Source organism: Fringilla coelebs (assembly GCF_963513975.1).
Source record: "Fringilla coelebs genome assembly, chromosome: 7".
Taxonomy (NCBI): Eukaryota; Metazoa; Chordata; class Aves; order Passeriformes; family Fringillidae; genus Fringilla; species Fringilla coelebs.
The window spans coordinates 8,869,218-8,938,625 of record NC_140035.1 but is presented as its reverse complement, the minus strand read 5'-3'; the positions used below and the strand labels follow the sequence as shown (position 1 = coordinate 8,938,625).

Below are 69,408 nucleotides of genomic sequence, written 5' to 3'. Positions count from 1 at the left end.
CATTGGTGCACCACCATTCATCACCTGCAAATCAAGATCCATTTACACAGGCTTATTTCTGGTTTTTATCAATTCTCTGACTGAAATCCTACCCTGCTGATTAGCAAAGAATGCATGTTACACACAGTGTTCCTCTGGAAAACACATTTTAAAATGCCTAAAGGAATAAGCAACAATAGCCAAGTTCTTTTTTCTCTGCCTCACTATGGCCTGTTCACAAGGAAGATGCAATGGCAGACTGGGCAGTAATTGGTTTTAGGGGCTAGTGCAGCTTGAACAGCAACCAAAGTGCCTTAAAAACCAGCCAAATATGCCACCTGTTGCCTGATGGACCTTCTGCACCTAAGGAGAATGGTGGGTGGTAGAATATTGATTTTATCCTACATTTATGGAAGTAAAAGGAAGTTTTTCCATTGAGTTCATGGGCTATGAATTGAGCCCAAATTCTTTTGGGTTCTGTAAAGTACCAGTTATATCAGAAAGCTTTCATTTTTAGAAAATTTTTAATAGTTTACTGCTGAAAAATACTGGTAAAAATTAAGGTTTGAAACCACAAGTTTTGTCTTCAGGAATTCTTCCAAATTTCCTCAGGAGTATTTTTGAGCACCCCTGCTGTGTTGAAAAAAAAATCTCATTATTTAAAATTATATTTTGTTCTCTTTCTAGTATCTTCTCTGTATTCTGAGAGATGAAAATTCTGTATACTCCAGCACCAAAATGGAGCAAATAACAGAACTATGCTAGAGGCCCCAGAATATCAGGAGTTATGTTCAGTCCTGTGAAAAACTCGCAATGTTATGATTCACTGAAGTTTAACAGATCAAAGGGCATAGAAAAACAAACACACAAAAAGACACAAATGTTATTCTGCAATGCTAATTTTTACTACAGAATTTTGCATGTTTCTTTTATGTGCCTTTCCTATTCATATTTCTGTGCTTCAGTAAAATTCATGAGTTACTATGAACTCATAGGCTAAGACAAAACCACCTGCTAAGACTTTCACTTCCTAGAATTCACTCAAATCTTTACACTAACACAGATCACCATAATTACAGTTAATATAGTAAATATACTGCACAACTAGGCCCTTATAAACAGAATCTGCCTTCTCCTTTCCCCCTTCTCAGTTCCTATTAGCAACTATTACTGATTAATTCATGAGAACAGTCAGTGCTGTATCCATGCAATAGATAAAGTAAAATGAAGTCTAGCTCATTAAAAATACTTTTAAATACAAGAAGCAAAAATAACCAGCCCCATCTTCACATATGTTTAGCTTGCACAGCATTTATGTTATGGTGAATGTGCACCTGAAACAGTTCATATACAGAATTATTTTGCAGTCCAGACCGTAGCTGATCTTCTTAAGGCTTTCAACATCATGTTGTATGAATAGAGGAAAATGGGATTTTTCAGGGTTTGGGCAGGTCTTGCAAAATGTGGACAAATGTCTGTCCTTAACTCACCTCTGACCAATCGATACATCAGACAGATTTATAAATGATGGAAATTCTACAACATTCACAGCAGGGTAAGCATGCATGGGAATAAGTAAGGTATCATCTCCCTGCAAACAAACAAACAAGTGCAAATATTTATACCTTACAACTAGTAAATCATAGAATCATACAATGTTAAAGGTTGGAAGGAAGCTTAAGGATCATCCAGTCCCAACACCCCCTGCCATGGGCAGGACACCTCACATAGACCGGGCTGACCAAGGCCTTATCCAACCTGGCCTTGAACACTGCCAGGCTTGGGGCATCCACAGCTCCCCTGGGCAACTGCTCCAGGGTCCCATCACCCTCAGAGTAAAGAATTTCTTCCTTTCTTCTCTCCTAACCTAAATTTCCCACCTTTCAATTTGTACCCATTAGTCCTTGTTCTACCACTACAGTTCCTGATGAAGAGTCCCTCTCCAGCTTCCCTGTAGTCCCTTTCAGATACTGGAAGGCTGCTATGAGGTCTCCATGCAACCTTCTCTTCCCCAGGCTGAACAGACCCAACTTTCACAGTCTGTTATGGAAATAAAAACTTCCTCTAGTAGTTGGCCAGTAAGTGGGCATAAAACATCTTCAAAATTATCACTGTGTTGTACCTCAGAACATTAATATTCTACCTGCTTTCAGTATCTTTCTGTCTTTCCATATCTTATGCAACTTTCTAGAGCTCCTCTGAGCTGCTCAGCTAAGTCATTGCATCAATGTGGCACAAAGACTGATCTACTGGCAAAGAATAGCAGAATAATTTATATAATCTTGCCTACTGCTCTGGGATGTTTACAGAGAACATTTTTTAATGCTTTAAGTTCAATACTCCAATCAAGACTCACTGGGAATAAATCTATGTGTCTCTAGAAGATTAACTACACCTTTATTATTGTGCTCTAATATTTGTTTTATTCCATTATAACTCTAGCTATGTTTTGCAATGAATCCTCACCTGACAGTGAATTCGGATGCAGTCATAGTAATACCTCCATTCATCGGGGCAAAAGTCAACAGTAATCACAACGGACAAACCAGGGACAAGCCGGTGCTAGAAAATGACCCAAAACAAGATAGAAGCCATGAAAAAGCTGCTTCTATAGCACAAAACCTGTGCTGCATGCAAAGAGCAGTGTGAAGACTTTCTGGCACTTACTGTTTTGTTGTAGTTGATCTGAAAATACATCGTCTGGGGTGGTATTATATTAAGGTTTACTGTATTGGTAGAAATATTTATCAACTTCTGCAGAACAAAAGAAAACAAAAACCACAAAACACTTTACAATATAAGAGGTCAGTTAAGAATGCCAACTATAGGAAAGTTTTGTAAAACCTTCTGTAGCAAGAAGCAATAATTTTTACTTTAGCAGGAATAATTCTAAATATGCTCTGAATTTAAAAGAAAACTATGCAAAACTTACATCCTGCATTTTTATTCTTTGGAAACAAATCACAATTTTTAACCAAGGAGTAACAGTTAGTGTTGCTAGAAAGATGCTGCTATTGAATCAAATTCTGATGCTGTTTTGCTTATGTGCAAAAGGAGCAAATATTTTATTTGGAACAAACAATTTATTACTTTTAGGGATATCTGAAATGACGAGAATTACATAACACTTCATGGTTCTGTTTTGGTGTATAACCAACAAACTTTTGGACAGTGACAGTTCAGCCTGCAAAGCCTCCTGCATTTGTTTACTTTCATTACATGCAGAGAACCTAGTCCAATATAACTACCAACCTCTGTCTCAATACACTTAAAACATGAATAACAAAGGCACACAAAGGGAAAGCAGAGAGTAGAAAAGGAAATACCCAAACCATTCACAAGGAAAGGCAATCAAATCTATGCACAGAATTTCCTTTCTCAGAATAAATTGTTCTTGGCAAAAGACCAGAGGTGCTTTCAAAACTTTCCCACCAGTAAACATGTTTGCAGACACAGTGACAGTCCAAGGACATTTTGAAAGCAAGTCTCTTGTGGAGTTAAAGCCCAAATCCTTTATTCATTATATGCAAGTCACATATCACAAACACTGATGTAGACATGGGAAACAGGGAGTTTAAAGCAAGGTGATGCTCACAGCCTGGGACTCATCTCTTTTGTTACCACAGGACCACTGAGTTTAAGTGCTGCTTTTTAGAGCACTCCACAGGGCAAAGGCCTCATGACCACAAGGAGTCAACTCAGATTCTGCTGTCCTTTTATGAGCCCCAAGGGGATCCCTCCTCCAGAACATACCAGCATCTGTTGGTGATGTTTTCCAACTTCATACCCTCCATAGTGCAACACGGCAGGCTCAGCCTGGACAAACCTGCTCCTCTGATGTTCTGAATAAATCTCTACAGATCACAAAACAGGGAGGAAAGGAGACCAGAAACCCACATGAGTGGTACTTACATTGAAGCAGTCTAGTTATGCTATACTGATTTATTATCAAGGAAAAAAAATATTTCTCCCTTTAAGAAGGCATGAATTTATAAATAGAAAGTTATGGCACCATCCACTACCCCAGCAGATCCATGATCCTGCCACCAGTTCATCTCTTGGCATCATGGCTTCAACAAGCCTCCCAAAACTTTAGGGTCAGCCGGCATCAGCACAGCCACTATTTCTTTCCTGACTACCCCTCCCATGGTTTAGGCTCTCAGGAAGCTGCAATTCTGCAATTTAAGCAACAGGATGGGAGTTGCAAAAAAAAAAAAAACCAGCCAAGTGTGTCCTAGAATTGCCACAAGGCTGGGAACAGTCAGAGAGCAGGACCTTACTTGATTCCAGCAGGTGACTGGGGACAGCAGGGGTTTTTTTAGGCTCCTCCACGAGGCTGCTCAGGACACTGGGTACTTTCTTCAAGGAGCCCCGAGTGACTGTGATGTCTGGGGAGGCTGACTGAACCAGGTCCATGTTAGGACAGACACAGGCTCTCAGTGGCACTAAAATTCCTCAGTGCCTGTGGACAAATGAAAACACCATAATGATCAAAATATCTTCTTCTACACTGGTAGTATCTGTTGCCTAAAACTGCCTAAAATCACTTAGGAGAGGGAGCTACTTTTTTCCCCTGCTGAAGTAGATTACTCTGTGTGTGCTAAGCACAAGGAGAGAAGGATTCCAGAAAAGCTTGCTGCCACTGCAAGGCCTAGCACTCTGGGCATCTGTTCTAAGGCTTGCTGGGGACACTTGCCTTTCAGGTCTAACATCTCTGTCTTCTTCCATATCCCCCAGCAAAAAGGAAGGAAGCAGGTTCTGTTAATTCCACTGTCTGAACTGATTTCTGCAAACATGTTCTTTCAATCTCTCCTGGGTGTTTGAGTTGTTAACTTGCAGATTAATTTTTTATTTTAAAATATTAATATGGGGGATAAGAAATCTGGCATTTTAATATTTCATTTGGATAGCATCATCTGGGTCATTTGTTCAGTGAAGATAACTGTAAACACAGAAAGCCACAGGCACTACAGATCCTGTGTAAAGTATGCAGAGTTATCAGAACATAAACTTCTCTAATGACAAGTGCAAATTTTACATAATAAAGACACCAGGCATGATCCATCCACCAGAAATTATTTTCATAAATAGACCACACAGAGCCCTTGGTTCTTGTATGAACTGGAAAACTTCATGGAGACAGAGACACAATACTTTTGGAACAAATACTGAATTCAAAAGCTGCGCTGGGATTTTCAGCCCTCCAGCATGCAGCACTCAACATTTTCAAAGCTGAATCATTACTCCACCTCCCCCATTACATTTTATGGTCTCATCTCTGGTATTTGTCTGATTTTCCAGTCTGCTTTAGATCTTTCAGGCACAACTTGAGAGGTGCTTCAAGCTCATAAAGTGCTGTTTTGATTTATGGTTTTGTACAGTATTAAATAATAAATAAGCAAGAAGCTTAAAATAATGTGCTGCTAGGACCCTGGCTTTCATAATATTTTCCACTCAATAACACCAAGCACAAATTTTCCACTCACAACAGAAAACCTGCAAGAGGAGCTGCATTATTGTGCACAACAGTAAATTCCTTCTGATGTAGCAAGACCAAACTCAGACAAAAAACACTGAAAAAAATTTCAAAACACAAGGATAAAGCTTACATTTTTTTCCACTTATGTTCTTCAACTTTAATTTACACCACTGCCACCCTCCTTCTCCTGGTCAGCATTCCTCACCAGGAATGCAAGGTTGGAAAAGGTGTAGGCAGACATAAGTCTCCTCGAAGGATTCCTGGTACAACCTTTTCAGTAATTTAGAGTGATGATGCCATCACGGCTTACCAACTTCAATAACACAATGTGTGCTGCTCAAAGGGCTAATACAGGACAAATCCTTAAGGTCCTGGAATGTCAGAATACCTGATGTTCCTAAATTTTCCACGACAGCTGTGTCTTTCGAGACTTCGTGTGCGTGTGTGTGAATGGAACTGTGAAACCCTGGGAGCCCATGGCAAAACTCACCCCAAATGCCCTCAGACCAGCTTATCGCCCTTCTCCTTCTCAGCGGAGCTTTCTAATCTCTTTCTCGGGCTTTCCAATCCCTTCTCGCGTCTCGGAGCTCCTCGCACACCTCACCACACCGAAGGACGCGGGGCAAAGCCATTACAGCTGCGAGAGGCTGGAAAAGGCATCGCTGTGCACAACCCGTACCTGCCGCTGCCACAGGCCCCAGCCCGAGAGATCCGGCACTGCCCGGCTGTATCTGCGAGCCCTCCCGGAGCCCCGGCACAGCCCGGCTGTACCTGCCGGCCCTCCCGGAGCCCCGGCACAGCCCGGCTGTACCTGCGAGCCCTCCTGGAGCCCCGGCACAGCCCGATTGTATCTGCCGGCCCTCCCGGAGCCCCCGCACAGCCCGGCTGTATCTGCGAGCCCTCCCGGAGCCCCCGCACAGCCCGGCTGTATCTGCCAGCCCTCCCGGAGCCCCGGCACAGCCCGGTTGCCCCGGTCAGCCCTCCCGGAGCCCCGGCACAGCCCGGTTGCCCCGGTCAGCCCTCCCGGAGCCCCGCGGCCCGGTCCGGCCCGGCCCTGCCCTCACGGCGGCCCCGCGGCGGTCGCTCGGCAACGGGGCAGCCGCACCACTCGCGGTTAGACTGGGCAGGATCCCAACAGCGGCACTCCGGCTCCTCTGACGGCGAAAAGTACAAAAAAAAGAGTTTTATTCCTTTTTTTTTTTTTTTTTTTTTTTTTTTCCCCTTCCCAGTAAGCGTCGTTTTCAGGATTTCCAGTGTGGCCGCAGACAGAGCAGAGGCGCTTCTTTCCCTTTAAAAACTCTCACCTCTTAACACCTAAATTGTTCTTACTTGGTTTAAAAGATATTTTGAAAGGTTTATTACAATATTGCTTTTTAAAATCAACCCTCTTTTTCCCTCCCTTCTCCTTTCCCATCCCCACTTTTATGTTCTTGCTTTCAGCATTAAAGGACCATCCCTTGGAAAGTACTCCTGTAAACCTTTCTTTGGTGTATTTTTCATACCACCCATAAATTATGAGGGTTTTTTTACCTAAATGGGTACAGGGGAGAAGGGAAAGCAAAGAAAGCAAAGTTTTCTTCCCTTTTTTTTTCCTTTTCCCCTTCAGATAGGTGATTATTTTATTAAGAATAAAATAATTTATTTTCAGTTTTTCTAACATGGGTAAAATGTGTCCAAAAGTAGTGCATTCATTTTGGATAAAAATGTAAGCAAGAAAAGCTTCAGATCATAAAATTCAGATCCCAGAACACAGTTCCCATACTTAGTAAGATGTAATTGCTTATGGTTAGAAAAAACTATTCCTATACCCTTGACATGATGTCTTAAATATAGGCTTAATATAGAAAGCCAGAACTGTTTCCACAATGAGTTTTTTCCTTTCATATTCTAAGAATAAAATTGTTCACTTTCAGTTTTTCTAACATAGAGGTAAAATAGAGCATATTTCTCCTCATGATTCACATGTACCTCAGTCTGTTTGGACAGTGATAGCTGAGTGCAAACCAAAAACCATGTCTGCTTCCACATCAGAGGGTCTAAACATGATGCATCTCTGGAGAAGCCCTCTGTAAAGTTTCCTGGGAGTGGAAAAGGTAGGTGAAAAGAGTGGGTTATCAGCCAACAAACCTTCAGATTTCCTTGGGAAGGCTGATGTAAATAAAGAATGTTAACCAGGGTTTAAATAGGTGATTCTAGCCTCAGTTTTGTCTCTGTATTCCAAATGTCAGATGAAAACTGTGTGGCCTGATTGTCAAGCTGTAGTAAAGTCATTGCAAACAATTTAATTATTTAGCAAAGGGAGGAGAAAATTTAGTTGTTTCAAGGACTAATGGAATTTTAAAGTATTAATAAATAAATATTTACAGTCGAAGTTGGTTAGTGTTTGATGAGTAAACAATCCTACAATCACAATAGTACAAAGCAATTTCTCTTATTTACTCCTAAAGTTAAAGTGAAAAGTGTTTTGAAATGGTGGGAACAAATTCAGATGTCTCTTTCCTGGTTTAGATATCAGACTTAAAATAAATTCCAGCTGTGACAAATTTACAAGGGGTATACATAGTAGGTATAAAAGCAAATCCACACAGCTATTGCTTAATTAAACAAACATCTCATTTGAGGCTCTGTAAATTCTTGGTACTAATTCTTTGTAGTCTGCTGCTGCTGTTAGGTTTCCCAGCTCTCCCTGTCTGTCCCATTGGGCTGATCTGCTGTGAGTCAAGCAATGGTTTGCACAGGTGAAAATCTCCCAGGTTTTATTTTGCCTCCATCTTCTTTCAAACACCCAGCCTGCACGTGAATAAAGTGGGAGGATCACAAAAAATTAATTCACACCGTTGGTGTTTAAATCTAACATTGACTCTCCAGACTCCTGGGCCTATTTTGCAAAAGCGCCACACTCCAAAGTACATTCAGAAGCAAAGCTCTCTCAATTATATAAATGCAAGAAAGAGTGCTGGCTTTCAGGGGAAGAAGCTGCAATATGAATGGAATAATAAAATATTCCTTTAGCCAAAGGAAGAGAGAAGGACTTGGCGCCTCACCGAGATGATGCAGCATTGTCACTGTGGTTTCTTCAGACTATACAGCAACCATTGTCTGTCTGCCTCTCAGGCCACCGCTCAGCAGTTTGTTTAACCCTTTGATATTTTCAACCAAACTCTGCGGGGGAGCAGATATCTTCAAGAAATGAAAATCACTACAAGTTTAGTGTGGACTGGGGCAAGGAAGACTGAAGCATTTGCCATTTGTGGGGGAAAGGATGCTGTGTGAGTGTGCTGGATGAGCAGGAGTCATTATCTGCCAGTGGGGTTAAGTTAAGAGCCAGTGTGGGGTTAAGTAAATGCTGCTGCTTGCTTGACTGCTGCTCTGGGACTGTGGGGAAAGATGAGGGTGGGAGCATTGCAACTCAGTGATCTTCATGAGCACATATAGAGATGAGCAGGAGCCAGGATGGGCATGGAAAGGGCAGCATTTGCTAGGCAACCCAAATTCCTTCATTGTGCTGCTCAGTGGATATCTTGTTCAATCCAATGGCAGGATTTTCAGTGCACAGGCAATTAGCCGTATATTTTTCCAAATTATTGACTTTACTGGTAAACCTGGAGCACATCTGTGTTCTGGGCAGCCCTTCATTAAATTTGACCTGTCTGGTGATGGCAAATTGGAATAAGTGGTAAAAGATGTTTTGAGACAAGCTGAGGACTGTTGTGCTTTGAGGAAGAGCACTGGTACACAGTGCAAACTTTGGCTCTCTTTTGAAGCTGTATTCAGTATTGTGCTAGAAGTGAATGTGACCAGCAAGGGTTTGGAGTGCCTGCCTTGGCAGCTGGGAGCTCACTCACACCCAGCTAAGCACACAATTTACAATAGTTTTGCCGCAGAAACAAAACCAGGAACAACAAAGAGTGCTTTGCTGACAGGTGAGGGGACTGCCAAGGAACTCTCTTTGCAAAAGCCTGGATGTCTGAAATCTACATCCTGCAAAAGGGGTACCAGTGGGATCCAAATGCAATGACACCTTGCAGCCTATAGCATTTGGATGAAATGCAGACTGGCTGTTTCTTCAGATGCTGGATAAGAGGATGAAATCTAGGGAGTGTTTGGTGTCCTCTCTGGAAGGGAAGAGCAGATTCCCTGTTTATCCCAGACTAGAAGTTGTCTTTGGCTCTGGCAGCTGAGCTTAGCTGGCCTTAGTGGGACATGCAGGCAGCTGGCTCACCTGCAGCAGGCTCTACCAGCTTCCTGATTTCTGCCTCTCAGGGATGTGTGGTCTCTGTGAAAGCATGTGCAGAGCTATCAAGAGCAGAAGCAGTGCAGGCAGCCTGAAGCACATTCTCCCAACTCGGTTTCTCAGCAGAGCACTTATTCCAGGGCTGCACTTCCCCTTGATTGTTTGCCCCTGCCATTGTGGAGCTGACATCTTACAGGGGAGTCCTGCTTGGTCCCTTATCGTGGAAGCATGAGGAACGATCATTGCCCAGTGACACCCATCGATAACAGTGAATAATAGCCAGGAAGGGAGGCAGACAGCAGCAGGAACATGCTCAAGAGAGGTGCTGTAATTCTTGGGACATGGCGCTTCTGCAGAGGAGGAGGAGAGTTGCAGGGTGGACGGGGGGGGGAAGGGGGGTGTCCTGTCACTGCTGATGCTCTCGAGCTCAGCAGCTGGAAAGAAACATTGGCTAAGGATGGTCAAAGCTGGGAAGGGAAAAAGGCAAGGAGGGAAAAGGATGAAGTGAAAAGAGCTAGGAGCCACGCTGGAGAGCATACAAATAGCCTGCTGACCTCTGATGCATGAGGGATGAAGAAAACAGACTGTGTTTGACTATGTGGACCATCTGGGTGTTCTTCTGGATTTCAGCTGTCCCGGTAGGTGCTCAGATCTATTTACTCCCGTTTGCATGGAATCACATGTTATCTGAGTAATGCTGAGCACCTCTATTCCATGAAGTTGTGGTGTCTCCGTTTAAAAAGATTTGTGTAGAACCTGGGATTTTAAAATTTTCTCCTTGCTTCTGCTGCTTCCTGCACTCATTGACAGTGACTAGATGACTAGATGCTGGATGACTCAGTTTCCCCACCTTTATAAAGACAGAAGTGTTACTAACATACTTTGACAAACACAGCAGGTGCTGTGTTGAAGGAGAAAAGATTTAACTCCATTCAGAGAAGCTTTACTGATTTACATCAGCAATCAATCCTTTAAGGGGCAATGCCCACGTCTAGCAGTGCCTCCCTGGACTCAGATTGAAGGAATGTGAAGCCATGTTTATACCACAAAGTTTGTCTTCTTTTTTTAGCTTTATCACTTTACTGAGATTTATGTGGCAGATTGTCACTGCCGAGCTCCAGGTACTTGGATCAGTCAGAAAGGAGAGTGGAACCTGGGCTGTGATCTCTAGGTGCTGCTCAGGTTATTCAGATTTTGAATGCATATAAAACAAGGGGTGAAATATGTTCAGCTTGGGTGTGAGAAGTTAGGAAAGGATCAAATCACTGTTTCATTGCAACAAATGGAAAAATTAATTTATTTGTCCCAGTAGGGAATTTGGCTCCAACTGTGAGAAAACCTGAGCTCTGCTTAGACATTTTAATCACAGAGTGGATGCAATCTCCAAACCTTTTGTCTTTTTATCATCTTCTGCAATAAAATTGTGACTATGATGACTTGTAATTTTGGTTTCTTGTTCTTAGTAACTCTGTAAATAAATATCATTGCTCAGGGTGTCCCCAAGAGCACCTATTTCTATTGGTTTTTCTAATGTTTCAAAATACCTGTTTTGATTTTTCCAGGCATCTTTTGCTCCTTAAATCCTCTTATTATACTAAATCCACTTATTTTAAAATGAAATGGCTATGAATTCTGGATAATGTTTAGATCCACTCATTTCACACTTTAAAAGCTGTGTTGGCTGTTGCTATCAATATTGCAGCCTTCTGCCCATTCTGGAGATCTATTTATCACAGTTATCTCTGTTTGGAATGGGATTGGTATCTTGTCTTTAAACAAAATATGAAGAGGCCTTTCTCCCCATCCTGGTTTCAGTTGGGATAGAGTTAAGTATCCTTTTAAGAGCTGGTGAAGTGTCAAGGAGATCACAACTGTTTCAGGGAACTGTTTAGGAAGAGACATAGAAACAGCACGTAGAGGAGCCCCTTTCCTCCTCACTCTCAAGCAGCGGGGGCAGGCTGTTTGCTCCCACTTGTGGATGGTAAACACGAGTGAGACTGAGCACAGCTGCTGGCAGAGTGGGGTTATCCGGCCGCGCCATGGGAAGCGGCTTTCGCATCGCTCCGCAAACATCCGAGCGCGCACGCCCAGCCCGCTCCCTCGCATGCCTGTGTTGGCACAGACTGGCTCAGGGACAGGGTTGGTGGAAAACAAGGTCTTTAAACCCACACCTGGAAGCTCTCTGCTTCCCCTGGGCTTACAATCCTCTTAGGTGCACGTCTATTCCCAGGAAGTGGTATCCAGCTGATTAGAAGAATAGGGTGGACATCACTTTGTGGGGTAAAACAGTAATTGAAAGGCACTACCTGTGCTGTACTCCTGCTTGAACAATGCATTTAGTGTAAGAAAGTAATGCTGTATTAGATCATCAGAGTGATCTTCACAATTGTGTGTGCTAAAAGTATGTGGCCTCACTCTAGCCATGAAGAAATAACACAGAATTTAAATCTTTCTAAAACAAAAACTTTCTTCAGATCCACATTTCTGAAAGGAAAACAGTGCCCACAATGTAAAGGCTTTTTTAAGATGGAGTATTCCCCTGTTTCTGAGATCATTGTTAATATGATTCCTTGCATTTATTTTTACATACGTAAACTCAGATTGGTTATGTTGATCACTTCAAATGCTCAGCATTGAAATCCTGGCATCAGAAGAGAGTTTCATATAAAGTCTTTGCATGTGTGATTCCAGAAAATTTGTTACATTGTGCAAAACTAGGTGATTTCTAGTTCATTTATTTCATGACACACAAAGACAAGGGAGGAGGATACTGAAGTTAAACACAAGTTTACACACCAGACCAATTAGATGAGGTATGATAACACTGCTGAAAAGATCAAACTTTGTTCAGAAATACAATACTCCAAAAATTTCCAGCCCAAATAGTGGGAATATGGTCTCTAATGTCTGGTAGCTAAAATTTAATTGTAGAAAAGTAATAGTTCTCATTACAAGGTTTTCAGGGGTTGTTCTTTCTCCCAAATCTAATCTGAAAGTGATCAGCAATGCTACAAGATTTATTAGGTTGAGCAGTAATGTGATGCTGCAGGGTTAACTTTCTTGAACAAAGAACATAAATAAAGTCTATCTGATAATTTTCAACTAATAGAGCCTGATGACTGGCTTCTAATCTCTTCGTGCATGTACATACATATGTATTTATTGATATGTACATAAAAGTTCCATAGTGAGAATTTAAAAAGATTTTGGGTTTATCCATTAGAAAGAAATTATCTAATTAATTATAATGGGCATCCACTTATATTCAGGTTTTTTGTGTCAAAAAGAATAGACAGTGGTAAAAATAACTTTTACCCTGCAAAGGGTAAAAATACTTTTTTCCTGAACAACATAACTGTTAAGACCTTGTCCTGCAAATGATTTTGCAATGATTTTCAATATTTGTCATTTTAATGGTCTGTAGCTCTTTGGTTTTTTCACTCATTTTTGTCCAGCTGCATAAAACATAAACACACATTTAACTGCTACATCAGGATTGAGTGAACATTAACATTTCCACATGGTTTTATGAGAAAGAAAGCTGGGAAGATATGAAAATGACCTTAGGACAAATTACCATCTAGGTTCTCACGAAAATCTGGGTGAGATTCTGCTTTCAGGTGGGCTCCTGCAGCTACCAGATGGTAGCAGGGAAACAGGCTTGGGTGGTCTGCAACCAGTGGGCATATTTGGATCACTTGTGCCCAGGAAAATGACCTGCCAGGTGTATGGTTTAACACAGCCATGGGTGAGTGATTAATTCTCTGTTACTCTAGGAGACTCCAGCAGTGTCCTGGATGTTTCTGCAGTCTTTTGGAAGAGCATCCTGTTCATGTACTTAATTTAGCAGAATAACACATTTTTCTCAATGTCAGTAATGTCAGCAAAAGGGAGAAGACATAAACTCAGTCTGTGTTCACCTGCTGCTTCTACAAAAATGCAGACTTAACTGGGAAAATTGTCTGTATTCCAAGGAAATATTGCCCACAATCAAGTGATAGATTTATATGGGGAATATGAGCATAAAAAGGATAGATTCTGTTGAGATTTTATAGGTTTTAAGAGCAAAAGTGATTCCACTACTTTTAAAATTTTAGATCAAAGCCATTCCACCTGTCTGTGACCTTCTGAGCGTCCTGAAAAGGGAGGAAGAAAAGTGTGTGGAGACTCTTTCCTTGGAGGCAAGGAACAGAACGGCTGAAAATGATCTGCTCCTGAGCTCAGGTAAAGCACATGCTGAACAAATGCACAAGATAAAACCTGCTATCGCATGAACTGGGTGCCTCAAACTCATATACACTGGCATCCCTTCCCATAGGAGGTATGCACTTAGAATACATATCTCCTTTAAGAGCAGAAAAACAGGTAAGATCTGTTACGAGGCTTTGAAAGTGGGATTTTGACCTTACTGTGACAGGAAGAATTGGGGGAACTTTCTAATCCAGTTGCTTGACTACAATCCTCACAACTAGGGAACATACCAGCAACAAAATCTTGCAAATTGCAATCACGTCTTCTTGGAAAAGGATAATTTAAAAAGCCACCCTGGCAACTGCAAATTTGCTTAACTATATTTACCTTAAAAATCAATGAAGACCAGCAGCCAACATTTCAGTCACGTGGCTTGAAGGTCCTCATTCCTTCCTCCTTGTTCCAAGTTACTGTCACCTAACAGAGTTCTTGAATTGCAGCGAGGATTTATCATCATACAAAGGAGCTTTTTGGCCTGGGAAAGTTGTGGTACTGAGTCCTCAACATGTAGACAGTTTGCTTTCACAGCTGAGCAACTGGGGTCATGTGCAAGAGATTATTAAACCTTGCCTGTGAACTGCGTGCTATTTCCCCCAGGCAGCTGCTGGGTCAGCATCTCAGAGGGAACATTGGGTGTAGGCAACACATGTGACTATTTTTAGTGTGTGACCAGCCATCACCACTGAGGATGGGGTTGTGTCACTCACAGAATCTAGCAGACTGAACTGATTCTGGGTGAATTCTGTGCACTGTAACATGGGCAAGGTTCTTACCAGCATAAGAAGGGAAGGAGCTCCCATAGATGTGCTGTGTGCCGGCTGTCCTGGCCACAGAGTCTACCATGTGGAGCTAGAGTTAGTTAAGGTGTTTTCTTAGTTTCAAAGCCTTCCTCTTTATCAGAGAGTGCTGGAGACACAGAACAGCCTCACTATGACCTGGCCCAAGGACAGAACTCAGAGGGAAGATCCATTGCCTGGTTTCTTGGGATGCCTTGCATTTTTCTCTGTTACTGTTTTATCCCTGTCCCTTGAAGACTGATGGGTGTGAGCACAGCTTCAGGGCAGTACAGCCACATGGCAGTGACAGGATACCTTATGGCAGGCTTCCAGGTACTCCACAAGGTAGATCTGTCTCATTGCATGTAAGAAGTTTGATGATATGAAAAAATCAATATAGTTTGTTTCCTTCAGTGAAGAGCAGGGTGGTTTGTCAGCCTATTTCTTTTTCTGCTTTGATCCTGTGATATGGCTCTCATGTTCAGCTCTGTGTTTCCTTGGCACCAGAGCTCCACAGCAGATGCAGACAGGTAAAACTCTACAGGACTGTGCCAATGTGGACCTGCAGTAGCATTAGCAGGCAGTACCATTTTACAGATGGTCTTGCTTTACCTCAGTCAAATAGTAGCTTCTCAGCAGAGACTTAATCCAATTTTAAACTGGATCCACACCTTAAAATTTACCCAAGGCCTTTTATTATTGGAATTTTTAAATGGGGTAATTCTACCTAAAATTCTAAGAGAGGTTTGTTATCTTGGTAAATTAGGGAGTAATGCTTCTATTCTGGGAAATTACACACCTGAAAATACCTCCAGCCTTTAAGGTATCTGCATGCCTGAAGTCCATGTGGAGAACACCCCTTACAAGTATTTCAGTCTGAAGAAGAGAGAAACAAAGCTGAGGAATTCAGTGCATGCCCTTGGTGGGTCATGCAGGGAGGAATAAAGGTGGCTTCACAGGGTGTGGGGCACCTTCCATGCCTTGTCCTTCCTGCACCTGCTACAGCTACACCTACAGCTTTGACTGGTACAGGCAGGAAAAAGGACAAAGCAGGGGACAAGCTCCCACCATGCCATCTCTGCTGCAGTGCTCACATCTCTGTGAAGATGGCACAAAGGAATTCATTGCTGGGGAATCAGGCACCAAGTACCTGAGCAGTGAGTGTTTCTTGTCCTCCAGCAGTAAAAGGGAAAAGGAACTCTGCCCTTATGATAACATTAGCTTGGGAAAGGGAGCAGTGTAATATTAACATAACCCAAGTCACAGTTATGCTCTTTTCAGTGCATGAGTGAAGACAAGGAAGTTCTCTTGGGAGCAAGGAGAGGGCAGGGAAGCTACGGGAGACCTGGAACCCCTGATCATGGTGACACCGTGTATTGCTGCCGGGAGAATGCCCTGAGTGCTGCTTGAGGGAGAGCCCAAAGAGCACAGGGCTCTGCGAGGGAGATGTTGCTGTGCTTTGTCTCCACCCTGAGGCTCTTTGTCTAGCCGGGGGTGGGAGACGCCGGTGTTTATCCATGAGGAGTGGCAAGAAGCCCACCTACAGGAGGAGTAGCTCAGCTGGTTTTTGTTTTCTCTTCCTGGATGGAAACCACCCAACATCATAATTTTGCCAGGTGTGCACTGGGTCTGATTTTGGGGTTGTATGCCTGTGGTGTTGGCATGAAGGTTTGATAAACCAAACAATGCAGCAAGTTAAGTCATAAATATCACCCAAGGTGAAGCTTTGCTTGCCTTTAAACTTTTGCTTTGAAGTAAATCCTTTCCAAGACTTATAAACACTGGCACAGGGAGGACACCAGGGCTGAGCTGCCGCCCTGGCTGTGAGCAGCTCTCTATTTTCAGGCACTAGGACTGTCGCACAGAAGGAAATCAATACATTTCTAGAAATGTAAATATTTTTGTCAGGCTAATGGAGGTTGGCCTTATAAAGCATGAAGTGTTTGAGGAGAGTGCTTGGTCAGCACTTCCTCCCCTCAGCTTTCAGGGAGCATGCAGGGCAGACGGCACACGTCCGGATACAGCAGGCACAGGGTAGTCCTGACATGCCCCAGTGGCCTTTTTTTCCCCTGTTTTGTTGCAGAAACCTCAAAGAAGGCTGTGCTAAAACCATTTTCAGGGAGTGGAGGCAAAAGGGGATGAATCTGAGTGATTTCAACCTGTACCTGGAGAAGGGCAAAATAAGAAATGGTAGGATTGCAGTTTCTCTTTGGTACAAAGAGATCAAATGTAGGTCTTCTCCACTAACACTCTGCACCTCAGGCTAAAATTAATCCATGCCAGCATCCAGCACCTAAGCAAGATGTCTGAGTAGAGATCACCATCATACTCTGCTGCATTGGCCACCAGATGAGCTCCCTGATGCATCTCCACCAGCCCTGCCAGAATGCAATGCACTCAAGATGAGGGTGCAGCTGGAAAATTCTCCCTCCTCCCTGACTGTGAGAGGGAACCATGACAAGCCCAGCCTTAAAATATGCAGCCCTTGCACCTAACTGAGAGAAATGAGGTGGGTCTGGGCAGCCAAGCTCAGGGAGTGGTCTGTTGGCACTGTTCACTTCACTGCAGCCTGAGCACAGTGAAAGAGAGGAGTATTTATGGTAATAAAAGGAAGACGTTAATGCTGTTCCTCTCTATCCTTTCTTCAGAATGATGAGATTAGTTCAGCTGGTTAGGGCATAGTGCTCTGTAGTGCTAATAATGTCTAGGTTGTGGGTGTGATCCCCAAATGGGCCGTTCACTCATGAGTTGTACTCTCTTTGTGGGTCCCTTGCAACTCAGAATAGTCGGTGATTTAAGTGATCTGTGGTTTAAGTATCAGCCTGGAGTTTTTTAAACTCCTAGTCACAGAATCACAAAATGGGTGAGGTTGGAAAAGACCTATGGATCATCTGGTCAAACCTCCCTGCTCAAGCAGGTCATCTAGTTGCATTTTTTAATATTTACAAAAATATTATGTAAGGAAAACATTAGGATGACTCAAAGTGAAAGCTTTAGAAAGACTGAAAATAAGTTTAAAAATTCCCATCTGATTTCCTTCATCTTTCCAGGGCCATTCAGTAGTTACCAGCAAACAGGTCTGGGAGCTTGATGGGCCTGGTTTGAAGCAATCAGGACTTGCTCTGTCCTATCCAGGTCTCAGTAGGACTTGCTCTGTCTCATCCAACTTGCTTTTCAGAGCACTGAGCATCTTTGTTCCTGTAGCTGCCTTGGTCCGTGGGAGATGGTGGATGGTGTTGTGCTGCTTGGAGATGTCTCCTGGTGTTTCATTGTTGGGAGAAGTTTCATGGTGTTATGTCACTGGGATATGCTCTATGGTATTTCCTTTTTTGCCCCCCCAGGCAGATGTGCTGGAATGTGGGACAACATGAGCTGCTGGCCTTCATCCACTGTGGGACAGACTGTCAATGCTCACTGCCCTGAATTCTTTCAGATGCTGACTGGGAAAAAAGGTAATGCTAAAATGATGCTTTTCTCACCCAGATGTTTTTATTAATCACTTTATTTTTTATTTCTTTACAAAGATGCCACGCTCAGGTCTGAATTTGAAATGAATATTTTTCCCTCCCAATAGTGACTTAGCAGGTCTGTTTCCCCCTCTAAGGTGAACATGAAAAAGCCTGGAATTAAAGTAACAAGATCTTTTAAGTGTTTGTACTTTCTAGCCAGATGGAAAAAAGTGCAGGAATTGAATACTATCCTGAAAAGCAGGGTTTTAGCATGGGTTTTTCTCAAGGAAAAGGGTTTTCTCCACTCAGGCTCTGTGTTTATTTCTGTCTTTCCCTTTTAATAACTCCTAGAGCCAGTGGCTGGTCCCAGAGGAGCTTGATGGGGACAAAACTTCACACAGCATTAGGTTCACACGAGTTTTGGCAAAACATCCAGCTAGGCAGGCAGAAAAGACTCCATTTTTGCCTTCATTAAGAGGAAATCTGCTCTGGGGATTTCTCTCTTGCCTGTGACAGGATCCATACAAGTGACACAACCTCATGGAAATTCAGATTTCATGGCTCACCAAACAATTCACTCAAACAGAGGTGAGCTCAAGAAATATATTTTGTCCTTTTTTTCTGGGATATCTAAGCTACAAATGAAGTGAAATTTACTCCCAGTAGACTACAGTAATCATGAGCTATTAAGTAAGCCTGCTTTCTGTTCATTTCTGCTTTTCAGTAATGCCTAAGAAATGTGTTTATGTTTCTCTTTAGGGAGTTAATGATTCAAGTGAGAAGAGGGTTTTGCATTCTTCGGTTATAGGGCACAGATTAATGAGGTCCAGTACTTACAGAAAAGCAGACAGATTCATTTTATGAAGGGAGGAACAGGAGACAAAGTATTAGATTGTCTAATAAAGATTACATAACTCAAAGGAGAAGCACTTAGTGCTCTTTAAATGAAATCAGACATGAGCCACTCAGATTAAAATAAAAACCTTGCTACTTTCTGTACACATGAACATTATCTGCCCTTTGAGCCCTTTAAGCTGGTTTAAAGCCAAAGGATAAACTACACAAAGGCTTAGAAGGAGGAAACCATCCGACTGGCATCTACTTCAGTGATCCCGGCCCTCAATGGAGGGACTGAAATCCCTGCTGGTCCAGCCACTAGAGGGAACTGCTCCCTGCCTCTGGCCTTCTCACCGGGGAAGAAAGCAGAAATTTGTACATCCAAAGGTCATAGTTACATCTCAGATGTTCACTCCCTTATCTTGGAGATAGTCAGCTTAAAGTTTAGTTGCCCTCCTTGTCGAGAAGCTGATACACAGTAATCACAGTGACAGTGTACAAAACAGAACCCCAAGACCTGGTCCATCATCATTTGCATCTTATTTCAGTCTCTGCATCTGGCATTTTGGGTCAAAGTCAGCAATAGTTTAACCTCATTCTCATGGCCACCTTCTTCTTTGGTTTTATACTGTGGTTGGCTTGTGACTCCAGAGTTTATTTACTGCTACAGTCATTGCCCTGTTTGAAACAATTTTGAAAAAGAAAAACAAAGATCTGCTTGCTTCAAAAGAAAAGCACAGGTTTTCTCTCTTCACCACTTACAAAGCAGGTGGGCAGCCACAAATGCCAAAGGCCCATATGTTAAGCCATGTGGATGGCTCTGAGCTCTGCCCAAACCCTGGTCTCTGTGCTCACTTCTAGACTTGGATTTGCAGCCCAGACTGTCTGGTCCCTTTCTACACAGCAGAACAAAGAAACAAAATTATCTGGAACCAAGTAACAGAACTGAGCATGGTGTCTTGGGCAAGGAATGAAGGAAGGTGTGACAATCATGAGAATTCAGAGGCAAAGGTTACATCAGATGGCCCCAGTCCCACAGCCATCCCTTTAGCCAGAGCTCCTTCTTGCCTAGGCAATTCCAAGGTACCAATAAACACCAAGCCAAATCCTTAGACAGACTGCAGAGTCCCAGCCTGTTCTGAGTGGGGCATGCTGCAGTTTCCCCAGTGTGTGTGTCACCCATAACCCAGGAGCATTGTAAAAATTTTCCTTGTGCCCATCCATATGATGTACAATCTCATGGCACAATCTCCTGTGCTTTGCATGTAATGCAGTAGTATGTGCACACCAACACAGAACTTCACCTCCTCTGGTCTGATCTGCTTTGACAGCCTCGAGCACAAAACAGCCACAGGCATGTTTACAAGCACAGTGCTTTGTTCACACTGAAATAGAGAATCTGCCACCACACCACCCCCTTGCTGGGTGCCAAGACAGGCTGGGGAGAACCTTCTGGGAGAGCTGCTTCTTTCCTGTTGTTGCTGCACTGCAGCAAAATGTAAAAAACCTGGCTTATAAAGCAAGCCTGGCCCTTTCAAAGATGCTAAGCTGGAACAAGATGTTCAAGAAAGCATCAGAATAACAGTCTGATAAGGACACACCCAGAGCTCTTTCCACTCAGGGTTCTAAGCCTGTTTGCTGTGCCTTGCAGGTTTACAGAGGTGAGTTCAAATCAAGTGCAGACATGCTGTCAGGTCACCAGCATTAGCTCAGAGGTAGCAGGAGCCCTGACTCTGTCCTGACAATTCCAGCAGGGCTCCTAAGAGGATTAACCATTGCCAAACACTGCTGGATATGCATCTCCCTCAGTTTCCTCATCACTTCAGGGGTGTTTTGCAAGAGCCAGACACCCTAAAGTCCTCATGGCTAAATATGTGGGGAAAAAATGGACTTTAATGGTGCCCTTTGGCAAGACTTGTACTAAGAAGGGCTGCTGGTTTCACTTCCCCTTTAAATACATGCTAGCATTGCCATCACTGTAACAAAGCCAGGATTTCACTCCATGTTTCTGAAGCATGATTCTTACCAGGCAGATCAATGTGACTAGGACAGTGGGAAGTTGTTTTACTTTGTAAAAGTTTCTCTTCAGCACATAACAAACATGCCTGCTAGGGCCACTTTTTTCCAGTGACATCGTAAATGGTGTTGGGTAGGACTTTCTACTTCCTCTTTAGAGCCAAACATTAATGTGGACAAGTTCAAAACTATCCTGTTCAGCCATGTGCAGCTTGCTGGGCATTCATCTCACTCAGCATTAGGAGTCTAAAAGTCAGACATTCCAGCAGAAGAGGGTCAGGCAAACTGCCCTCTGTGGATACCAGTCCGAAAAATGAGTTGAATTCTGTGAATGTCTATTCTTCTCTGAAGACAGCCCCAAGGGACACAGTTGGACTCAAGTACTCAGCTTTCCAGAAGTTGAGCTTAAATGAGGGGAATTTCTTCCTAACCTTTAATTTGAAAGTAAGCAAGGAAATCAACTGTGTAAAATAATGCCCAGTGTGGGAACGAGACTTTTAGTATTCATTTAAATCTTACTGAAAATCTGTGATCATCTACAGTTTTGTGTTCTATTTGGAGCATGACAAATCACAGTAAGGAGGTGGGAGCGTTCAGCAGAGTATCAGGTTTGCATGGAGCTTGAATCTGTGACTGAACAAGTCATGTGTTTGCTGATCTTGGAATAGTGGCCAAGAAACACCAGATGTACTGAGCAGTATTATTTATGTTGCAATTAATAAAAACACATCCATCACAGTCATCCCTGAGTGGGCAAACAATATTATGACCCACACAAGTACACTGGGCAAGTATCAACAGAATCAGCTCAGCTGCATTTTGCCTCCAGCTATGCAGAGTGCACTTCCTGGGGCAACACACTCTCCTGGCTCTTGGAGCAACCCTACATGGTGACTGAACCCCAGGACAGCAAAGATAAAACTGGAAATGGTCATACCCCATTCTGTCTTTTTTTATTGTTACCACACAGGTTTTGTGTACCGAAACTGTACAAGCGAGGGCTGGTCAGAGCCGTACCCGAGACCTGACATTGCTTGTGGCTACAATGTCAACGACACCACCAACGAGGCCAGAGTGAGTCTGAGGGCCCATGAGCACAGATTGCTGCTCTGGGGCCCTGGGGAGAAACACTTTTAGGAGAGACTGATTGATGTTGTGATTTAACACAGGTGGGGCTATTGCTATTGCTGGTTTTCAGCATGAATACTTCCTGCAAATGATTGGAAGTAGTTGCTCAGGGTGGAATTTCAGTAGCTGATTTTACCAGAAAATTTATTCATTAAATAGGAGGAGGGATCTTTTGGTGTGGGCTGATGTCTACCAGGCAGACAAGGTAAAGGTGTGATTATATGTTCCCCTGCAGCGTTCCTATTTCATGACCCTGAAGACCATGTACACCATCGGATACTGCACCTCCCTTGTGACGTTGATGATAGCCTTGGTGGTCCTGGCCTCCTTTAGGTGAGGAGAACCATCTCTGCTTTGTGTTTGGTCAGGACTTCTGGTCATCTCAGCTGACAGAAATCCTTCTATTTACTCTCTAGGCAAGCTAAAAATTGAAGTGTATCTGAAAACCTTTACAGAAATCAGTACAAAATTTATCTCTGAACCTGGTCTCCCAGAAAATGTCAGGACTGCTCATTATATTGTGGTCTCCTTTTCTTTCCAAATCATAGCTGGATGCATGTTGCAAATGGCATTTGCACCAACTCCCTGATGAGGTCTTCCCACGATTTCAGTGCCCCTTGGGCAGAGTGTCTTTCTCCCTGCTGCTCTTTTCCCCACTTGAGGCTGTGGCTAAAACTTTGTTCTAAGTGCCACTACACTGACTTGTGGTAAAGTGTTTCAGGTTTCTATTAGCAATCTGACATGCAGCTTATCTTCACTCATCCCTGTAACCTGGAATTTGTACTGTGCTGCTTATTCAGTGAAATAATTTCCCTTACAGTAAATGTCAGGGCGGCACCTCTGGGCAAAAGGAAACCCAACTACTTTGCAAATTTATATTCAGGCTGCATACCCTCTGGACACAGACTATGTGAAGATTTAATACAGAAAACACTGCAGGCACAAGTGCACTGTGCTGGCAGAATAAATAAATTCATCCAGGTGTGAATAAACACCTTGGGTTCATGTTACTACAGAAAGGAGGGAGGGAGGGATGCTTGAACAAGCATATTGGCATGAAGTCACAATTTTCCTGGCAACATTCAGCTTGTTTTAGTACCTGAGTGGAGCAGATATGACTGCAGCTTTTTAAGGTCTTCTCTAGGATATCCCTTTTGGGAAATGCTTTAGTCTGCCTTTCACAGACAGAACTACCCTGTTCTTAATTTGTCAGTTTATCACTGCTAAGGATTGAAACCTGTTGTTTACAGCCACAGGTTCCTTACATTGGTGGGGAATGTCACTTCTCTGAATCTCTCTGTTTTTGCAGAAGGCTTCGCTGCACAAGGAACTACATCCACATGCATCTCTTCACCTCCTTCATTTTGCGGGCCTCGTCCAACTTCATCAAGGATGCTGTCTTGTTTTCCTCTGAGGACACAAATTACTGTGGGGCATACACGGTAACCCTCTGCTCACCAGCTTGCTCCATCCCTCGATTTCCCAGCAGGATCCTAGCAGGATTTAGTGTACAGGGAAGGAAAACTCCATCCCAGCTTTGTGTTCATCATGAGGGGTTATGGGAGAAGAGAGTATGCTCTGCCACTTCTCTGAGAACACATTAAATATTGCTGAATTACACTGCAGTGTGAGGCCTCAAATAAGATAAGGGCTTGCACTCAGACAGTCTGGGTCCTCCCAAATTTTGAAATGCTTTTGTCTTTTTCTTCTTATTGGCAACAAACTATTTGGAAAATTTGGGTGTGAGGAGAGGTGAACAACACTGGAGATGATGGTCAATGGTTTAAACTAAAAGATAAGAATTAGGGAGAGGAACAAAAATAGGCTTGTTTTGTTTTGTTTTATCCCACTGGTTTTGCTGGATATTTGTTGCAGAAGAATAACTTTTGGAGACCATTTTAGTTCGTCTTTACCAACTGCTTTTCTTGGGGGGAAAAAAAGGGTTGACAATACAATTCATATCCTTCTCTAAGGTGATAGTTGTGGTACTCGTACTAGGAAGACAGTAAAAGTGAAATTCCCCTGAGACAGTAACCTGAATCCAAGTGTCCATGACACATTCAGTTCTACTAGTGAGGCAGTTGATTAATGCATTTAGGAGTGCCAGCTCTGCTTTCTTGTCATGTGAACCCCTGTCTTGAGGACGCCCATTTAGTCCCCTAATTGCTATAAAAAACCTCTGTTTGCCAAGATTGATTTACAGCTCTCTGTCTCCGCTAGAAGGTAGGAACAAACCCAGGCGGGAGCTAATTATCCTCTCTTTCCTCAGGCTGGCTGTAAGCTCACCATGGTCTTCTTCCAGTATTGCATCATGTCTAACTACAGTTGGCTCCTCGTGGAAGGACTGTACCTCCACACTCTCCTGGTGATTTCCTTCTTCTCGGAAAGGAAGTTCCTCTGCTGGTTCATCGCCCTCGGATGGGGTACTGCCTCTCCCTTCAGTGAGGACAACTGGGTTTTTTCTGCCTTTGGCATGGACTTGTGAAGCAGTAACTGCTTTTTCCAATTGCAGGTGCCCCAATGGTGTTTGTGGCTGCATGGGCGACTGCTCGGCAGCTCCATGAAAATGTTGGGTAAGTGGTGTGGAGTGGGGGAAGCTGGCATGTCAGGGGGGGCATGCAGCCCCTGTGTAGCTGTTCTGTGGGGTCCTGCTCATTTCTAATTGCTGGGAGCAAGTAAATCAATCAACACCCTGCTGTGGTGGGAGCCTGGATCCTAGTGTGGGTGTGAGTAGAGGTACAGCTGAGCAACACGAGAAAGAGCTTTCAATTCCATTTGAGCATTTTCAAGTGTAGGAGGTAGCCTTCACCTATGAATTCAGACCACATGTTTTCAGTATCTGTATTGAACTTTCTGAACAGTGAAACTTTGTTTCTTTCTCTTTCCCTTTCAAAATTTTGAACGGTGTTTGTACTTTAAGGGAAGGACTTGTTTCTGTCCAGTGCAGGTGGGCAGTTTTCTGTCAGACACATCGTACCACTCAGTGAGAACAGGAAATTCGTTTTGTAGAAAAGAGAGTAGGGGCCTATCTAAGGTGCAAAACAGACTAAACCTGTTTGAAAAGATACCAATGTTTTGATAACTGACTGCACCTTCTATTTTTACAGGTGTTGGGACATTAACACTGATGCCAATACCTGGTGGATCATTAGAGGCCCCATAGTTGTGTCTATATTTGTAAGTCTTTTCTGAGACAAGCAGATTCAAACTGTGTTTTCAAATACTGTGAAGTCACAGCTCATCTACTCAACATGCTTTAGAAGTGTGTTAATGAACTGATCTTAGGCATGTGTCTGAACTGGTGTGACCCACGAGTTACTGCTTAAGAAATTTCTGCTCAGCAGGACTTAGTCAGTAACAGATGCCCCAAAGCTAAATTCACAAGAAAATCTAGAGTGTCCTCCCAAGAAGCAAGTGCCTGAGGGAGATCAGGTTTCCACATCCTGTTGATTTCACATGAACTTGGCTGTTTTGTGGAAGCTTGTTTTGGACTGTTTCAAGGAAAGCTCCAGAGGAGAAATGAGTGGCTGTACATTTCAGTACAATTACTTTTGTGTCTGCTGGTCAATGCCTCTCTCAGCAAAGCCAAAACCAACTTGCCTTACATGACCACTGGTTTTTGTTTTCAGGAATGAAAACAGTTCACAGGCTGCATGCATCACATATTAGCAGACAGCACTGAGGCACTGCTCAGTGAATTAAGGCACGGGCATTGAAACTCAGTGTGAGCCTGCCCAGTGCAAGGCAGAAGTGATGACAAGAGCAGTTTGGTGTGTACAATACTCAGCACCTGTGTTTTGAGCATTTGCTGGTACTCTCCTTCAGAGCCTTAGGTACCAGGGGGCTGGAGCTGCTGCTTAGGATAGTTGTTCTGCCCGATAAAGATGCTCTGGGTCCGACCATGCTGCAGTGACCTGTCTGAAACCCTAGCCCAGAAATGCAAACTGCTGGTTATTCTCGAGTAACCTACTGACACTCCAAGTGAAACCCCAAGGGCTGGTTGAGGTTTTCACGTTTCCAGTAAGAGCCATTTTGTTTGCAAAACACAAACTGCAACACTTGCACACTTCTCAGAAAACCAGGCAGCAGAGATGGTGGGTTAAAGTTCTGGTCCTATCGACCAGTGAGCAATCCTGCATGCCCACAAGACAAGCAGCAGACCACACAAGTGATTTAGGATCAACTTAACGAGGTCATGGCATTTATTTTTCTTTATGAAACAACCCTCATGCTAGGAGCCACTCAGCAATATGTAAAAACCAACAAGACCCAGGCAAGACAAAAAGCACAATCTTAGTTTATCTTTTGGTGGCCCCCACCCGCTATCGCCTTCCTCAGGATGCTGATCCTGCCTTGTTTAGCTACTGAAGGCAGAAGCCGCCTGCATGACTCTGCAGGTTTTCCTCAAAAGAGGCTTTACTCAAGCCCATAACCAAACAAACAGCCAGATCTTAAGAACCCAGATCTAATCTCTGTATTCCTCACAGCCTTCAGCAGTTGAAAGGGCAGAAAATCAGCACCGGTAAACACCTTTGTGCACCCAGGCTCTCACTCATTCCTGCGCTGCCCGCGGGCAGTTCCTGCGGGCAGGAATCCCAACGCTCCCCCTTCCCCTGTGGTTTTTATCAGTGAAAGTCCTGCTCAACCTACAGGGCTCTTCCCTGGCCTAATGGGTTAAAAATCCCAGCATACCCAGACCTGAACCTCCTTTGCTCCCCACCACCCCTGAAGTACTTCTTTCCTTCATGCTCTCCACCTCTAGCTCCCCCAGCTCTATTCCTTTCTTCTTCCCTCCCCAACTTCCCCAAACTTCCAGCCCTCTCCAGACTCCCTGAGTGGCCACAGCTGCTCCCTTTCCATCTGGTAACTTTAAAGAGCTCAGGCACTTGCTGTGTCTGTCCCATCTCCAGGAGACCCGGTTTTTTTAGGGAGACCCACGCCCCAGAGTGCCGCTGCCATGCCCCCGGGCACGCCGCGCCCAGCAGGAAGAGGATGCACACCGCAATGGTGTCTCCCGGCTCAGGCAAGGGTTAAGGGCCAGCCGCAGTGCAGGGTGCTGCACAAGGGGTGCGGGTCTGCAGGCTGTGAAAGCCAAGGGCAGATCAGCCCGAGGTCGCTCCCCACGGGGTGCGAGGCGCTGGCTGCGGGACAGACAGACAGACGGACAGACACGCTCAGGCGGCTCTACCTCCCCTGCAACTCCCACTCTATGCCTGAGGGTCAAACGAGCAGAAACAGCTATTGCCTCATCTGCTCCCAAACTGAGCAGATCAGCATTTTTATCTGATATCCACCCCTCCAGAGGGGGAAAATGCAAAAGGAAGAACTGCGGTGTCGACTCTCTCCTCTCCCCACCTTTAACTACCCTGCCTCGTGATCCCAAACCACACGGAATGTTTTAGCAGGGAACAAAGAGCACTGGTAGTCCCAGTTAGCAAGTAATAGCTCCAGTGCTGCCCCTTTGCTGGCATCCAAAGTGGGGCCAGACTGCGCAGAGGCTGTCAGAGCCCCACAGCCAGAGGGGACCAACCCGTGCTCCTGGTATCCCTGCCCTTTGGTGATTTGCCTGGATAACAAACCCTGACCACCTCCAGAACTAAAGCTGCAGCAAACCAGCAGGGAAAGCTTTTCCAAGCCCAGGGTGGCCAAGCAGGCTGGAGCAGCCGGAACAGAGACTGGGATGGGAACATGGATTCCGGCCCACCAGATCCAACCCCTCTATTCTTTCTCCTTGATCCAAACCCCCCAAAGTTACTCTGCTGATACCTACCAGTTACCTAAGTGAATAGTGGGTTTGTTGTTTGGTGGGTTGCTTTTGTGTTCTTATTTTGTTTTGGTTATGGTTATGGTTTTTTGTTTTTTTTTTTTTTTCAGATTAATTTCATTCTCTTTGTCAACATTTTGAGAATCCTGATGAGGAAGCTCAGCTCCCCTGAAAAACGGAGCAGTGATTTCAACCAGTACAAGTATGTCCCCTTACATCCCTTATAAGACATTCAAGGTCACCTAAGCATCTCTTGCTCCTTCTACACCAGCTTTTCCCTCTGTTTTCATTCTCAGGAGACTTGCAAAGTCAACACTCCTCCTCATCCCTCTCTTTGGGGTCCACTATATCATCTTTGCTTTTTTCCCTGAGGATGCAAGCAGTGGCACAATGGAAATTCAGCTGTTCTTTGAATTGGCTCTTGGATCATTCCAGGTAATACTTGACAAGCTATTATTGCTTTAAAATAAGAAGAAGAGGTAGAACATATAACTCTGCAACAGACTTGAGTTTTCAATGGCAAAGCCAAGCTGTCTGATTTCCCTTGAGATGCCTCATCCCCATTCAAAAGCTGAAACTGCAATCCTGTGACCACGGTTCTTTTATCTTTTAGGGCTTTGTTGTGGCTGTACTTTATTGTTTTCTTAATGGTGAGGTGAGTTCCGTGTGTATAAAGTTCTTTTTTATTGCTGAAGCATGCCTCGTTAATCAGTGGGATGCATCCCCCGATGAATTACATGTTTTGTCTGAGGGTTTTCTTCCCAGCTACCTAACATCACTCTTGAAATTCCTCCTAGACCAGGCAAGCCTAGTAATTGTATGCCAGATGCAAACTTCACCTCTCAACTACTGCAACCCTTTCATAAATCAGATAACATTATTACTGTCTGGGAACTGAGGGTGGGAGCACCATCCCTCACACAGTCACACTGACAGACGACTGGTCCTGACGTATGACACCATTATCTGCCACCCCATCCATGGCTGCTTTATTTACTCAGTCCTTAGCAGGGAATTTATCAAAAGCTATACCCAGTCCAAGTTTATTAGGATTCTTATATGGTAAAGCTCCTGGTAGAGGGATTGTTTCCATTGTAGTTGCATGACAACTCCCAGGCTTCTGGGCTAGAACTTGCACTCTGAAATGCTGCTGCTGGTAGAGGTGGGGGGAAAACATACAAACCTGGAAGATGTAGAGCTAATTGGAAAGGGGGAAAAAAAAATCAAGCCAGGGCCTAAGAAAAACTGACTTTGAAATAAAGGAGGGTTTTGAAATACTCTGACTGATCTGTCAATAGGGTTCAGAAAAAGTGGTTTTGAAAAGAAAATTTCGTGGGGTTTTTTTTTGTTTTTTTTTTTTAACCTTAGAGTGCCTAAATGTCCTGGTCTTATATCTAAAATTAAAATTCTGATAAAATCTAAGCCAAACCCTTTCTAAAGCCAGCTAGACTCTGTGAACAGTTTCACATGCAATTAAATAGAAAGTTGTGTGGCTGCAACAGCAGTATCACTAGAAGTGTCAAGAAACAGGCCCTACCTTAACCCCTTAAACTGGGGTTTAAATAACTAAGCTCAAACCTTGGCAAAGGTAACCCACTCTCATTTTCCTGTTACACTGCTCTCTGCAGTGCAGGGCTCCAACATAAACTAGCTGAACTAAGCATTTTGTGACCTTTCTACCTAGGTTCAGCTGGAAGTTCAGAGAAAGTGGAGGCAGTGGCATTTAAGCAAGCACTGGCGACAGCATCTCAGCACGTCGGCGAGTAACGGAGGCAGTGGCTTGACCCAAGAGATGCAGATGGTGAGGTCCAGCCCAGCAGAGCACAGGAGAGGAACCCTCCAAAGGTCAAGGGTGCTTTAACTCTCTGCACCTGAGGGTACCTCCATGCTCAGATACACATGGCTGAGTCCCATGGACTGAGCTGGGAGTCCTGTGTCCATGTCCAAAGAGGGACTTGGCTGTGGATCAGCGGTTCTTGGAGCACATCTCTTCGTGTATATCCTGTGCAGCACCATGGTTATTTTGCAAAGCAAAATGGGCCAAAATATTATGCTCTTCCTTGAGTTACTGCCCACAGTAATTTGTGTTTCTTTCCACACCTGCTGCTAGTTCTACCTTAAATGTGACCTTCCATTTTCCATGTGGCTCTCCAGCATGTTCCAGGCTGAGTCAGGCTGGTGTTTTTTTGATGTTCTCTATTTTTTCTGCTGCAGAAGCTGGGAGGACATTGAATTTTATATGATGAAGGTTACATGCCAGCTTCCATGGGTTTGAAATGCAAAAGTAATTAATCCCTAGAATTTATCAAGGTTCAAAGCCTTTCTGTTGTGGTGATGGATGAATAGATGATGGACACTGAGAACATAAGGCACAGCTGAGCTCCAGTTTCCTCTCTGACTGCATATCCATTGCACTAGTGACAGTGGCAGGCTCAGACAGGTTTTTGCCTTTGCCTCTTTTAGCGGTGGAGACCTTGGGAACAACAGTGGTCCGAGTGGATATTTGTATCATTTTGAAATGGTAACAAAGCTATTACAACATATTCCAAAGGTGACCAAAAAAACTTTAGTAAGATAGCTCATCCTTATTGTGTCTGTACCTCTGAGACTTGACCAGCTTGTATTTGAAGGGAAGAAATGAAAGCTCTTGAGACATCTAAAGGTCAATTGAACTGGACAGTAGAAACTGTCTGGTGAAAAACAATACCGTAGTGGCTACCAAAAATCTCTTTAGAGTCTACAGTTCTTCTGTGTACTGAAATCTGCAAGGCTGTGCACTGTAATATGCTGTCAAAAAGTTTCTGAGCTATCACATCTTTATGCTCTTAAGGACATAATTAAGCAGATTTCCCTGTTTTGAGTGGGAAAGGGATAAAATAATTCATCTGACAAATGAAATCAAATCTCCTACTTGATTTTGTATCCACATTTCCCTAGTTGGGGTGATTTTTGGCTGGGTTTCTTCAAGGGCAAAGAGGCTTGAACTGAAAGCAAATGGTGTTTATCACTTCTCCCTCCTCCCGATCACCTACAAGACATTGGCAAAACATGCATGGCATGTCAAATGCTGCCTGAGCAGCATTCCCCAGCCCCCTCTGCCAAAACTGCTCCAACGAGCTTTTAATCACACCAAATGCCTACATGGCAGGCTTCTCCATTTTATCACACGACAAACATGCAGAGAAGTTAAAGGACACATTCAAGCTTAAATTACCTGTACTGAAGCAGGTTTTTGAGTGATGTTAGCTCTCTTAAAAACTCTGAGATTCAGAAAAAAAATGTTTTTTTCACTGGCAGTGCTGACAGTTATCCCACAGCCTCCCTGGGGCAGCAGGTGCTGCAGGCACAGAGGGCAGCCAGGAGAGGAAGGGCACTCAGCAGCAGGGAGAGCTTGGTGGTTGCTCCAGCCTGCCCTGCCTGCTTGGCTTTCCTGGCTCATGCAGGTCACCCAGCAGTAGGAGAGTGGAACCTCTTTACACCCAGGAAAAAAACAATGAGATGTAAAGCTGTAAACTGGCTAGTGTTTTAAACTTATATTTTTGGAAACCTAAACTTTGGAACTTTAAACTTATATTTTTGGAAATAGCAAGGTTTCAAGTTGGCTTTGTCCTTTAAAAATCAGCCAAAACAAGTGGAAGGAAAAACAGGAGTGGGATCAGTCTCATGACCAAAGGAGAAGTGAAAGCCCCTCCCTGAAGGCTGGAATTAAAGATCTCACTTTTTGCTGACTCACCCAAGCCAAGCAGATCCTCCAAACTTGTTAGGGGCTTCCTCTGTCCCAGAGCATTTAGCAAGTCAGATACTTCCAAAAAAATGTAATCTTAATTTTCTCTCTGGCCTATGAATGAGCCCAACAACTTGTATGTTCCCTCTCTGAAAATTAAACATTCATCCTTCAAGACAAAGCAGCTGTTTGTTTTAAATGCAAGTGCCTCCTTCCAGCATAAATGAAGAAATACAGATTCAGAGATACAATAGCATGTAATTAATTAGATCTGATGCAATTATTGGCTCTCACAGGAGCTAGGGTAAGAGCTCAGCCCTGCAGTGCATAGTTAGGACCAGCACAAGATTGGGAGGAGCCCAGGCTGAGCAGGATACCTATTTGTACAGGGGCCTGCCACATGCCCCAGAAAAAAATACTGCTGGTTTTTGTGTTTAAAAAACCCCAGTTCTAGCGTAAATTATCATTTTACATGGCCATTTTGGTTTTATATGTCTTGCCTGAAATTACCAAGAAAAATGAATTATTCCCAGATTCTGTATAACGTGTTCACTTCAGGCATCAAGTACAAGCCTTGTTTGTATGAAGAGCTGAGTAACTCCATATAAACTTCTGGATGTCAGCTGGAATTTGGAGTTCTCAACTCCTGGGGAAGAGCACGTCCACTTGGGAAGGTACCAGGAGCAGGCAGCCCCTGGAGTTAGGATGCTGTGACCTTGTACTGGTTTCTGCTGGCAAGAAAACATCTTCTGTCCTGGAAGCTGCTGCCAACCACCACCACAGGGGAATGGGTTCTTACCTCCCCCATCTCCTGGGCAGGCACTACAAAGGCTCCCTGCACTGCTGGGGATCTTGTTTCTTTGGCTGTGCTGAAGGATGCTGGAGGAAAGAGCTGCTTATCTCTGGGGACACTGAAGTGTTTGTAAGCAGATGAAGAGGAGCAGGCAAGCAGATCTCAGGGAGCAATGCAAAAGCAGGAGATGAAGGCACAGAGGGTGAGCACAAACTCCATATTCATGGAGCCCACTCACTTTCCTTTCATTGCACTTGCTCCTGGATATTCAATGTAATGTGGTGGCTTTACCAGTAAACAGGACCTGAGTACCACCTTTCACACAAGTAGCTGTCATTGTTCAGGGACACTGGTGACAGCCTCTCAACCCAGATGCCCTGAGGAGCCAGTTGTTTTCTGCAGGCCAGCAGGAGCATCAGCAGCCTATGAGCTGATGAATTTAAGAGGAAGTCATTAATGGATTTTCTTTCCAACACTGGCAACAAGGAAGCTCCTAGCAAATTTTTGTCAGAAGCAAAAACCAATAGTTGTTCAGTGAATAATTACATTGTGCAAGGCCTGAGTGCAGGGGGGCTGTTTCAGGAGGGCTGGTACCGATTCAGTGGGGTTGGGGCCTCAGGAATTCAGGCAACACCCCTTCCAGGACACTGCCTGGGGCAGACCTTGTTTTCACCCAGAAATGAGGCCCTTCTTGCATGTGCCAGCTGTCTTAGAAGGTCAAGAAGAAGGGCTATTACCAGCTTACCATAGGCCCCAGCAGAAGGAAAGAGAAAGCAGGCGAGGACAGTCATGTAATATATCTTTGTAATCACCTTCCTGTGGCTTGCACAAGCAAGCAAGGCTCAACCCCATTCCTGGTGTCCCTACAAGCACAGCTGATGAAGGTATTGGAGACTTAAAATCAAAATAACATGCTCTAGAGGAGCAGGGAGGCTGGACTAGATGACCTCCAGTGCACCCTTCCAACCTCAACTGTTCTGTGATTCTGGAAAAACACAGTCCAGGCAGGAAATTTCCCTAGCTAGCCTGCCCTGTATCAACATTTCCTTATTCTTATCCACAGGCAATGGCTTGTGTACAAGTGTCTAATTAAAGTTAGTAGCTAAGTCTAAACGGCTCATTAACAAGGAGTGATGTTCATTACCCTGCTTTTAAGAGATGTTAAACTGAGACAGGCCAACGACCTCTCCTGTTGGAAAGAGAACACCAGGTGCTAATTAACTTGAGATTACATAAACTAATTCAGTGGTGTAGCTGGGAAGCTCTTTTCCTGACACCTAACCCAACCTGCCAATACAGCGAGCTCTGAGAAAAACACATAAATACATTTGTACTCAGATACCACTTCTTGCAGGCCAAACAATGAGAGCTGAGGAAAAGAGCAAGGATGCTTCAGACACGGGGTGCAGTGTGGGAACAGGAAGGTGAAGGACACAGGAAAGAGCTCTTTAGCTGGTAAACAGAGCACATGCAACAGCAGGAAGTCATTAAAGCGCCTACAAGGTTATCTCAAATTCCCACGAAGAAACACAGCTGACTGCCCTTCTTGTTTTGCAAGACAAGAAAGCAGTGCTGGCTTCTTGGGCTGGTGCAGACTCTGGAGGGAAAAGGATAGGGGAGTGTGTAGTGGCCTCAGTTCCCTTGGTCAGAGCTTGGCAGAGCACCAAGCAGTCATTTCTTCATCAGTTTAGCTGGGCAAACACACGGAATGGTGCCTGGGAGATTATGTAAAACCTCCCTCATCCCCTTAAATCTGCACCCCAATATCGAAAGATAAAAAGAGTGAATTACAGCTCTTATTTCAAATCAATTTATTTAACAAACTTCAGGAATATTGCTTGACACTTCCAAATGCTTCAGAAAATGAACAGTGACCCACTGCTGCACAGGTTGCTCTATATAAGAACCTCCAAGACAATCAACTCTGTTTTGTAATATTTAGCTGTCAAAAAGCATCTTTTCCCAGCATAATTGAGCAGTACTATACAAAAAAACAGTTGGAAAAAAAAAAAGTTACTCCATTTTCCCCAGAGGATTCCCTACCCCCAACAAAAGGCCTCTTCTTCAGCTGGCAGAGGGCATCCTAAAAATCATCCACAATTGCACCACGTCTAGGGTGAACTCAATGGCCAATTGTCCAGTCTCCCTCTAACCCAAGCAGGAGGCACCAGCCTGGAACCCAGTCTGGCTGTGGCTGCCTTCCAAGGAAAGGGATGGAGGCACGGCCTCCGGCTAGCATGAGGGAATGTGCACTCAGAAGTGATTTCCCAGTCTGGATGTCACCCAAGTGTCACTCTGAAGTTACATTCGTGTTTCCAGACAAGCCATAAGCACCCTTACATGTAGGGGAACTGTCCTGCCTGACATGGGCACCCCCAGGCACCACAGCTGAATCCCTGGTTAGTTAAGGTACTCCTGGTACACCTGGTAACACCAAAGTGCAACAGTTTGGGATCAGAACTTGCAGGGTCTCTTTGGCCTGAATGGCTCTGCTAAAGCCAGCTGCACCAGCTCACACAAGCAGCTGCAAGTTCAGCCCAGCAGCGTGTCTTCAACAGTGCCATTCAGCAAATCAAAGGCACCTTCACACACAGTCACAGTGTGGATTTCCAGAGACACAGGCACAAGTCCTTGTCCTTGAGAATGGGCCAAGGAACCCCATCAAAGCCCCAAACATCACAAGAGCTTCAGGAGCTGTCTGGATAGCACAGCCCTGCATCATGCTGAGAGAAAGATGAGCAGATTCACGTGCAAAAGTACAACTGGCACTGTCCAGAGGAAGCCAAGTCTGAACCTGCATTGCAAAATGGGCTCAGGAGTGTTGTCTTAAGGAGTTACAGAAGTCCAAGCAGGAATGGAGACTGTCCTGAAAGCAAGCACAGGAGCACGTTCATCAGTGTGGTACATTCCAGCTCAGGCACAGCTTAAGATTCCTAGCTTTCAAAGGCAAAGCTGTTTACTCATGGCTCACATGCACAGGCTTTTTGACCTCTGTGCTATGATGCATTTGTTTCAGGTGAAAAACTGTGTCAAACTTGTTGCACAGGAAAATAAAACCTTGCTCAACAGACAAGGTACAGGGATGAAACATGTAGAAACATTTGTTCTAAAACAAGGATATAAGCAGTTTTACCAGTGGATACAAAGCAAACAGTAAACCAGAAACCCTGAATTACTCTGAAGACATTTTTAACTGTGAGCAACTGAGTGCTTTGTGTTGGACAGGGAGAACACATGTAGGGCAATCTACTCTACAAATGAGGTCTTCTCTCCTTTTACATAAGACACCATTAAGAACTTCAAAGCTGTAGCAATTTTAGAGATCTTGACTCAGACATTGGCAGGAGGAAGGCCAGCCTCAGTACAATAATTTTGGCCAGGTCTCTCAACATTTCTACCAGTGGTGACAGATTTGAGCTGCACCCATCGGCCCCTCCTTAGGCAATCACGGGCTGATTCTCCTCCCAGGCTCACTGTTAGTCAGAGGAAGAAAGAGACCTGATCTGGTCAGGAGGATCTAGGGCTTTCTCCTCCCATAAGAAATGCTACAGCAGACTCAGCTACAGCATAAGCACTGCCCCAGTGGAAACCGTGATAACCAAAACACATCCCTGAAGCTGTGGTGGTCTCTGCATGGTCTGCCAGCCACTACAGCCCATGAAGACTCTGCAGAGCTTGTTCCACTTGCCCCAAAGAACCAAAAAACCCAAGAGCAATGCCCTGTTACCATAAACTGTGCAAGGGTTGTGAGACAGCCAGTTTGGTTACCCGGTTGGCACATGTCCTTCAGGGGTGGCAGGAGAGTGGTGACACTGGGGAGAGGCCACAAACACAGGGATATGCAGTGGTGCTTGAGGAAAGCAGCACATCCCTTCCCTCTACACCTGCATCACCCAACACCTACCCCTGGCAACGCTGTCTAAAGTGTCCCCAAAAAACTGACCAAGAACAGAACAGACAAAGGGAACATGCCTGAAGGAAACAAAACCTGTGACCAGATCAAGTTCTGTGTGCCTTCTCTTTTGAAAGAAAAATGAAGAAGTAAGATCCAGTGAATACTTTCAATGCTCCACACCAGTGAACACGGCCAGGCAGAAATCATCTGTCCCTGAGCCAGAACAAACCCATGAGACACACCAAAGCTGTATCACACTCTTCACAGGCTCCAGAATACGAGGAAAAGCACAGCAACACCAAATCCACAGCAGTACCGGTGTTGTACAAGCCTCAGGTCAACATGTGGGATAGATTGCAGTCTTCTAAATCTCTGCATGTTTAGCAGGACACCCTCTGCTTTAATCCACTTCTCCAGAAAACCATACTGCAGTAGCAGCCAGTCCCAGTCTCTGCTTGGCTGGTGTTGCTCAGCTCTCCACGCTGACCAGTGGGTGGGTACATCTTCTACAGGCATCAAGACTGACTCATGCTTCCCCTCCTTGCACACAAATTAACACAGGGCATCCTTTTCAAACTTCATTAGACTCTCTTTCTTCCAGTCTAATTGGCAAAGCTGATTACACAAAGGCAGAGGTACATCCTTTGTGCCTAGATTTTGCCTACCCCACTCCTGAGGTGTGTGAGGCTGTTGATGTGAAGTCCACTGATTCCGTTAAGGAAGAAGAGGAAGGCAGCAATGAACTCACACCAGTATGTCAGCGTGAAGCCTGTGAAGGTGAGGTGATCCTTCACCAGGATGGAGAAGCTCAGAACACCAGTGGCTGACAGCAAAAAAGAGATGAGGATGAGAACGGAACCCATTGCCCATTTCCGCCTCGCATTGGCATCATCGCAGACCTGGGACACCATCAGCAGCTCCAACCCGAAGATGGCAACCACAACAGCAAAGGACACCATGCTCCTGATGGGAATCACCCCCACGCTCAGCCCCTCCACCTGGGCCAGGCTGAGGTCTGTGACACACTTCAGCACGCTGTCGTTGCCCAGGGTGCAGAAGTGCCACAGTCCGAAGAGCTGCCCCCTCGCAAAGAGCCAGCGGCCATCGCAGATGGAGATGGACGACAAGACCACGGCTATGGCCACGCACAGGATGATCAGGCTCCTGATGAGCGTCTCAAAGAAGGATTTCTGTGGTCTCCGGTGTGCCAGCAGCTGCTGCACCTGAAAGAAGAGCGTGAGGAAAAAATGTAACAGAGTTAACAGTGATACTTCGGGGTGAAATGAAGTCAGAGGGACCAAGCTGTGGGATTCAGCATTTGAAAATATTTACTTGCGCACATCAAACCCCTTCTCGCAGGGGAAGGCTGTACACAGGAGAAAGGAAGGGTGGGTGAAGCTCTCCCAGTTCCCTGGCTGCACAAACAATGCTCCCACGTCAAGGCCTGGGACCGGGATCACAAAAGCTCTTGGCTGGACCAGGTCCCTGCCCCACGGTCTTGCGGCACAGCCTCCTGCTGTGGCAGGGCTGGAGGAAGCCACCGGCCCCTGGGAGGATGGAGGCCGGTGGCTGGGAGGGGGGAGGCGGCAGCAGCGGGCTGGGGGACGGCTCCTAGTTCCCAGCATTGCCCTCCAGAGCTGCAGCCAGCCGGTCTCTCCTCCTCCGGCCGGCAGCAGCAGCTGCCCGCACCTCGGTCCTCACCCCGGGGTCGCACGGCTCAGCTACCCCGGGGGCTGGGGGGGAGGGGGGGGGAATCTTCGGCCGCAGCCCCCGCGGAGCCGCGTGGGCAAAGCACTTCCCCGCCTGACCGACACCCTCCAAGTGACCCGAAATGTGATGGAAAGTCGAGCCAAGAGCCCCCAGCCCCCTCGGAGAGCCACGTGCGGCGGGGAGGGGGGAGCCGCGGCCCCGGGGAGCCGCCGTCGGCCGGAGAAGGCGGGAAAGGGAATGCGGCCGGCTGCGCCCCGCTGCTCCGGGCAGGGTCGGAGCTGCTCCGGGCAGGGTCGGAGCGACCCCGGCCGCGCAGGCCAGGCTGAGGCAGCAGCCCCGCGGCGGGAGAGAGCGGCGGACGTACCTGCGCCCCGATGGCCGTCATGCTGCCGGCGGCGCCGAGAGACGCGGGCGGGCTGCGGCCGCCGCTCTTTATCTCCCCGGAGGGCGGAGGGCAGCCCCCCCGCCCGCCACGCCCGCGGGGCCGGGGCGCCCTCCGGGCTCCCCCCGCGGCTGAGTCAGCAGCGCAGCCCCGACGGGCGGAGCCGGGCTGGGCCGGGCCGAACCGAGCCGAACTGAGTAGAGTCGAGCGGAGCGGAGCGGAGTGAGGCTGCTCCCCCACAGCCCCGCACGGCGGGGACAGCGCTGCGCCGGCCGGGACACGGACCTGCCCGAGCCCGCCGTAGATAGAGCACGTCCCCGGGCAGGAGGTGTGCCGGGCGGTGGCGATGCCTCTCGCCGCCCTGTGGCCTCACCCCGTCCCGTGTCCCCGCGTATCACCGGCCGCCGGAGGGCTGGCGGTGTGCTCTGCCGCCAGGAACAGCCTGTGCCGGGCGTCGGTGCGCGGGGAGGCTGCCCCGGCCCTGCCCGCTCGCCTTGGGGCTGCAGTGATGGGCGGCGGTGACACCCGGCCCCGGTCGCCCGTGGGTACGGGAGCAGCCCGTCCTGCCCTCGCTGCCCGGTCCCCGCCGGTGTTTGTTCCCGAAGCCGCTCGGCACCGGCTCCGGGGCAGCCATGGCCTCGCACCTTGGGCTGTGTGCACGCTCTTATCTGCTCTGCCTTACCTATCTCTACCTGTACTGTCAGCAAAAACCTCTCTGCTCATAAAGTTTTACGCCTTAGCTCTGTTTCTCACTCAGTTTTGCCATCTTCCATCTTCTAATGAATTACTGACTACTTTACTTTTTTTTTTTTTTTTTTTTTTTTTTTTTTTTGTCTGAAACAGCTTTTAAAAGCCCAAGAAAGCTGGGTGTTGCTGTGTCATCAGAAACTCTTGTTTTACTGCCAAAATCTGATTTTGACTCCAGCAGAGAGTCTGAGGTCCAGTGGACAGCCCCACGGGTCGTTGTTCTGGGTCTCCTTCATATTCCCAGGGGTCAGAATTTGGTCATTTCCTTTCTAGCCAAAAGGCATTGGAAGGATCTCCTTCTCCAGTACGGAGTGGTAGAAGTTATTGTTACTTTACCCTTCTTGCACTTCGATTTCTGAACTAATCATTTGTCTATATAGATTGTCTCGTTATTTTAATTTCTATGCAATTTAATAAGGGTTTACTGTGCTTCATTTAAAACACCATTTATGTCTGCTGTGATCTGTCTGGGGTGTTTCTTGTTTTTGGTTTTTTTTTTTTTTTTTTGGTAACAGTTTCTAGCAAGAGTGAGTGCTCTGAACAGCATTTACTTTAGTTTTCATATTTTAATTTTAAGAACAAATGTGGACCTTTCTATTTCTCTCCTCTTGAAGTATCTTTTGTTTAAATGTTTCTCTACAAACTTGTATACAATGTTAGATTATATTTCTATCAGACACAGAATTGAGATTTTCTCCTTTTGCAACTCATGGCAAATCTTTGCAAGGTCTGTTGTCAAAACTCATTTTGTGGGTTTGTGGTCAACAACATATTTTGTTTTCTGAATGTGCTATCCAAGCTAGAAAACTTCATGCTTGCCACATCCCTTTCATCTTAGGTTCACCAGTTGATAGAAGACCTTTATGAACATCCTGAGTTCTTTATTCCACATGTTAAACAGCATTTCTGCATTGCATATGCAGACTGATTACATGCATTTGCTGTTATACCCTTTCACTTCAAAGTTCAAAATTCAAAAATATATATGTTTTTTTGTCTCAAAAAGCACAAACAGGTCGTCTTGTCTCATTTGTTGCATAAGCTGAATAAATGGTGTTTGCATGTAATCATGCTGAGCAAATGCAGACTTGGACCTGACAAAATACACCAACTCTTACCTGGCAAAAACCTCACTAACTTATGCTTTCTGTAACATAGGCTCAATGCTGCAGAGCATTATGCAATTTGGCCCACAATTAGCAAAATCATTAAGCATAGATCTGCATTTAAAACATCTGAGTAATCCTAATGACTTCAGCAGTTCAAAAATCTTAACTTTTAACGGTGAGGGGTATTCTGCTGGGCAAGAGGTTTTTTTCCTGTAAAAGCCCATGGTAAGGCTCACATGCATAAAAAGCTTTGGTGAATGAGGAAATTAAAGTGGTTACTTTTAGAACCAAAACTGCTCTCCTGTCATACTTGGATTCTTTAGTAAATATATAGTTATGTGCCAAGCCTGTTCTTTGAGGAAAAAGGGTGGTAGGGGATGGTACCTTTTCTACAAAAGGAGAAATTTAATGTTTTGTATTTAATTTAGTTTCCCAAAATATAAACGAGAATGAAACTGGACCTGGAATTTAGATGAGCATTGTACAGGCACTTTCAGAGTCACTTTTCTGACGTCACCCCCGAGAGGATGGTTGTAACAGTGAGTACTTCATTTCTGCACTTGCCTGGCTGGAGATACCTTCTGGTAAAGCTGTCTGGGTTTAGAAAGCCTGTGACAACTCTGCACCTTTTTCAAATGTAATGAGTTTATCTTCATTTCTCATTACAAAACAAGCCAACATACTATGCGACTTTCAAAGACCAAAAAAAAAAAACCGAAAGTGGGAAATGCCTCTATGCTATTTTTGAAAATCAAATGTGAAAATGGTATTTTAAAATAAAAAGAGCTCAGTGCTGTAAAAGAAAAAAAAAATTCTGTCTGAAAAACACATCACCTATGTGATAACAGAAAAAATGACCTTTAAAGCATTTTAGAAGTATTTTTGGTTGTGTTAGCATAGAGTTCTTGGTATATTGCCAGTTTCATTATTTTGTTTAGAAAGTCCCTTTTCTCTATTGTTTAAGTAGGCATTTCACATCCTATCCCTGGAGAGAAAGTTTTCAGGGAAATGTGTTCATAAATAATGGAAATTACCAGAGACTGTTGTACAACACAGAAATAGGTTCATCTGGTTCATTTAAAACTATGCAAAGTTTAACACTGAAGAATCTGTTCCAGCTTTTCTCCAGCTTTTCTCCTGCAGAAGCCTGGAGACTGTTCAGGACCAAAATCTGAGCATCACCAGGGGCTTAGGGAGCAATTGCCCAATTAAGTAAAATCACTTAGAGGTGAAGCAGAACACAAGTGACTGAGGCACCACCAGTCCAGCTTCATCTGACCTTGAAGCCAGTTACTCCTGTAAATGCATTTTACTATTTAATAAAATTCTTTCTGATCACATCTTTAATTCTTGGCATAGCAACTCACCTGATGAGGTATGTAAACCCTAACTTTTGTCAGGTCCCTAGTTCAAGGTATCTCTGCAGACAGATGTGGACCTGATCTTTGAAGCAAATAGATCTTGAGTATCTTGCAGAGTGAGACTTTGGGAGGTGTCCAAGGTCTGTATGGGGGGAAAAATGTTACTTCTTTTTTTGTATCTTCCCCAAGCAGTGAGCATGTAGAAAGTGTTAGGAGAAAGAAGGAAGAGGCTAATTGTCTCCTGTCACTGTTCTCTTGCCTTCTCTTTTTCCTGGTAGTGGACTGGAAATCCAGGTTGAAGAAGCTGCATTCAGCTCAGGCTGGGTTCAGCCTAGCTGGGCCGAAACAGAGCTTCTGGAAAGGGGCAAAAAGTCAGCAAGTTGCTGGCAAACTGCTCAAGCCCAGCAGCTTCTGGGAACTCAGGCAGTCATCCTAGGTGAATTGTGCCCCAGGCACAGCATATACACCAAAAGGGGGTTTGGGTTGTGCCAAGGCCCACACAGCTCAGACCAGCCCCTTATCACAACTACTTTACCTCAGGATTTTCCTCCCATCGTGCAAGTTATTGCAGCCAAGCGCACAAACTCATCCTGGCACGTGAAAGCACTAAAGAGGAGAAAGCTCCTGGGCCAGATGGTTTCGCTTTGCCTCCTGCCTGGACACCTCTGCTGTGCCACAGGAAAGCAGACTGGCCACCAGACAGGGCTGCCACGTGTCCCTGCAGCCCCAGGCTCTCCCCCTCGCTGCTGGCTGTGCATGAGAGCCCTGGGCTGCTGCACATGGTGAAAACACCCAGTTACAGCCAGCAGCCACCTCCAGGTCCTGCTGCCCACCCTCATCAAGCAGTGCTTGCTGAGGGACTCAGAGCTGGGTTAGAAACATGCTGATAATATGGGACTCCATTACAGTGATTTTATTCCCTAGCTCAGTTAAGTCTAAGAAGAAGAGAGACATTAAGTGGGACAGGCTTAAAGGAATAGATGTTGTATCCCAGCAAGAATTGTGTTTTCACCTCTGATCAGTTTTTGGACCTACCTCAGCATCACATTGCAGAGATCCAGCACTGGGTACTCACTCATTCTGCTTCAGAATCAGCCTTTTTCAGGGATTTCTGTTAATAGTTACACTGGCTTAGGAAATACCTCAAAATATTTGCATCTGACCATTCTGACAAATCTCCTTTGAAATAATATTCAATACAAAAAAACCAACTAACCAACCAAAAAAACCCCAAAACCAAAAACCCAACCCAATTTTAAGTCCTTAGCACTACTAGAAAAATTTGGATCCATACTTCAATACTACATAAGTTGGGGGAAATAATTCAGTTTCTCAGCTGTCACACATTTTTTCTATCAGTAAAAAATCATATCAGGATATTTAAAAGCAGCAAGTACATTGAACAGGTTAGTCTGTCTCCCAAGTTCAGAACTTACTCAAAGGAGCAGTGTTTATTAGGAGGAGATGACATACCATTGCCTCAGCCTTTTGGGAAACACAAGCTTGCACATTTGGTGGGGACAAACAAGGTGTCTGCCTGGCTGTGTGGGCCAAGTAATGTAATTGTTTTTCTTTCCAGGGTGTAGAAAGAAAGCGATGATGCTTCTTTTGATGCAGCTCATAAATGTATGTGCATTGGGAGTAGCTGGGAATGAAAGTTAAAAGATCACTGCAGACAAGCTCCATGTGAATTCTGTGTTCTAAAGACAACACAATTAAGCTGTGTTGAACTTTCACAGATACCCTGATTCTAGAAGAAATACAAGCTCGTTCTAAAATGGATTGATGGTATTTGCACTTCAAGTGAGCAGCTGATTGGCTAATCATAGATTGGAAGGTACTTCATAGACTTGTGGGGGGAAGAAAAAAAATTAGATTCTATTTTTGTTCCATTAACTTTTACTCTTCTGAGTTTATTACTGTGAAGGCACTCAAATGTCTTCTATCAATGTAGTATCAGCTTGTCTTACTTCTACACAGCTTTCACAACTTGGAAGACTGTGTAACCTACTTCTGGGGCGACAGCTGTGCTATTTAGAAAACTGTCCCAGCAAAAATAACCTTTCTGCTTCCCTAATTTATAATCAATCTCACAAAATGGCTTAGATGGTCAGTCACCCCCAAGTAGTATTGCCCAATACTGTTTGCTCTGAACACTTGGGGGAAGAGCAAATATTTTGAACTGCAGCAAATGCAATTGTCATTTATTTTTAGCGGTATCATCAGGGTCATATAAGTTCAAAGGTTAAAATGCTTCCATCATGAAACAGGATCATTCCAGATGAGTATTGAAGAATTTTGAGTCAGTTGCACACTGCAGTCAGCCTTGGAGAGCCTTTTAACCCAAGTGAAAAATTTACTTCACAGGGTTGAAAAATCTGTTATGGGCCGTAAGCAACACACCAATACTGATTTGTTAAATCTGTGCTGTGAGTGTTGCACCTCCACATGTTTGTTAAAAGCAAGCAAAACCCATCAGAAAGAGATTTCCAAGGAAAACATCATCCCTTTCTTATCTCTACCTGCAGTGGGTGCCAGCCAGCTCTGTGTAGCTCTGTGCAAGAGCTAATCATAGAAGCGTGATAGAAGGAACACTGTCTTATCACACACAGAGTTAACATTTATTATTGCCATATCCAAAGTCCAGGTTCTGTCCTGCACACTGCAGACTCAGCAGAGCTGAGTGTGTGTGTGTGTGCCAGCTGGCCTCTGACCTCCTGCCTGTTGGGCTGGCTTCAGCGCACGTCTCCCTCTCCATCTCCCCTCCTTCCCAAGCTCTGCAAGCATCAGGATGTTGCTGGCCTTTCTTTGATCTAACAAAGAGGAAATAGCAGCAACTCCCTGAGCGGGTGTCAGAACAATCCCCTGTTTTGCAGCACTGCCCAGCCATCAAAAGCATCTGATCCTCCACCACAAGTACCTCGTACAATGGTTCTGGATTATATTTTGGTTTGAGGCTTGTTGCTTCTGTTTCCGATCTCAAGGCTGTATACGATAAAGGTTGTCTATTTTTACCACCTTATTAGTTTAATAAAAGCAATTACCTCTAACCTACAAATCTGTTTGCAGATGCCCTTAAACCACCACTGCTCTGCTGTCACTGCTGCCCAGCTGTTATTTATGCAGCCCAGGTGCCTCACACACCTTACCTGCAAAGCACTAGGCAGTCACTAGGTCAGCAAGGTTTTCAGGCAGCCCAGCATCCTTACACATTTACAGACATTCATCCTGCTGCTAGACAACCACAACGAGCCCCGTAACTCAGCTCAGTCTATTTCAACTCTCAGTCTATTTCAACAATTACTGCCTGTCCAGCCAAATTTTGTGTTGCTGCTTCTTGTCACAAACACTGTGCACAGCCACCACCAGTACCTTTGCTTCTGCCTTCGTGCCTTTTGTAGTGCTTAACTGCAGAGCTATTGCCACATCTTGAAGTTTTCAGCTTGCTCCTGAAAGACACAGTTGATTGCCAAAGGGCAAGCTAAATAATAAGATCACTGATGTTACTTTCTCAAGGATGGTGAAGCTGCAAGCAGAAAGGCGTTACTACAGCAAAAATTAAGTATCCAAATAAAGACATACAAGGTAGAATTGTCGGTCACTTGTATTTCTTGGCAAATTATTTGTAAGCCTGGCTAAGAGCAAACCCTCTCTGGGACAAGCACTGCGTACAAAGTGATATTTTCCTAATGCTAGAGGCATGAGAAAGGAGAGCAGCACTGTAACAATTAATCATCACAGGGGAAGCTAATCCAAATGAGGACTGGGATATAGCATTTGCTACCCCAGCCCATCCTTTAGACCCAGCTCCACTACTTTAGCAGCCAAAACTCTGAGTACACCTGTTTTGACAGAAAACCTCCTGGCCAAGCACCACGTGCTCACAGTGCATCAGCTCCCAGCAAAGAAGAGCAATGTGGGAGCATTTGCTGTGTGAGCTCTGTCCTGGTAAATATTGGCAGAATCCTTCAAAGGTAACCAGCTTCAGAAAATACAGCTGCCAAAATGGAGCTGTGGATGATGTGGAATTTAGGGCTAGAGAAGAGGTAAAAGTGTTTCTTATGGTGAACATCTACTCTCACCCCTTTCTTGCAAAGTGAATTTAATTAAGACAATCTCAAGTAACAGAGGATACAAGAGCAGGTTAAAAACCCCCAAATGCTTATTTTACTTACCCAGAAGAACAAGGAGGAACAAGAATAAACTGCCTTTTTGTTTTTTCTCTTTATACTAACACATTTTAAAGGACAAAAAGCAGCTCTGAGAACATTTCCCATTAAAAGTAGTAAAGGGGAAAGTTAAAATTTTTGAAAGCATATGAAGTAATCACTAAATCTACTACTCACCATGTATAGCTAGCTACAAAACTGTATTTACCTACACAGATACATAATGATAGTTTTCATCCCTATGTAGTTCTGTAAATCAATTGCTTATCTGAAGAGTGCTTGAAGTCCTCACCTATTCAGATGCTAACCAGTACAGCAGGAATTATGCCTTTTTCCTGCATAAGGTTATGATTTCCTTCTAAAATACTCTATGCTGGAATAGTTCAATGACACATTTTGAAAGCAAAATCTTTCCTTTCCATCATCAGCAGCTCCAGCCTACCAGAGACAATCACAGCTGTGTGTTTTGTAATTGAATTTCTGCTGATGATCACTAAGTCTTTCCCTTTGAGCAGTCTTGCCAGTGTGCAGCCAGTCTATAGGGACTCACCCCTCACTGCAGCCAACTGCATGGCAACATCAAATTGATTCTCTTACTTTTACAGCATCAAGAGGATCAACTCCACTGCCTCTGGGATCTCTCCTTGCTCAGGAAAGGCTTTGTGCTCAGCATTTGCCTTTACTCTAGAAGCCCAACATTGTTGTTGGGAAATAATATGTCCCAGAAGTGTTTTATGAAAGATGATTTGGTAGTTGTTGACTAAGTCTCTGAAGGCTCCAGCCAATAAGTATCAAGCACCTTGTTCCTAGCACACACAGCATTAGAGATAACCTTTTCCAGATAAGCTCTGGGGGTCTCCAGCTTCTGAGGGCTGTCACTGACCGGCCGGAGAGGAGTGGTTTGGACGGGAGTGGCGGTGCCCGAAGGCAGGGGACCGTCCCCCTCTAGCGGCACAAGGACGGGGGAGGCGGCTCTGCCCGGCAGCACGGCACCCACGGGCTGAGCTCACCGTGAGCGCCAAGGGACCACCAGCACAACAGCTGAAGTACCAAATGCACTTTAATGAGTTCCAGATTTTGTTCCCAGAAGGAATTTATACCGTGTCAGTACATTAGCCGGGTACATAATTTCTCCTGAACTACAGGCATGAGGAGAAGTGACTATGACATACTAGGTATCTAAGGTTACTCTTAGAAACCAGTTTTCCACATTAGAAATAAGGCAGGTTTCAGGCGTGCATGTAGCTGATTCATCCAGTCCTCAGATGCCGTATTTGCCCTTTAGTTCTTCCACTTTTGCTATGTAAGCTTTCATTGCATCTTCTTTGGACTTTCCTGAAGGACAGAGCACAGGGAGCAGTCAGATACCTTTCACAGGTTAAGATGCCTTTTACAAGTTACAATTCCCTGCTCTAGTCTGTGCCACTGGAGAGCAAAGGAGCCAGGAAGGTCACTTGGCTGTGAATCCACTGCTAAAGTTTTAAACAAATGTGTTTTATCAGTCATGAGAACACAGTGCTTCCAAGCAAAGTTGGTTTTGCAGAGATAGCAACTAACCAGTGTATTAGTTCTACTAATGCCATTGACAATCATTACAGGAAAGCTATTCCTTAAAAGACCGGAAAAAAGTCCCATTGCCACAGATTAAACCACTTGTTTGGCTCCTCATTTAGAGCTGGGAGCTCAGCTGTGTCTTCCAAAGCTTTCCTAACTGGAAGATGTTTAACAGCTGGAGGGAGAGCTCAGTCTCGGGGGTACTAGGCTGGGCCCAGGAAAACAATTTTAGATTTCTGCTGCTGTTATTGTTCTTCTTTATTTAACATCTTAGGCCAGCTGGGCATTTTGCACCCTAATTCCTTTTCACACAGGCCATATTTTTCAGGATTACTTCTGCCTTGCCATTTATTATCATGGCATTCTGAACTTCTGGAACTCTTGTATTAAAAGGCAACACAATCCTGTTCCCTGCTGAACTACACGTGTCCTCCTGACTAGTTTGCCAGGGGAAATTTTATTAATTTCTTTAATCAGACACTTACCTTTCAATGCACTCCAGGCATCCCACTTTGCTTTGCCTTTGAAGTCCAGCATACCAGGGCGCTCTGAGACAGACAGGATAAGCAGCAGGATTAGTTTGTGTGATCTGGCTGCAGGTAATACCCACTTGAAGGCTTAGCTGGCTCTGAGCTGTGACTAAATACCATGGCTCATCTCTGCAGCTGTTGCTTGCTAACCTGCAGCCAGGAGATCACCTCAGGGGAATATGTTACAACATGGGTGGTGACAATAGAAACAGACTCTTTAAAAAAAAGTCCCTTGAGACAGCAGCATTTGAGCAGGAGAGCACCAGCTGATGTCATTTGGTTTAGTTTTGCTTTCTGAAGAGCCTGCTGTCACGTGAGAGCTATCCAATTAAAGAACACCAGCTCTAAAGTAAAGCAGAAACACCCTGAGGTCCATTACAGGCAGACACACAGAAACACAGCTGCTTGTAGTAACATACAGCTTGGAACTCATTATCATCAAGATACTGGTGTGTTTCTAAGCTACAGCTCTGCATTTGAAAACCTTGGAAATTTAACTCACTTCACTGCAGGCTGTGGTGTGGCCAAGCAGAAAGTGAATGACATGTACATGGTTAATCTTTGTGCAAAGTCTCCTTTGTGGTTTTACTTCCTCTCTCCCTCTTAAAGATAATTCTCTGAACTCACAAATGGAACTGGGCAGTATCCACAAATACCCTTGGGCAGCTCCCATGGCACAGTGACCTATAGCTCCAGTTGGCAGCTCCACTTGTCTGCAGTCACCCTCCCCCAGGCTCCTTCCCGGGCCAACTCACGTTGGCTGCTGCTTCACAGGAGTGCAGACACTTGCAGGAATGGTGGCATGTCCACAGCACTGCTTCACCCTGATACTTATTGCCTGTCAAGCACTAATAATGCTGATGTCCAGCCACACCAAAAAGACCACAACTTAAACCCAAAGTAAATTATTTTCTCCCTCATGCTGCCAGCTTTGGAAAAAGGAGATTAAATTACTTACCATTTCCTGTACACTTCACTGCCAGCTTTTAAATCAATGGATGCTCAATAAACTTTGCCAGCTACGGGGTTAGGAGGCCAGCACTCCAAAGAAATGACCTTTTCCCTTTCTAATTCTAGCTACTCCAGCCTTACACAAGGTCGATAGTGACACGCTCCACTTTAGATGTTATTCCAAAGACTGAGCTGCCCTGGACAGCAAGAGAAGTAGGCAGAAACATTCTGCACTGTGTACTTGAAGACATATTTTTGGTACAGTCTTTCTGAAGTATATTTAATTGCAGCTCATATAAAAGTTTTCACCTATTCTTCTGGTTTTGCTTTCCAGTACTATTTTTAGCAGCCCATCCAGTCTAAATAAACTCAATGTGTCATCCCCTCCGGTACTGCAATTGCACCCTTGCATCACTCGCTTTGCTGCTTAAGTGTGTAGAGCCGAGAAGTGTTTAAAGCAGCACCGCTCGGCCTGAGCAGCGGGTCACTGACAAAAAACCCAACCCCAATATTTGCGCACAGCTAACACAAAGCATCCTCAGGCCCTCACTGCACAGAGCAGACGGTGGCGGCCGGGTTAATCTAAAAACCAGGAATTGCACAAAGCCTTATCGGGTCAGCCCGTGCCCTCCCGCACATAAATCCCTGCCAAGTCGGCTCGCAGGCACTTTCGCTGCGCCGCGGGATTGAGGGAAGCGCAAAGAGGGAGAGATTTTGTCTTTGCGTCCCCGGGGCGGTGCCTACCGGTGTTCACGTCGCCCACCGTGGCCTGTTTGTAGTGGCTGTAGATGTCCAGCATCTCCTGGTCCGTGGGCTGCGACTTCAGCTGCTTCACCTCCTCGGCAGCCTTCTGGAACGCGGCCTGGGGGAAAGGCGCAGGGGGTGAGTGAGGGGAAGGTACGCGGAGCCCCCCTGCCGCCCCCGGCTCCCCGCGCCCCCCGCACCTCGGTCATCGCGACGATCCCGCCCGGTCCCGGCCCCGCCGCTTCTGCCTCGCCGCCCCCGCCGCACGCCCGCCTCACCCCTCGCCAGACCGGCCGCCGGCCAATCGCAGCGCCGCGGGCCCCCCGGGCACCAATCAGCGCGGGCCGGGGGCGGGCGCAGGGCGGGCAAGGAGCCAGTGCGGAGGCGGCGCGGGCGCCTCGCATTCATCAGCGCATGAGGACACAACAGGGGCGCGAGGGGCGGGGCAGGGCCCTCTCAGCCAATCGCGCGTCTCGGAGTTGCCACCGAAAGGACGCGATTGGCCGAGTGGGTGGGCGGGGCGGGACGCGGAAGTGCCGGCGGAGAGCGGTAATGGGCCCGGTGGGGCGGGCGGTCCCGCTGGGGCTGTGTCCGTGTCGGGGCCGTGTCGGGGCGGGCGGTCCCGCTGGGGCCGTGTCAGGGCTGTGTCGGGGCGGGCGGCGGTCCCGGTGTTGCTGCGGGTCCGGGGAGGGCCCTCTCTCCCAGAGGAATGGGCCTCCAGCGCCTCCCACGTGCCTGCGTGTCCCCGTGGAGGCGCGGGGTAGTCCATGGGCCCACCCTCACGTGCGATCGGTTTGAGTAGGAAATGTGAAAATTGGCGATTTCTGATTGAGCTCCCCGTTCTGTGTTCCCACAGTGTTTCTCCGCGCTGCTTAGGAGCGAGTTGAGTGCTGTGCCCCTTACTGCACCCCCCAAGCCACCAGCCCTTGTGGAACAGCACCAAGAAAACATCTGTCTTTGCTGTTCAGTATAAATCGAGTCATTTCCAGGGGCAAAGTACACTTTTTTGATTGGCATGTGTTGTTTGCGTGGTGTGTGATACGCACCCATTTAAAATGGAATTGGAACTCGGGGTTATTGGCTAAGGTGATGCAAAAGCAAGTTGCCTTGTGTGGTGGAAGGTCTTTGTCCCCATTCTGCAGACGGTACTTGATGAAAATATTGGCGGTTTGCTTTGCCGGGCTACGGCTGGGACAAATAACAGCCAAGGCTGGGATGCACCTGCAGGATGGTGGGGCACAGCAAAAAAAGGGGAAAAAACCAGGCACACTAAAAAGAGCATGAGGAAGAACATTTGGGGGTGAATGGGCCAAAGGTTCCCTCTGGGGACGGGAGGTGGACTCTGAGATCCTGTCTGGGATGGGAGGTGCAAAGGTCGTGCTGATGTTGGAGCACATGGGCTGCAGTCCTTGCTGGTTGCTGCAGCAGCTCTGGCGCTTCAGCACATGGCCAGGAAGCTGAAGGATGCCCAGCACCAAAGACAGAGATGTTTGTCAAGGTAGAAAAGAGCTTATTTTCCTGTGGAGAGGAAAAAACCCAATGGAACAATACACGGGCTTGTTTGAAGAGGGTTTTGAGTTGCCAAGGGCGCTCTGTTTTAGGCTCTGCTCTCTAGTATAAACCCACAGAGCCATTCTAGAGCCCAGCTATTATAAATTAAATCCCTTAATTATGCTGTAGTTACCAGGAAAATTATTTGCCTGTGTATGTGGGGGGGGTTTCACTTTCCCTGGGGAGGTGAAAATGAGCATTGTGTAACAGCTTAGGCATTTTTCAGAGTATTACCCTCTCTCCAACACAAGTATGTTAAAAAAGTCTTTGGGTTTATTTGTATTAGGACATTCTTCTAGAGCCCAGCAGGTGAAGTCTTCAGTCACTTAAAACCCACACAACACACTTGCATTTATCTATTGAAACAGGATGTGGCAGGGAGGAATGACGAGGAGGACTCCATCTTATCAGAAAGCTAATTAATTACTTTATTATACTATACTATTCTCTATTATATTACACTATGTTACATGACATCTAAACTGAATCTGCCAAGCACTGAACTCTGCACACAACTGCAGAGAATTTTGGGACTGTCAGCCAGCAGTCCCCACACACACTCTGCCCTGATAGGCCAAGGAAACAAAACACCCTCACTTTGGGTCAGCAATCTCCATATTGCATTCTACTTTTGCACAAACACAGGCACAGCAAATGATAAGAATTGTTCTTCCTTTCTCTGAGGTTCAGAGAATGTGAAACCCAACAAATATTCTTGGGAAGAATTGTGCCTTGCTTTTCTCTGTGAGGAGAAATGTGGCTACATTTATCCACAGCCCTTTTTGCATGTTTAATAATGGGGAGTCTGGTGTGGCATTGCACAGCGCAATGGAGTGTGTGGTGTGCAGAATCTGTTTGTTTTGAGACCCTGTGGGAGTCCCAGCAGTGAAGTCCTGAAGGGCACAATGCTGTTGGGTTTCTCATATGTTTTATTCTGCCTGCACCTCCTTCTCCAGCTGTGCTGGTAGGCAGAGGAAAGGTCTCGAAAGGTGCAGAGTTCTGCGACCTCCAGGTGCGTGAAGAGTCTCTGTTTGGGCCCGTGCAATTGAAGGATGAGTCTGAGTTCTTCAGTTTTCGGTCTCAGAATTGTTTATTGCTTCTTATCTATAAAATTTTTCCTCCTGCCCTGCCGAGGTCCATCCAGCAGGACAGTTCCAGGCGCTCTGCCTGCCCCCGGGGCAGTGGTACCTCTTTATACTAAAAACTACGTATAACATGTTTACAATTACTTTCCAATACCTATCACCTTTACTAGACAGTGAGTTTCTACTCTAAACCAGTCTAATAGTGTCAACATCACAGCAGAAGATGGAGGCAGAGAAGAAGAAGAACAGACGTGCCCAAATCCCTCCATCTTTCCCCCGAAACCCCCATTCTAAAAATCCCAAAAATCGACTTTTTCACCCAGTGATAATTTTATTACTGCACCAATCAAACTGCTGTGGCTTGCAGGTCTTCACACAAAGCTGGTGATTTGCTCCACGGGTCACAATCGAACCCACGGGTGTTCTGGGCTCCGTGCAGAGTCTCTGAGCGCCCTGGCAGGGGTCCTGGCAGCTCTGGGCACGCAGAGGGATGTCCTGGCAGTAATTCCCCCCTTTGATGTTTCCCAGGTCGCTCTGATGTCAGCAGAGGGCTCGCCCATCACCGTCACGGTCCGCCTGGTGCGCTCCTTCGAGCACCGCAATTTCCGGCCCCTGGTGTTCCACGGCGTCCCCCCGGAGCAGACGGTGCGCGAGTTCATGGCCTTCGTGCGCCGGGGTGAGCCCTGCCTGCCTCCTCCACCTCGCTCCCAGGGGCTGCTGTCCCTCCACCTTCTTGTGGAGCAAGGGAAAAGGGAATGGCTCTGGTGGAGATGCCAAATTCGTGTTGGCATCCCTGCCGTGTGCTGCCCTTCCTTAGGTGGAGAGTCTGGAGTTAATGAGAGCTTCCGTGGTTGGTGTGCCATGCTTGAACTTGGATGGACTGCTCCCCCATGCCCAAATCCACATGTTTAGCCTAAAAGAAACAAGGGCATTGCTGCATCTAGCTCAGTGCCTCAGGCACCTCCTCCTGACAAATATTCACAAATTGATAGGAATAAATTAATAGAATTTAGAAAGTCTTTGATCCCAACTACGCAAATATGTGGGATGTGGGAATGCAAGTCTGTTTGCTATTTGTGAGAAAAGAGAATCTTGAAAATTTGTTTTTGACACCGTGTGGTCTCACAGTGCATGTTTGTTTCTGAGTTTCTGTCTCCATCCTGAGCTTTGCAGATTTACTCATCTGTGGGCTTTCTCTTTTATAAGCCTAGGTGAAAGTGACAGTGAATCTAAAAGTCAAGTACTGCAGACCAGCCCACACAGTGACTTGATCATTAGGGTGTTACCCTTAATCCTGCAGGTGTATTTCCACACACCTCAATGGAGACATTCAAAGGGTACAAAATAACATAATTTGGTTGGTTAGTTTGTTTTTTTTTGCATGAAGTCAGCTCAAACAAGTCTTGAGTTGTTTTAGTTCGTAACATTTGAGCAACTCCTAGGACATTGCCCTGGGACAATGGGTGTCTTGTGTTTGGCAATTTCCATACTTGTAGACAGTGATAGGCATGGCAAGGTCTTAGGATGATGTTGGAAAACTGCAAGCACTTTCAGAACATATGGCACAGCTGCTGTTATGAACAAGAAAATAAAAACCAGTGCTATGAAACTTGCTTTTGATGTGTGCAGTATTGCAACTCGCTGTTATTTAAGACAAAGCCAATGTTTTGAACAAGACTTAGAACCTCATTCCACAGGGGTGCAAAAGCCCTGTTCCTTCCTTTACAGTAATCTGTTTTGAAGAGGCAGTTTAAGATAAATGGTTAAACTACTGAAGAAATCCTGGTTTCAGCCACCTTGCTGCTGGGCACCCCGCTGGTGGCTGGGCCTTCTGAGTCCTGGTTAAGTCACAGGGAGCACTGGCACCAGGGAAGGTGCCAATGTTGCTGCAGGTACCTATGGGCTGTGTCCTGCAAGCAGCTAAAGAGTTAATTTTCTTCAGTTTGGCTTTCTTTTTGTGCCATATTTACCTAAGGATTCAGTTCTGGATGACAGTTGTCAGCTGTTTGTATAAGGTAAAGAGAGAGGCTGGGCAAACCATTAAAAGGATGTTCCTGGCAGATTTCTGAAGGATCAGCCTCCTGTGGTCCTACTCTAATTGCACTGACTCGCTGTCCTCGTGGGGTGTTTTGTTCAGAGAGACCTCATGCTCAAATGAACTTATTCACATATGGAGTCACTATAGAATCTGGGCCAAAGGCTGTGTTTTAGCATTTGATGCTCAAACAAGTCTCCTGTGTTGCAGATTTATTTTCACTTAAAGGCTGCCCAGGGGATGTGTACATTGCACAATAATGGAAAATGAAGGATTGGAAATAATTAAGAAAGAGAACTTTGTTTTAACTTTGTGCTTTTATTTTAATAGAAGTGTCTTCAAGATCAGGACTTCCTCCTCCTTTCAAAAATTACAAGTATGGTAGGTGGTTTTTATTTTTCTTGTTGTAATTACCATCAAATGACCACATGATATTTTACACCAGCATTTCTACAACTTAAAAGATAATTGCTGTACTATACTAATGTTGGTGCCAGTGCCTGCCTACATTTGCAATTGTGTCCAGCTTTTGTAGCTGGAGTTATGCCACTGGGATCTTGTCTGCAGAACTTGACCATTATTGTGAAAATCTGTTTTAATCTTTGAATTAGGCTGCATGGTTTACATTATTTGCTTTTTGGAACTGATGGATTTTGATATTAATTTTTTATTACTTTTTTAAAGTGCCTTTTAACTCTGTCTTTACCCTAATGAGCAGCTTGTGATCTCAAAAACACTTTGAAATTGTAGTTCTCTGTGTGCTTATGTACTTCAGTATCTATTTACTGATGGTGAAGCAGAAGCTGAAGGCAAAAAGTAGAAAATGCTCAAGTCTGACATATTTAAATAGCTTACACAATATGAGAGAAGCAGGGGAACTTTGCTCCAACAAGATATGAAAGCTCTTAAATACAGGCTGCTGGTATGAAATAGCATGATGTGAAATTTAAGCTGACTTTATCAAAGCTATATCTATATTTCCTTTTTGTGCAAATTAGCATGAACATATCCAATTCATCTGTTTGGGATATAGAAAATTTTTTAAATAGACTGAGTTACTTCCTTTCTTGCAGTTTGTAAACTTGGGTGTCAGTCACGTATCTTTTCCTAAACTTGGCAATTCTCAAAGTTCCTATGGAGTTTTCCTGCAAGTGATCCTCTGTGTCCCATGTTCTTGGAGTTGACAAATTCCTTTCTCTATTGTCATTCAAATAACTGAGTGAAAAATCTATTTAATGCATGTGAAGGGTAGTAAACTTTATTTGCCTATTAAAAAAAAAACAAAGGATTTAATTTTGTGTTCTTGCTGATGGTGAAACAGAGAGTGCAAATGGAAGCTAGAAAAAGAGGGATTAAGATTGATAATTCTTCAGTGGCAGGGACTTGAATATTTTTATTATTTTTAATATGTTACTTAAGGTCATAAAATCTGGAAGTGTAAGTTAGAATGTGGAGGTGCCCTTCACCCCATTTGTGGCTTTGGCTGTTTGAGGGGTTCCTGTCCAGAACTGCTGTTCTCAGTTATATCCCTGGTGCTGCCTATCCCAGCTGCTGCTTTCATCACTTGGAGATCAGTTTAGCTTTACCTAAGAGGTATCTGGTGGCTGAGGGCCTGACTGTGCCCTGTAGGACTGAGCATAACTTTAAAACCTGTTGCACCAGTTACTGGGAGCCTACTCTTACTGTGATGGTGCTCACTGCAGGAAAATTTTCACACAGGAAAATCAAAGCCTGGTTCCTCACCTTCCCCTCAGGCTGTGAATCATTCAGGTTCGTGGTTTTGGCATCTCTGCTGTCTCTACAGTGCTCTGCTGTCTTTCCTATGTTTTTGTGAGGAAAGGACAGTGAGACTTCTGCAGTAAAAGCCAGACTTTTCCTCCTGCTTTGTTTGGCAGTGCCAGAAGTCTCATTTGGATCTGGTTGTCTCCCACCTTGCCTGTTTCAGCTTCATTCCCTGCAGAATTCAGCACCACTTTGTTTTAACATCATATATAATGCCATCACGTTTTTAGGCTTGGCTCAGTGCTGCCATTCACATCTCAAAGCTTCTGACTTCCACTTTCTCTTCATTTTTTTGTATGGATTATTCAGGTTCTTGGTCTAGAACTCTTCTGAGTCAGTCTTATCTTAGTACCTTGTCATTGCCATCTTTTCACTGATGCTGGCAGTCTGGGTGCCAGCTTGTTCCATGAGCTGCTTCTCAATTTTATTTCTTTCATTCATGAATGTGGAGCAGTATGGCAGGTAGTTCATAAAATCACTTAGAAAGTGGTATCTTATCAATTGCCTTGATAGACCTACTCTCTGAAAAGGCAAGATAAAACCTTGGCAGTATGATTGAGTGGGGATGCAATAGCAAAGGCCAGTCAGAGGACTTAGCTTATGGGAAGAGACTGTAGTTTAGTCTCTGTAACAGAGTTAAAGAAGCCATTTAATAGCTCAGATGAACCCATGGTAAACTGCTGGGTGCCAGTGGTGGAGTTCTGAGCAAGCAGAACTGAGACAGTGCTTCAGGGCATGGCTGGACCAGGACTAGAGAAAAGGGAAAGTATCAAAGTAGACAGAGGAGCTTAAAACTAACAGGCACAGGCTGGGTTTATTTGCTGTACTAGAAAGGTTTAATGATTGCAATATATTTTTTCTGTGATTGCTTGGTCTTTCTGTAATGTTTCTATGCAAGATGGGTCCTGGTAATTGCAATTTCATGTCTGTCTTGCTTCTTATACCACAGTTATTACAACATGCCAGGGCTGCCTTCTCAGTGACCTCTGCAGTGAGAATACAGAGTACTTCTTACCTTATGTAGTGTTTTAAATAGTATTCAAAATGGGCCAGAATGGTATGGAAGCAAACTTCTGAGTGGGAACCTGATCTCTGTTAATCTAAACATCTGAATACTTGATCCTGGTAATTTGGAAGTTGGTTTAGTCAATAGTTAATTTTGCTGCATCCTTCTCTTACCAGACTATTGCAACATGTAATGTTCACTCAATGCACAAAACTAAACTAGAACAGAAAATGAGCAGACAAGCAGAACTGGTTTTTCTTCTTTGCTGGAAAGGTATTGAGGTGTTACTCCAGATTTGTTCAAACACAGTGTCTTCAATTTTTTTTATTCGTGTTGCATGACTTTAAGCTGTTCCCTCTGGATCTTTGCACTCATCCAGTTGCTTTAGTGACTGTGTTATTTTCCCCTGTGTTTCCCTTCTGTTAACAAAGCCCTGCCCATGTTGCCAGGAGAAAGTGGAACTTTGTTTTTTTTTACCTTCTAAAAACACTACATTACACAAACGTAAAATAAAAATTATTTTATGTGAGGGTGTAGCATTGAAGAGAAGAGGCTGTAGATGTTCATGTAAAATGGACTTGCTTAGTGAAATTTCTACTGTGGGTGGTGGATGTTGTATTCATGAGAAGGAAAATTTCAAGGGATGATCTGAAGTGATCAGGTTACTGTGTCTTAATTACTTGCTGCCTATCAACTTAGCTGTAGCAGTTGACAGTGCCTAAATGCTGTTGGTCCTGCCCCAATTGCATGTGTAAAACCTATTAAATTAAAACACCCTAAGTGGCATTTAAATTGATGTGTTTTGACTGGCAATTGAGATGGTCATTAGTTTGTTATTGTAATTCAGCCAGCAGACAGAAGCCCAGTAGGATGTGGTACCTTAATGTTGCATTGACTGCTTTAAGGCTGTGGCCACAGAACTGTGAGATTAAGATGTTTTCTCCTCTTTCAGGTTGAATACACAAAATTGTAAATAACAAAAGATTTTGAAGCTTGCCCCTTTGTTTGTTTGTCTTTCCCGAGTACAACTTTCAGTGTTGTGTGCTTATTAAGCCTTATTTTAGGAAAAGACTGTTTTTTCTTTCAGATACAATGAAGATTATTCACCAAGCACACAAATCCAAGGTAAGATTATTAGCTATGTTCTTCCCCTTTTGCATGCTTTGATGCAGGCAGATCTTTACACTGTCAAACAAGACTGGAACAGAGGAAATTCTTATTTTTGTATTCTGGTTCTCTCATTTGTAGACTGGTGAGCTTGTAGTGAGTTTGGAAGATGATGACAAACTGATTTTGAAGGAAGACAGCACACTGAAAGCAGCTGGAGTAGGTAGGAGTACATTTGTATTGACTGAAGATGCTGTTCCTTGTGGTAGCATTAAACTGATAGCTGGCTGATTATGTTTGGACAGGCTGCTGAAAAGTAAATGCTATTTCTGATGCTCTTTACACGACTTGATAATTATTCAGGGAAGCATTATTCAAATCATTGGTCTGAGGGCAGCAGGTATCTGCACGCCAAATGTTCAGAATGCAAATTGTGATTTTTAGAGGGTATGCTTATAATTCTGCTGAGAGTAATTTTAAATGATTGACAGATAGGTTATTAGTACCGTGCCTGCTTGGTCTTATCAGTAACATTTAAACTGATGTTTTGGTTAGAAATGTAAGTAGTGGAACCAGCATGGAATAATGAAATAAGATTAGATTTGTTTAATGTGCAGCATACAGTGTCTGATAGCCAGATTGCTCAGGAAAGCTCGAGCAGTATCACTTAGAGAATGTGCTGAACATAGCAAAGAGTTGAAACTTGACCTGATTTCTCACATTTTGACAGGAGACTACATATAGGGCATGCCTTTTGGTAATAATGTAAAGAAATGTCTGTCATGATAAAATTGATGGTCCCTGGATGTCCTTTGGGCTTCTCAGAAATGTGGCTGAATGACTTTGTGGCAGCAGGGTACTTAGGGGATCTGGTTGCATTCCACCTTGATAGGGACATTTGCTCATTTGAATCAGATTTGCCTGGCTGGAAAGCTTTAGCTGCCTGTGCTCTAAGTGCAGGGGCTTCACAGAGGAGGCTCCCTCCTGCTCCTGCTGCTCGCTGATTGCTCCCCAGCTACTGAATGGGATCTCTTTCTCCTAGGCTACTTGGCTCTCCTGTTTCCTGTGATTTATTTTCTGGTTTTAAGTGACTTGGGATGTCTTTTCAATGTTTTTCTCTGGTGTTAACTACAACTGGCACCAATATAACTTTCCTAAAGGGCTTTGAGTGTTCCTGTAATATGAATCATAGTTTTTACTACACACCAAGTCTTTTTGTCTGCAGGAAGGGGAAAAAAAAAAAAAGAGGATTACTGGCACTCAAGCCTTGCAGATTTGTAATTTAGTTAGCAAAAGATTCATTTAATCATGATCTTTATCAGTGTAAGGCATAAGGGACAGTGCAGTTCAGGAGAGGGACTGATGACTGCCAAATGTTGAATTAGAAATAACAAAGCTGTCTTCTTTCCAAAAGGTATGGATGAGTATTTGTATATGTTATCTGTCTTTGAAACTGGGTTTGTAGCTACAGCAGGGAAACAGTTGGATGTGATCTCAAAAAAAGGTGTCAAAACATCAGACTAAATGTTACACTGAAAGGAAACAGGAATGCAGCAGCCTGTTCTCAGTCTCTGTACAAAGGGAGGGGTGGTTCATTTAGGGCAGAAAATGATTTAATTTTTTTTTCCTTTTTTTCTGAATAACAGCAGTTATTAGTCATTAGTAGATAGAGGACATTTGTGATAGAGGAGGAAAACCCATTCTGTGGAAAATGCAATGTGCCATTATGTCATTTTGAATTTGGATATGTTCCAGTGTATCTTGATGTGAAAATTAGCTAAGTTAGGAGTGAGGTTTTTGTAGTAAAAAGTTGAAGATTTTACTTTTCTCCTTCAACAAGAAGTAGAAAAGAGTAAGCCAAGGAGGTGATATCATGTATCGTGTACCACTGGTCCTCATTCTGTACAAAACAATAAATTTTGTACATTTTCTTTAAATCACTAAGAAGATTTGAAATCTCCTATTGAGATATGATTTTTTTTCAACATCTAGTCTGGACAAGACTTACTAGAATAAAACAATCAGAATCACCATTAGAAAATCTGGGAAATTCTGATACATGCAGAACATTTTTCCTAAGCTGCAGTTGATTGCCCTTGGCACTATGCAGGGTTGGGCTGGAGAGTTATAAATGATGAGGACATTAGATAAGTATCCTCAGGAAAGCCTCTGTAGTAGTGATTATTATTACAGTTATTATCCAGTCAGCAAAGTTAATGCTTGCATTTTTTATTTAAAGCAGGGTGTATGTTAATAAAGTGTTCAGTATTCATTACAAATAGTCTTGTCTGTTTTCTGGTTGAGATTCTAAAATCCCTTCTACTCTTTTTTGTTTCTTTTCTTTTTTTACTAGACAGGCAGACTTCATTAACTTGAGGTTTAATTTAAAAAACGAATGTGGAATTTATTGGCTCAGCACCTTAAAGAATTTCATGTTTAATAATTGTGAAGGCATTCCATCAGATTTGTCTCTGTTCTGAATTAGTAATGTTGCTGACTTATTGTTTTAGAAGAGGAAGTCCTTGACCTACTGGGTTGAAAGAATTGTGACTGTTCTGAACCTTTGTGGGTCCTTTAGCTCTGCCATATCCCCTGTGAATAATTAGAGGTATTTGAAGGTATTGCTGGAGAAGCCAATTTGTGTCTTTCACTTTGCATATTGTCGAAGCCTCATGAATTAATCATCAGCAGGGCAAAAAATTAACTTCTTCAGACACATATTTTGATGGGTCATGAGGGAGAATGTAAAGTGATCTGTAAAATATTCTACTGATCCTCTAAGTATTAAATTATTATACCTACAGGCTAATTTAATGGGAAAAAGAAGTTTCTTTCTCCCTTTCCTAACAGAAAAATGCACAAAAAAAGAATGTATCACGCTTCATTACTTTCCTAGCATTTGAAGGTGTAGAAATGCCATCACTTAATTTACAGAATGTTTTTTCAAACAATTCTGAAGACTGTGTTAAACAAATCTTGAGGGGTCTTGTGTACGTATTTACTTCTATACATTCATGTTCTTGGTGATTTTGTTTGTTTGGGATGGTTTTTAATGAGATTTAATGACATTTTTAATACTGGCAACCTTTTTCAAAAATATGATGAGGAAGAAAAAAAAGCGGGTGGTGATTTATAATTGTCTTTGACCATAAAGTTGCTAATTGTCTTCTAAGATTCAAAATAGCTGGCTGTTGGTTCATTTACTGGTGTGCTAAATATTTGATTTTTTATTCCTTCTAGCAAATGAGACGGAATTAGCATTCTTCTGTGAGGAAGATTACAGAAACTACAGAGCTAATCCTGTTTCAGCCTGGTGAAGATCCCAAGAGATTGTTTTGTTTTCCCATACCTGTTGTAAATTTTCCTTATTCTGCTTAATGAGATTTTTCTTAAAGATCAATAAATCCTAGAGGATTTCTTTGCAAACAGTGCAATTCCCTTCCTATAGAAATTAATTTCTGTCAATATGCTAAGGCTGAGAGAAGAAAAAGTGGGGGACATAAATGACTTTTTTCTTCCTCCCTTTTCTTTTTGCTGTGCTTGGCTCTTGAGCCTCAGGCAGTGCCATCCCTGACCCGTGACACACGTTCTTGGTGTGATCCCACAGCACACAGCAACTGCATATGGAGATTATGGAATGCACAGGATGATCCCATCACAGTACTAACTTCTCATGGAAATGAAGTGAGACCTCCTTCAAATGAAATGAAATATTTTATGACCAAATCACTGGGTATTTTAAAGAACTTGAGAAGAGAATCTCTCTGTTTCCAGTCACAGCTTTACTTCTCTCATTTTGTTTGGTCTCTTTTGTTTAAATAGTGCAGACTGGCCAGTGTTTCATGCTTTTCAGTGGTGAATGCTCTCCATTATCCTCTCTTCCATTAGCATGCTGAAAGGGACAAATGTCTGCTGGGAGGCTTTTGTGTCCACAGAGCAGCTCGCCTGTTTCTAGCTTCACTTCATGGAGCCACCTTCACACAGGGCTAGCAGCTCCAGTTCTGCCAGGACATCAGTGTGCCTAAGCAGGGATTGGGCATTTTTCCAAGTGGAGTGAAAGCTCATGGTGCAGTTTTAAGAATAAAACCTGAATGATTGCATTTTTTGCAAGGAGAGGCCCAGCCTGTGAGCCACATGTCTTCAAGACTGGAACTGATTCTTTTATGCTTTCCATGAGCCAAATACTCTGTTGCTATGTGTTTGTTCTTGGTAGTGCTGGCCTTTCCTTCTACATGGACCAAATTATGAATAATAGAAATAATCATGCATCCCATAAAATGCCTTTAGGTACACATCACTTATGAAATGCTTTTTGGTGGGTACCAACATGGGACACTGTGCCTTTAAGCCTCCCCACTGAAATAGTGATGCTGGCTCTGTGCCTTAGGATTTTTGGGCTCTGCTGAATTGAATGAGGCCTCACGTGCAATTGCTTTAGACCTACACATCTATGCTGAGCTCTGGGTGAGGGCTGACAATGCTACAGCCATGAGACTTCCTGGAGGAGTAACCCTGCCATTTCCTAGAGCTTTGATTATTGTTTTTATTGGCATGTGTGGTTTCCAAAGTATCTAAGTAAAATTTCCCTTTGTTTCAGATGTAGGGCCAAAGAATCCTCTGTGTATTGTTCCCACCTCATTTTCTTCATCCTTCCTGACAACTCTCTGGTTTAGGCTGTTTTGCTCACCAACAGCTTTGCTTCAGAGTTTTATTCTCTAGTGAAAGACCTCTATCACTTTCTCAACTGTGATTAATTTATTGTATCTTTATCTTGGAAGGAGAAGTCCTGTGTCACTGAAGTCACCTATGTTCTCCTGGGATGTAGATGCCATTATGCATGCCCTGATGAATTAATGAGTGGAATTTACCTCTTGCCTTCTCTTTGTGTCCAGGCAGCCTCTCTGCTGCTGGTACCTGCTCCCCAAACATGGCCCCACATTCAGCCTTCTTACAGTCTGTCATGTTTGCAGATTTCTGTGGTTAATGCAAGGTTGTGCTCATCTTCTCAGACAGTTCAGGCACTCCAGACTATCTCATCTTTGTTCAGCCCAATTTACAATAAGGAAGGAAACTTTGTAAGAACAGATAGTGTACCAGAGACATCAGTGTGCCAGGCTGGCCTGCCAAGGCATCTAAATGGTGTCTGTCAGCACATGCAGGCTCTCAGACTGAGCATGACTGAGTTTGGTCTCCAGCCCTTCCAGACCAATTTGGATTAGTTTTGTGATCCCTTTTCTCTGAAGCATTTGTGTTTGAAAGAGTCACCACATTTTAACAATTGTCCTTTCTGGGCTTGTACAGTTCCAAACTTGCAGTGTCACATCAGGTGTGCTACAGTGGAAGAGCAATTCTACAGCATCAGAGAGAAAAACTGTAAGTGTTCTGCTGCAAATCCTCAAGAATGATGTGACTGGCACTCCAGATTAACCTCTCTTTCCAAGGGAAGAGTTAAACTACTGCCTTGTGAGCTCAGTTCACTCTGGCAATGGCACTCAGTTGGCTTCTTTCTCCAGCAGCACAGTGGAGCCTTTTGTAATGCTCTCAATGGCCATACTTGTAAACTGGTTTCTTCCTGAAGTGTTTTTCTACTGTGTTTATTTATTTATTTATTTTATTTTTAAAAAAAAGTTGTGACTTTCAGTAATGCTTCTTTCTAGTAAATACCACAAAACCACAGATAATAACTGAAAACTTATTAGGAAAGATGTTGTTCCAACTTTTTTTTTTGGTGGGATATGGTACAGCCTTGTATCAAAGTATGTTTGGTTCCAGGATTGTTGAGTACTGAATGAAACCTCTGAACACTGGCTAATAAATTAGTAAAGACTGAGATGTCTTTGCCCATGTTGTTTTGAAATCCTCTTTCTGTTGAAGGAAATCACAGAGCTAGTACTGTGGTTTGTTATCCTGGCAGAAATCATGAAGTGCATTGGTTTACAGCTGCTTTTAATCAGAGGTGCAGTGGGGTAAGTCATACTGCTTTGCCAGTGGTCTTAGGCATTGTGGAGTTAGTAAGGATTCCTGTTACACTGGGATATTCTTGGAACCACTCACCTTTTTTTGTTAAACAAAAGAGCAATGTCCAGAGAGAACTCTGAAATAAGATAAAATTTATCCTGGGTTGTAACACTGCAGTAGGGAAAGGCAGTCAAACTGGAACCCTGGGCTGGTATGTCCCACTTGGCTGTTTCTTGGAGAAAAAAAAATCACTTCAGAGAGACCGGAGTTTTGATTAGGAGGTGTGAAAGCTGAAGAAGAGAGAGGAAATTTTGAAAGAAATTATCATAAACAGGCAGAAGATGTAACAGTGTAAGTAAAAAACCAGAAAAATTTGCATGTGCAATGCTCTTGGTGCAGAGATACCAGTGCAGTGCTCCTTTCTGTAGAACTAAAGTTATAAAAATGGTGTTTTTCATAATTTTGGAACTGAATCAATGAACTGCTCCAATAGGCATCTTGGTTTTTTTGGCTTTGTCACATTAAACTTTCTGCATCCAACAGTTTTAATGATTTTTTTCTGCCCAGAGGTAGTTATGTTGCCTTTTGAAGAAGCAAGGGTTAAGAAAAATCTGCTGACATGGCCAGCTGAGTTGACCAATGGCATAAAGGAGAACTCAAAGATCTGATAAGCACCACTTTTACAGTTAACTGCTTTATCTGATGTAAACATTGTGACTTAAAGGTGATCCAGAATTCTGTTGTAAGCTGTGGTGTTTCTCTTTCACTCCCTGGCAGTATTTAACATCCCCTGACAGATCACTTATTTAAAAATGAGCCTGCAAGTAGCAGTCCAAGAGTTCCCACAGCCATGTCAGGTCACCCATGGGCCCTCTCCTTGGAAGCTAATAGCCACAGAAATCCAGAGTGTCCGAAGATCAAGAAGCTGAAACCAGAGCATGGATTCAGGATGCTCAGTCTTGGTCTCCTGATGGGATCCCAGATACCGAGGGGGCAGATGACTGGAGGCATCACAAAAGCCTGAGGCAAATGCAGGCTTTTGTTTATTGAACAGCTTGGGCTGAGCTCAGGCTTCCTGGCTGGCAACTGATCCCCCTTCCATTGCTTCCTTTCCATAGAACTGCTTGGCACAGATTTGCAAGTGATGAATGAGTCAAGAAACGCCCAGTAGACAACTTTTGTTGCTTTTCATTTTATCAGGATATTGACTTCTCTCTACTCCCCGTTTCCTATTGAGTCAGAGACACAGACACAGCTTCAAAAGTTTCCACAACCGCTTCCCTTTGCTTCTTGCTGCCACTTCTGGTTTGCAGTGCCTTAATGGTGAGGTTTGCACCTCATCTGATATGCAATAGCAGCGTTTCCTGGGGCAGTGAAGGTACACTCTTTAAAATTTGTTCATGAAAAAATATGCTTTGGTATGGAGACTTTTTCTACACTGTAACTAATAGTGCACAACAAAGGCTCTTTTCTTGCTTTGCAGCAAAACTTGCACTGCAGGACAGTGCTGTCCCCCAGTCAGTGGAAACAAAAATGTTTTTATCATAATGGTTTGAATCTTGTAAGGAAATTAAGGAGTTACATCAGGAAAGCAAAAAAAAAAGGGCAGTGAAAAGCCAAGACCTATTGCCATGAACTCTCTGCCTGCAGAGAAAGCCACCAGATGTCAGCACAGCCTGTTCTTTGCTTCTCCAGAACCTCTGCAAACCGAGAGATGTGTCATGTTTATGAAAAGTGCTTATCTGTGAACTGGTTTAGCCTGTGAAGTCTGTGCTAGGGTTCTGGTGATGAAAGCTGAGTCTTTCCTTGCAGAAAATATTTCTTTTCATATTAAAATCAAAAAGCGGCAAATTGAACTGGTTTCAGTGCTTAAATTCCTCTTGTTAGAGAGCATCCTTTGCAGAGCCAATTCCCAGCGTATCTAAATCTCTGCATGCTGTGAAGAGGCATTTGCAGAACATTCATTTGAAGAATTGTCTGGAAAAGATCAGTGTTAATTTGCTGAGGTTTTGTAAAGTAGATTTTAAGTATGCCTATTTCTTTTAAACACAAGGAAAACCATCTGGAACAGGCACACATGCAAAGCAGAGCAAAACATCTTCAGCAACACTGCTTAAACACACAGCAAATGTATCCTCCATGCTTCTGACCTTAAACTCCCACTGTTTCCTCCTTGTAGTGCAAGGGCTGAGGAGAAGCTGGTACTGCATTCTCCAGGCTGTGCCTCCTGAGCTGCCATCAGCTGAGGTGGGATGTGAGTTTTGGAGCCCAAATCCCAGCACTGTGCACAGCTTTATGCTGCCAGTGATTAGAGCATGCATAGATGCTGCCTGGTTAAAAGGCTAAATTTGAATTTTTGCAGAGGGACAAGGTGTGACGGAGCTTTCTGCTCAGATTCCCATCACTCTTCTTGCAGCAGCTTGCAGGTGCCAGGGAGGTGTCAAAGAGAGGGAAGTTAAAGTGGCAGCTAAAGCCTGGGCGATGTAAATATTCCTTCCTCCTGTTTTGGGCTGCTTGTTAAGTTCCTTTCTCCCAGCCTCATCACACTGGTGTCGTGTTAGGGGTTTGCCACAGCTTGCTGTGTATGGGAACTGCTTCTCCATCCCAAACTATTGCTAGAACCCTCAAACACTGCTCGCATTCTGGAGGTGATGCAAGAGAAATTGCAGCTGTGCAGTCTTGGGCTGTGTGCAGGGGAAGCCTGTGGTGTGCATGGGTGCAGCCAGTGTGGTGTGCAGGTTGTCTGGGAGTTATTCTTGCTTCTGTCCCTTCTGCACAGCACCGAGTTCTGCTTTACTGGGGACCAGGACCTGGTCTGGAAGCTTGGCACACGTGGCAGATAGGTGAGAGGAGAGCTGGGTGTTTAGGTGGTTTATGTGCCTGTACATGTGGTGTTTTTGATCAGATATGGATTGTAACTTCTGTTTGTTATCATCCTCTCTCTCTGATACCAACAGACTGATTCCTTTGTAGTGGGACAGGAGCAGCTAGCCAGAAGAGTGGGACTTTCAGCTGATAGTGAATACATTAAAGGGCTCAGTGTGACAGATTGATGTAAGAATTTACCTTTGTCTGTCCATTCTTGCCCTCTGGCAGGTGACTTACAGTGTTGTGTACCAGGAATGTCAGTGAGAACTGCTGCTGTCTGCTCTCATTGCACATCTGAGAAGGTTTAATTCTGCTCTCTAACCTAAAGCCAATGGAACATATTCTTTAAGAACAGTTTGGGAAGCCCCTTTTCTTCAGTGAACTGGGATTTTTAAAGTGGAAGGCATGGTGTTGGTCGGATTTCAATGCTACTTTGAAGTCACATCTTTGTCTCTCTGCTTGTGTTTGGGTGTTTGGGTCTCTTCCTTCAAGTTACCAGTGACAGGACAAGAGGAAATGTCCTCAAGTTGTGTCAGAGGAGGTTTAGATTGGATATTTGGAAAGATTTATTCACCAAAAGGGTTGTGAAGCATTGGAACAGGCTGTCCTGGCAAATGGAGTCACCAGCTCTGGAGGGATTTACAAGACTTGTAGGTGTGGCACTTGAGTTAGGTGATGGGCTTGGCACTGCTGGGATAACAGTTCGACTCAATGACATTAAAGGTGTTTTTCTGTGCTTCTGTGATTATGTCCATTCAATTGGAGGGCATCAGCTGGCTTTAGAGTCAAAGAGCAGCTTAGCCATGAAAGATTTATATCCCAGCAGTTACCATCCTGGCCATTTCTTCACAGCCCTCCCAAATCAAACACAACTGGTTTTGCAGAACACAGAATTGAATCTTGCACAGCAACTTTGTTTTCTAGAGTGCTGAACAAGACAGCTACTTAAAAGCAGACTTCTGGCTGCAGACAGCTCTTCAAGGCAGCAGGGTGGCATGCAGCAGCTGAAGGCAGCTAATTGCAGATCAGATACGGGAAACAGGTAACAAGAGTAACTAACCAGCTGAACAGCAGCTGTAGTGCATCCTCCAGTGCTGAGATTTCTAAATCTAAAGGAGATTATCTTTCTAGGAGGATGCACTTGTGCCACTCTAAGTCTTTGAAAGGTTTCAGTAATACTATGGCTTGTGATATGTGATCCTCCTGACTGGCCCCAGACAATGCTTTAGTCTTTGATTATGTACATGCTCTGCTAACAAGAGCTGTCCCTAATCATAGATGGTATCTGTGGATTCTGTGCTCAGCTTTAAAATGTGTGTGGTTCTCACAAACACAAAAAAAATAAACAAACCTTGTGCAGAAATTCTGCAAAACTGATGCTGCTTATTAAGGCACAATAAATAGGTAAAAGAAAACTGTCCTAGTGTAACAAATCTCATTCCTCAAATCCAAGGCACAGTCTGCAAATCCAGCTAGCTCAGTGTGGGAAATTCAGAGCTCAAGAATAACACCAGGTTTTGTTGCTGATTGTAGCTGTGCAGGACATCTTGGAGAGACTGGAGGAAATATATTGCACAGAGGTGCTGAAGCAGGTGCATCCCCCTGAAGATTCAACTATAGTTTGATATATCACTTTGTGAGTAAATCCCTTAAGAGCAAGAAACCAATTGCACTGTTTAAAGCTTTGTATTTATAAAACTGAAGGAGTGAGAGAACTGTACCTGCAGAGGTTAATCTTCAGCTCAGGAATTTAAATTAACTCATTAAAATCAACTTACAAATTAGCTCATTAAAATGCAATGCTGCAGATTCACAAGTTGGTTGATCTGGCATGCCACTTGTATGAAAAAGTGACTTAAGAAGCAGACAACAAATTTATAGTACTAAAACTCCATCTTTCTTTGCAGTCCCCCATCTGGAACTCCTTCTTCCTTGAACTCTGCATCAACAGCACTTTCTATTTAGTGAATTAATCTTGTTTGATCCTGTGCTACAAGAGCTGTGTAGTATCAGTAGCCCCCTGTAATGAAATATATGTCTGCACACACTTGTGCCCTCTCACACTCATAGGAACTCTGTAATTGAGCCCTGGCACCATGGGTCACAGCAATGATCATTTTGTTACCTTGCTAATGAGATTCTACAAGCTGCTGGCTGTAGTGGGTTTTATTTCTTGGTGGTTAAATTCTAGATAATCACACTACTCTACTACTGCCATTAAAGCAATGGTTTTGTTTGGGGGGAGGCAGGAAAAAAGACTCACACGAGCTCTGATATAATTATGTAGATCTGTTCAGAATATCTTTATATAACTACAGAGGCCAGAGATTAAAACTGGCCTTACTCTTACAGCTCTTCATTTGGCTCTTACATATCCCAGAGGCACGTAGTAGGCAGTACAGAAAATAAAAATACAAAGATTTTTACATTCAAG

At 44.3% G+C, this 69,408-nt stretch overlaps 6 protein-coding genes across 9 annotated transcripts in view; 2 read left to right on the top strand and 4 right to left on the bottom strand.

The window, feature by feature from the left end:
* CFAP221 (cilia and flagella associated protein 221) overlaps positions 1–6,065 on the bottom strand; it is a 20,819-nt gene extending 14,754 nt beyond the window's left edge. The window contains exons 1-6 of the mRNA XM_084209360.1: positions 5,949–6,065; positions 4,260–4,441; positions 3,733–3,833; positions 2,647–2,733; positions 2,446–2,541; positions 1,470–1,570 (exon numbers count right to left, since the gene is read on the bottom strand). Coding sequence (XP_084065486.1) covers positions 1,470–1,570; positions 2,446–2,541; positions 2,647–2,733; positions 3,733–3,833; positions 4,260–4,395 — 521 coding nt within the window. The 5' untranslated portion in view covers positions 4,396–4,441; positions 5,949–6,065. The remainder of the gene's footprint in view (positions 1–1,469; positions 1,571–2,445; positions 2,542–2,646; positions 2,734–3,732; positions 3,834–4,259; positions 4,442–5,948) is intronic.
* A 4,208-nt stretch (positions 6,066–10,273) lies between these two features.
* Positions 10,274–29,860, top strand: SCTR (secretin receptor). Its single transcript, XM_084208984.1, has 13 exons — positions 10,274–10,330; positions 13,790–13,916; positions 18,061–18,171; positions 21,992–22,095; positions 22,385–22,482; positions 23,459–23,591; positions 24,419–24,572; positions 24,662–24,722; positions 25,257–25,326; positions 28,024–28,115; positions 28,210–28,348; positions 28,527–28,568; positions 29,598–29,860. Exons 1-13 carry the CDS (start codon positions 10,289–10,291, stop codon positions 29,772–29,774), a joined length of 1,350 nt encoding a protein of 449 aa, XP_084065110.1. The 5' UTR covers positions 10,274–10,288; the 3' UTR covers positions 29,775–29,860.
* Positions 29,861–34,232: 4,372 nt separating this feature from the next.
* TMEM37 (transmembrane protein 37) lies at positions 34,233–38,549 on the bottom strand. The gene is made up of 2 exons (XM_084209388.1): positions 38,400–38,549; positions 34,233–37,548 (listed from the first exon to the last, which is right to left on the bottom strand). The coding sequence occupies exons 1-2, from the start codon at positions 38,418–38,420 to the stop codon at positions 36,976–36,978; spliced, it is 594 nt and encodes a 197-aa protein (XP_084065514.1). The 5' UTR covers positions 38,421–38,549; the 3' UTR covers positions 34,233–36,975.
* Positions 38,550–46,851: 8,302 nt separating this feature from the next.
* On the bottom strand, positions 46,852–49,846 carry DBI (diazepam binding inhibitor, acyl-CoA binding protein). Its single transcript, XM_084209350.1, has 4 exons — positions 49,783–49,846; positions 49,583–49,700; positions 47,843–47,905; positions 46,852–47,138 (listed from the first exon to the last, which is right to left on the bottom strand). Exons 1-4 carry the CDS (start codon positions 49,789–49,791, stop codon positions 47,065–47,067), a joined length of 264 nt encoding a protein of 87 aa, XP_084065476.1. The 5' UTR covers positions 49,792–49,846; the 3' UTR covers positions 46,852–47,064.
* On the top strand, positions 49,672–63,087 carry LOC311155874 (UPF0538 protein C2orf76 homolog). 2 transcript variants are annotated; one of them, XM_084209349.1, is made up of 6 exons: positions 49,672–49,720; positions 52,747–52,894; positions 54,584–54,634; positions 58,129–58,166; positions 58,290–58,371; positions 61,389–63,087. In XM_084209349.1, exons 2-6 carry the CDS (start codon positions 52,756–52,758, stop codon positions 61,463–61,465), a joined length of 387 nt encoding a protein of 128 aa, XP_084065475.1. In that variant the 5' UTR covers positions 49,672–49,720; positions 52,747–52,755; the 3' UTR covers positions 61,466–63,087. The 2 variants fall into 2 exon arrangements, with proteins under 2 accessions (XP_084065475.1, XP_084065474.1); XM_084209348.1 differs by lacking the exon at positions 49,672–49,720 and adding an exon at positions 50,106–50,131.
* Positions 63,088–69,256: 6,169 nt separating this feature from the next.
* STEAP3 (STEAP3 metalloreductase) overlaps positions 69,257–69,408 on the bottom strand; it is a 24,175-nt gene continuing 24,023 nt past the window's right edge. For all 3 annotated transcript variants that reach the window (XM_084208966.1, XM_084208965.1, XM_084208967.1), the window contains one exon: positions 69,257–69,408. This exon is cut by the window's right edge and continues 3,154 nt beyond it. The gene's annotated coding sequence lies outside the window, so the exon portion shown is untranslated.

Bases quoted from the DNA above. Each gene is read 5' to 3' on its own strand.
- SCTR (XM_084208984.1), top strand. From the start codon at position 10,289: ATGTGGACCATCTGGGTGTTCTTCTGGATTTCAGCTGTCCCG. The intron at 22,483-23,458 runs GTGAGGAGAACC...CTGTTTTTGCAG, and splicing joins GTGGTCCTGGCCTCCTTTAG to AAGGCTTCGCTGCACAAGGA. The intron at 28,569-29,597 runs GTGAGTTCCGTG...CTTTCTACCTAG, and splicing joins ATTGTTTTCTTAATGGTGAG to GTTCAGCTGGAAGTTCAGAG.
- TMEM37 (XM_084209388.1), bottom strand. From the start codon at position 38,420: ATGACGGCCATCGGGGCGCAG. The intron at 37,549-38,399 runs GTACGTCCGCCG...CTCTTCTTTCAG, and splicing joins TGACGGCCATCGGGGCGCAG to GTGCAGCAGCTGCTGGCACA.
- DBI (XM_084209350.1), bottom strand. The intron at 47,906-49,582 runs GTAGGCACCGCC...TGTCTGTCTCAG, and splicing joins GGTGGGCGACGTGAACACCG to AGCGCCCTGGTATGCTGGAC. The intron at 47,139-47,842 runs GTAAGTGTCTGA...TCTGTCCTTCAG, and splicing joins TGCCTGGAGTGCATTGAAAG to GAAAGTCCAAAGAAGATGCA.
- LOC311155874 (XM_084209349.1), top strand. From the start codon at position 52,756: ATGTCAGCAGAGGGCTCGCCCATCACCGTCACGGTCCGCCTGGTGCGC. The intron at 52,895-54,583 runs GTGAGCCCTGCC...TTATTTTAATAG, and splicing joins CATGGCCTTCGTGCGCCGGG to AAGTGTCTTCAAGATCAGGA. The intron at 54,635-58,128 runs GTAGGTGGTTTT...TTTTTCTTTCAG, and splicing joins TTTCAAAAATTACAAGTATG to ATACAATGAAGATTATTCAC.